This window comes from Quercus lobata, chromosome 3 (genome assembly GCF_001633185.2).
Source record: "Quercus lobata isolate SW786 chromosome 3, ValleyOak3.0 Primary Assembly, whole genome shotgun sequence".
Taxonomy (NCBI): domain Eukaryota; kingdom Viridiplantae; phylum Streptophyta; class Magnoliopsida; order Fagales; family Fagaceae; genus Quercus; species Quercus lobata.
The window spans coordinates 12,856,581-12,928,669 of NC_044906.1; the positions used below are offsets into that span (position 1 = coordinate 12,856,581).

A 72,089-nucleotide genomic window follows, 5' to 3' on the forward strand; every position below is an offset into this window, starting at 1 on the left:
TGAGCACATTTTCTAGAGCATGTGACAAGCACAAGCCCCATTATTTTACTTAGCAAGAGACCAAATTCAATGTTTAATTTGCATAGAAATAATGCCCCATTAAAATTGAACCTGCATACTTTACCAGATTAATGAATGTTGAAGACAATTTTCAAAAGCACTAACTAGGGTAGGGTAGCTCCTAATAACAAAGTGCTGCTTTATGATACTTTACATTATATTAATTTAAGCATATTTTCTAAAGCATGTGACAAGCACAAGCCAACCTTATTTTCATAACCAAGACCCCTATCTATATTTTAATTTATAAACAATATCATATAACCCACAAAAATCCCCCATTTGAAGGAATTTGCATAACTTGACCTGCCCAGATAGCAACGCACATATTTTGGCTTGTCTATATCTAGTGCTTGAGTCTCCGGGGGGGTCAATGCTTAGGTTTCTTCACTCTCTCCCCTTCTCTTTCTTGGGGTGGGTTTGTGATTTTTTTTTTCCCTGAATCGTGGGTTTGTGAATGAAATAAGATTCAATACTTGTTTTAATTTGGTATTGGTTTGTGAATTTTTGTAATTTTTTAATTAAAAAATGTCATGTCATTAAAAAATTTCAAGTTATTATTTTGTTAGTCACGTAAATAACACTGCTGATGGCGGTTAGTAAAATGACTAATACAACTCATTTTTTAACTTTAAAGGACCAATTGTGTTCAGTTGAAATTTGAGAGATCAATTGCACACATATAATAAACTTGAGAGACCAACATTGTAGTTTCGCCTTTGCATTTTCTTTCTTAAATTTCACTTCTAACTACTAACAGATGGTACTTTTTTTTTTTTAAGGGAAAACAGATTGTCAGTTGATTGCAAAAAACCTTAAAAAGTATACAGAATTGTAAAAGAGTTTATTTCTTAAAACAACATAAAAAAATTCGGAATATTGGTTATAGTAGAAATTGCCATAGTACACTGATAATAATATATTTTTGCTCAATTACGTTAGGAGATTTAAAAGTTATATTCAATAATGAATTAAAAAAAGTGTAATCTATTTATTTTTGTTTATTTTTAAAAGTAAATATTGCCAGAGGAATGGGGTCAAGGGGCAATTGACCCCTGGCTGTCCCAAATGACAACTTGAGAGAGAGAAAGAGAGATTTAATTAACCTATAAACTCATTTAACTGGTAATGGTGCCAATCTGAAAATAAAGAGAAAATTTGAAAGGGAAAAAATAGTAGAAAAAACTTCAACTACAATAATCATGGGTTAACTTTTGATTTCAAGAACAATACCGCACATACAAGTACTAATTTTGCACATGAAAAAGCTTCTAAAAAAATTTATGCACATTAAAAAAGATACTGGCAGCTAAGGATAATTTCCATTGTCAACTTAAAAAAAATGCATACTATTGATAAAATTTTGCTCTAGAATTATTATTATTATTTTTTTGATTGAGAAAGGCGCTTTAAAAATTAGCTAGTGAAGACTAAAAAACAAACAAACAAACCTAGTTAGTGAAGAATGAAGATAATGGCCATAAATATTAGGTATGATTAATCTTCTCACCCTCATTCTAGAACTTGTTTAGGTTCACAATTTTAGTTCGTTTAAAGAACAATAATGATTTTCTCTAAAGAGTTCTAACTTTAATCTAAATTAATAAAATATATAATAGAGTGGTTAGAATCTTCTCCATTTGATTCTTCTTTAGGCAATTACCTTAAAAAGATGTGCAAAAAAAGTATTAAGCGATTTGCATATATTTTTATGCAAGGATTTGGCCTATTTAACCTATTCTATCATTATCTATGGAGCATGGTTATCCCAAAGACAACTTGAAACCATCCTAATCCTTTGGAAAGTGATGAACTCAAGAAATCTATTGGAAAATGATTAGCTCAAGAAATGAATACAACTTTTAAAGGGCAAGTAGACATATATAATCCGGACTATCGGGTGCAATCATGGAAAGGGAATCCTAACAAAGTTGAGCTATGGCCTATCAGCTATGAAAGAGAGGTACAACTAGCCAGTATATTCTTCTAATGTCCTCGAAGTACTTTCAAGTGTATCTAGGGTTTTTCGGGATCTTTGTATGTGGGTAGTGTCAAAGTCACATACCCATTTATTCAACTCACATTTTGTATTCATTAGCCAACCTAACCATTATAGTTTTAAACTTAAAAATAGTTCAATTAATAGGTTTAGCTTTATACAACTCTATATTATATGTTTGAGCACATTTTCTAGAGCATGTGACAAGCACAAGCCCCATTATTTTACTTAGCAAGAGACCAAATTCAATGTTTAATTTGCATAGAAATAATGCCCCATTAAAATTGAACCTGCATACTTTACCAGATTAATGAATGTTGAAGACAATTTTCAAAAGCACTAACTAGGGTAGGGTAGCCCCTAATAACAAAGTGCTGCTTTATGATACTTTACATTATATTAATTTAAGCATATTTTCTAAAGCATGTGACAAGCACAAGCCAACCTTTCATAACCAAGACCCCTATCTATATTTTAATTTATAAACAATATCATATAACCCACAAAAATCCCCCATTTGAAGGAATTTGCATAACTTGACCTGCCCAGATAGCAACGCACATATTTTGGCTTGTCTGTATCTAGAAGTAGTCAGTAATAGTAAAGGCCAATGATAGCATTAGAATCATCCTGAATCTATGCATATCCAATAACAGTGAGAGATGGCTATGGATCAATTTGTTAATAAGGCAATAATCATTAGATTAATTTGACAAAGCTTCAACAAAGTACAAGAGAATTTGAGTGCGTAATAGGATAAAGAATATATACATTGCATTGCATGGTTTAAAATAAGGGTTTTAGTTTTTCAACCATTAGTCTTTTTTGAGAACTCATACTACTTTTGGAAAGCATTGGTGGTAGTGATGGCAAGTATTGACAATATAAACTCATGAATGCAACCCGAGTAGAGTTACATTTATGCTACATTTCTGCTATACCCAATTGGAAAGTTTTGAATTATAATCAAAGTGGCTCAAAGTTTATGAAACTATATACAATATTTTCATATAATTAGTGCCTATTCAGCATATTCATACTTTGATACCATGCGAGCTTTGGCGCAACCACTTTTGTGTCCAATGAATGCTTTATTCTCCTCATTCCTATTTGACTATTTGCCTATATATTCAATTTTTAACATGCCTCGTGATACACGGTGTAGAAAATTCTAATCACACTTCACTTGCATTGGCGCAGAAATTTTTTTTCATTTTAATGGAGATTCAAGTTTTAAAGTGGCTATGTACGACAAGAGCATATATGTATAATGCAAACTCATTTAATAAAGCATTATTATCCAAGAAAATTGCAATTATAAACTAGCAATATTATACAGAGAGCCCCTAAAAACTAAAGAAAATTGTTGTATTTTAATATTTTATTTACTACTAAGAATTAGCCATCTTCATTTTAATAGTTCTCGAAGTATGAAGATTTTTATCTTTTGTTAATAGAAAGTGAGTAGGGGTCCAATTATTGATAAAATTAGATTTCATCTTTAGCGGGCGAAAGTATGAAGATTTTTTCTTCTTCATCATTTAAGAATTATAATTATATTAAAATGCAAGAATAAATTAACACATAAAAAATAAACTAGAGTATAATATTCAATGTTAAAAAAATATATAATTAAAAGAAAAGATACAATAATTATTTCTTAACACATTTCAACTTTATAATTAGCTATATATGAAAACATAACTTGTTTGTGTAATAAATTTCACAACAATTTTCCTTGACTATAAAGTTAAAAAAGGCTATCCTCAATTCCCTTACATAAACAAAATTAAGTTGTCAAAGATTATTTTTTTTATAGCTTAGAGAAAATAAAAATGATGAGAGAAAAATGTATTTTGAGAAGATGCAAAAACCAAATAATTAAGTTTGACACAAAAAGAGTGCTTTCAATTCAACTCTATTGAGTTTCGATACTACTCAATATAATATCCAACAATCATAAACTAGCATGATACAGAGAGCCCCTAAAACTAAAGAAAATTGTTGTATTTTAATAATTTATTTACAAAGAATTAGCCATCTTTATTTTAATAGTTCTCCACGTATGAAGATTTTTATTTTTTGTTAACAGAAAGTAAGTAGGGGGTCCCAACATTTTGCCCCTTTCAAAAAAACAATCCATCATTTTGCCATCTTTTCCAAATTAATTAGAGAAATGCCCCTCTTTTGAAACTTGATTTTCTCAAAATCGAGTTAAACTCTATAGTGACGTTTTTAAGAATCCTATAGTGACGTTTGAAGGACCTATAGTGGCGTTTTTTAATCTGATTTTCATGAAGTCGAGTTATAGGTAAAAAAAAAATTGCATGTAACTCGACTTCATAGAGATCAGATTACAAAATGCCACTATAGGTCCTTAAAACGTCACTATAGGTCCTTAAAACGCCACTATAAGGCTTCAGAATTTTTTTTTTTAATAACTCGATTTTGAGTAAATCGAATTTTAAAAGAGATGCATTTCTCTAATTAGTTTGTGAAAGGGGGCAAAATGCTAGAAATTTTTTTTTTTGAAAGGGGCATTTGCCCGTTTTCTTCGTCCAATTATTGATAAAATTAGATTTCAACTTTGGCGGGCCAAAGTATGAAGATTTGTTTTTCCATCAGTTATGAATTAAAATTATATAAAAATGCAAGAATAAATTAATACATGAAAAATAAAACTAGAGTGTAATGTTAAAAAAAATATATAATTAAAAAAAAAGACATGATAATTGTTTCTTAACTCATATCTTAATTGGCTATGAAAACATAACTTGATATTCTTCCAAATCATAAAAATATTTCGTGTAATAAATTTCACAACAATTTTTCTTGACTATAAAGTTAAAAAAGGGTATCCTAAATCCTCTTATATAAATAAAAAAATAAAAAGTTGTCAAAGATTTTTTTTATAGCTTAGAGAAAATAAAAAATGATGGGAAAGAAAAATGTATTTTGATGGTTTTCTTAGGTATATCAACACATAAACATACAAATTAAAGCATATTATCTTCCATTATATTTATTGCTTTTTTTTTTTCTCTCAAAAAAAAAAAATCTTTATTGCTTTTGTTTTTCCTTATAACTATAAATTTTTTACATATTTTGTATTCAAGAAAATAGAGTGATTAATAAAATCATTTCAAAAATAAAATTTCTCTCGAAATTAGCTTTAGAGAGAAAACAAGAGTAAGTGGGGAGGGATGAGGACACCTTGAGGTTTCGATGGTTTGTGTATAAGTGAGCAACACTTCTTGAGGTGGTTGATTTCTTCAATATGGTAGAACCACTTGAAATATGGTATTTCTTAAAAAAAAAATGGTGGGGGAAGGGGGCATACCGCATATGTGTGGTTTAGTTGGTCATTTTCATTTCTTTGAATCTCTTTGGACTAATTTAATTCTTGAGTGGAGACTGGATGCTACCTTTGGAGTTTAAATTTTTTTTTTTTTTTGTTTATATATATATATATATATATATATTACCATACAAACTATATCATAAGGTGGAAATTTGTGAGTTCTAGTAATTAGTTCAACTGGTAAACTCTCTTATCATCAAATAAAAGATTTAAGGTTGATCTCCGCCTACACCAAAAACCAATTTATATCTTGGCCTAATAATAAGGAATAATTATCAAAAGTGAGTATCATAAGTTAAAACTTCTTCAAAAAGAAAAAGAAAAATAAGGGAGGAAAAATTCAAGTTCATAGCCCGCTTGATCTAAAAGTGGTAATGTCCTTGGCTAATCATGGAAACCTTATCTAGACGTGACCTCTGTGATCAGCCCTACCAAAATTTCAATAGCATCAACTGGTATAGACTACTATTTGAATTGACTCCCGAGGATTAATTAAATTGGTGATCATTGTATGCCTTCAAATCACATACAAGTAATTTGGTGCATGATTGTATGCTTTCAAATTTTCAATAGAGATAGTATTGTAATGAAATCACATAGGATTGAACCTTTGTCATTAGAACTCATCCTAGGCCGTGTTTAACTTAATTGGTGATTGTATGGTTTCATTATTAATCTAAGGTATAATTCTATAGCATCTTTTCCAAAGTGAAAAGAGTTTCAGAGCTTGACCAAAACCTAACCATATATGCAAGATTTAAATTCATAAAGGAAATGATTTTGCCTCCAAATTGAAAGACAAAGACATAAAGAAATTATAAACCTAGAAGATAAACTAAGCAAGCGCATACTGAGGCAAAAAATAAGGTTTATAATCAGTTCTTTTTAGGTACAGTTCGGTTGAGACCATCCCAAAACTTGAAACGTGCACAAATGTCGCCCACTCATTTGGATGGTACAAACTGCATCAATATTTTAAGCTATATTGATGTAGATCATGTAAATGCCATTAATCAGATTATATGGGTCTATGACTCTAAGTGGAGTGTAGTGGAGGGGACCAAATTTGTACTATAATTGATACGGCTTTCAAGGTTTTATATTTATTCAAAACCATATCATTCCCAAAATATATATGGCTGCTGGGTTGGAAAACTAATCAACTTACTAAAATTGGCCAAAATGGGGATATACCCCTTTCGCTAAAACTTTCCAGCAAAATGCCTCCTGTTTGAAACTATTTAGGGATATGCCCCCTGTTTTAAACTCGATTTTCTAAAAATTGAGTTTCAATGAAAAATTTGATTTGGCAAAAATCGAGTTATAAGCAATCAAACTTAAAAAATAAATAAATAAAATAAAATAAAAAATTGCATGGAACTCAAGTTCCATGCAAAAATTTTCAAGAAACTCGATTTTCAGCAAATCGAGTTTTTCATTGAAATTTGATTTTCTAAAAATCAAGTTTTTCATTGAAACTCGATTTTTTAAAAATCAAATTTCAAAACAAGGGCATATCCCTAAATAGTTTCAAACTAGGGGCGTTTTGCTGGAAAGTTTTGCAAAAATGGGTAAAACCCTATTTTGGCCTACTAAAATGTGAAAGCCCTATTCTTTATTCACTTTTATTTGAAACAAAATTTAACTTTTTTCAATAAAAATGGGAAGGGGTGAGCAATTATGACTTTCTATTTAAGCATGACCATAATATATAATTCTCTTTTTATTAAATAACTAATGTCTGAGAGATTTAAATGAAAGAGGAGTCTCAGATAGGGGATCTGCAAACACTTACTCCAATGAGTTGGGCCATAAATTTGGTACATGATGCATTAGGTGAATGAAATCACTAAAGTTAGGTCCACGTTGAGCTCTAGTGATATGACATGACTAATTCGGTGTCTTGACAAAAAAAAGTTTTCTATTAACAAAATCTTGCTACTTTGCTAGACACTAAGGTGCGGTTTCGATTGGACTTATTTATATCTACGTTTTTCTCCTTCACGTTTCTTTTTTTTTTTTTTCTTTTTTTTTTACCTGAAGTTGGTTTCATATGGGGGACAAACCTGCCAGTGGGTCCTGTGCACTGTGCACGGGACCCACTAGCACTTTGAACGTCTACATATTGGTTTGAAATGGCACTGTTTAACCTAAAAAACATCCATACCAGTACTTGTAAAAATGTGTAAATATACAAAACATGAACAATAACCATGCATATATGCACGGTTACTATTCATGTGCAAATGATTTTTTTATTCTTTTTTTCTCCCCCTTTCATCATGCTCTCTCATCTGTCTTCTTCTCACAACAAAGAAAGAAAGAGGTGGGTGGGGCCATGTGGGTAGTGGTTTGCTTGATATAATAAAAAATTAAAGAAATATTATTATTTAAATAAAATAGATGATAGAATAAATAAATTGATGTTTGTGTTTTGTAAAAGTGGATGTGTAAAATAGAAAAAGTATGTTTTTTCTTGTAAAATAGACAAAAATTTTGCACGGACTGATGCGGTTGCTCTTTGATTAGCAGGAGTCTGATACGTTGATTCCCTATCTCTTTACATATGCTAAAACCATTTCACATCGACAACTTCAATATCAGCTATAGATTTAGCGGAACTTTATTTTAATATTTCGAAGTCAAACTTTGAAACATAGACCCTAGTGCTATTGCATCACCAAGATCATGTCTCTACCTAGGCTTTTACATCATAGATCATACCATTATGACCATGGTGACACACCTTGACATGCAACATATATATCCACAATTGTTTTATGTACATAACATGTTTCATGCACATAGACACATGCATATACATGATATACATACTTTCATCTATATAAGTGAAGATACATGATCCACAAGCAACATGTCTGTGTTTGAGAAGAACAAAATTCATTTGATTGCCAAGCCAACTTTAGAAATGGATGATGAGCAAGAAAGATTGTTTCCAATTGCAAACGTGGGTAGGATCATGAAGCAAATCCTTCCCCCAACAGCAAAGATTTCCAAGGAAGCCAAACAAACTATGCAAGAAAGTGCAACTGAGTTCGTAAGTTTTGTCACAGCAGAGGCATCTGACAAGTGTCACAAAGAGAACAGAAAGACTGTCAATGGGGATGACATCTGTTGGGCTTTGAGTACTCTAGGTTTTGATAACTATGCTGAGGCTATAGTACGGTACTTATATAAATATAGACAGGCTGAAAGGCTAAAAGCTAATCAAAACAAAGGTAATAGTACTCCTGACAACCATGAAGAAGAATCAAACTATAGAAGTGGAGGTCAACATGGGAGGCAAACTGAGCTTCCTATCCCATTAGAGTTTAGAGTTATGGAGAGGGGTGACAACTCTCAAGCAAGACCATCTTGAACTATAATATTGTCTACTGCATGATATGATGTGATAATGAATAAGACCACTACTGGAGGTAGAGGTTCAAGCCATGTGTGTGGATGTAATCAACTGAGAAAGATTTAAATCTATCTTTCTTCAATACTTTTGTAGTTTAAGGTAAATTTGCATCTTTCTGCTCCACTTCATGTATCATTTTCTTCATATTGTACTTTTTTTTTTCTTCCTCTCTTTTGCTGAAGGAGGAGAGGAAATTCTGTAGAAGGTGATAAACAATGTATGTAGTTTGGCTTGCACTTAATTTGCAGTTTTCATGACAGATCTTAATGTTATATGATGGTACATAGAACTTCTATAGAAAGCATTCCGGTATTTTAATTTAAAAAGAAAACAATATGTGAAATTTATTTCTACATTAATTGAAATTCAAATTTTGATCATTAATTTTTACTTATTGGAGTTTTATTTGAGAATTTACCATATTAAACTCACATTTAAGAACAGAAGGTGCTGGCCAATATATGTAGTTTGGCTTGAATTTTGCAGTTTATACTTGATAGATACTAATGTTAAGATGGTACTTTCATGAGCAGTTCTTGATTTTGAAAGGAAATAAACTTGACAATAGTTTAGAGGACAGTGTAAGAAGAGTCCATTTTGGATAGGCACTCAGATTCTGGCTAGCTAGACACAAACTTGGTTTACTAAATTGGTAGCTACAAAGGAATTTTAAACTTTTCTATGTGGTTGAGCACTTCTCACTTCTTCTAAAGACTAAGGATCATTTAGGGATGAACATTGGCTAATGAGATGTAATTATTCCCATTTTTGGGATTAAGGCAGTGGAAAACTTAATTTGTTCTCTACTGTGATTTATTCACATCATTCTGTTTTTTTTTTTTTTTTCTTTCTTTCTTTCTTTCTGTTTTTAGTAAAATATATCATGTAATTACATCCCAAGTGGCCAGCTGATATTCCTATTTCCAGATTAAGGAAATGCAAAAATTATATTCTTCTCAACTGTAAGAATTGACACATATTCCTCTTCAATTTATTTATTTTTTCAGTATAATTTATCAAGTGATTATAATCCAATTATATTTTTCACTGTAATTAATTTACTTAGCTCTTGAGCTGGCATTCCTCCGAATGATAAGGCCTTGTGCATGCAGTGTTTATTTTAGGTGTCTGTAGAATAATCATATAAGAATTCCTTGTCACCTATATTGCTATTTAATCACTGGTATATCAGATTTATTCTTATGCTTATATGGATGGACCTATCAGCACTTGAGAGTTGAGACTTCAACTGAGTTAACAATAGAATATCCCCCTTTCCCCCCTCATTTTTCTTAGGGTTTTCTTATATTGCCTAGCATCTAGCTGAATCTAAATCTTCCAATATTGTACTATAACCACTAGTCAACTCATCATGAAAGAGTACAATCCAAATCTGTTAGCAGACCAAAAAGGTCATGAACCAAAATTAATTAAGGATCAAAGTACTTACTCATTTCAGTTCTGTGAGCATTCTCCTCCAACCAGAACCCCCATTCTCTCACTAAAAGAGAAGGCAAATGAGAATCAAAAGTGAAGGTTTCAGTTCAAGCATCCAATCCCATTAATTCTAAGTAGATCCTCTCATTTTCACTTAAAGAGAGACAAATTAATGAGAATGAAAAGTGAAGGTTTCAGGTCAAAGATCCAATCACATAAGTTCTGAGTACATCCTCTCATTTTCACTAAAAGAGAAGGCAAATGAATGTTTCAGTTAAAAGATCCAATCACATTAGTTCTAAGCAGATCCTCTCAATTGCCTTATAATTCTCACTAACAAATCCCACCCGAATTTTTCTGAATAAACTTCCTCACAAAGTTTTTTTCTGCAAAATATATCATGCTAGCAGGTTGATATATATTACTCAAATAGTAATAGTCAAACTAGTTTAAACATTGCACACACACTAGGTTTTGGATTTCGGTAACCCTAGAACTAGGGACCATTATCACGTGGCTTTACATGACATGATTAATCGTGAACACCCAATTAAATCTATGGCATGCGTTATATTTTACTCTTATGCAAATAGATTAGGGTAATTTTCCCATAAAAGTTGATTGTAAAGGTGCTGCTAATCCAATTTAAAATTTTTTGTCAGAGCTAGGGTTTTCAACATGCAGCCTAGGGTTTCTATAAACTCTTGGGACCACTTCTCAACTATCATCTCTCATATATTCTTTTCCCACTCTTTTTCTCTCATTTCCAAAAGATTTAATTGGTACAATTGGTGTGGAAAATCTTCCACTAAGTATGTTTCCTACAAAGGTATGGAACAAAGTCCCACTTAGTAAGTTACCCTATATAAAAGGAGAGAAATTTCTCAAAATTGAGCATGGTTGATACTATATATTATTAGACTAGTTGATAAAAAAGCTTAAAACCTCACAAACCATCTATGCCACTGCAGTACGGCCATGAAATAGTTTCCTTTGTAGAATCAAAGACAACCTTAGTACATTTGGAGCAACCATACCAAGACAGTATTGCATGTGTTATGGTGTTACTTACTAGGACAATGTTGAAAAGTTCAAAATTTAGGACTAATTATACCAATGTAGTAAGTACTACTGTGTGATAGTTTCCTTGATAGAATAATTTCGAAAACCACAAAGAATTATGGGACCAACTGCTAAATATATTGCAGTACTAAATATATGATGGTTTCCTTGATTGAGTGATTTCAGATAAATGTTGCTTCCATGGACTCCGACCATGGATTTATGGTATCGAGCTTCATAAACTTCTCACACTGCAAGATTACTTGTGCAAATTGGCACTTTGGCCACAGTGATTTGAATTTAATTATAGCAAACCCGCGATATGTACCGCAATTGGTGCATCCATTTTCCAGGCTGAAGGGCAAAGGCATCATGACTTGTCCCTGTGAGTTGCAGCAGCCCATCATATGAAAAGTTTAACTTTGTTGCAAATTAATTGCATGTGACCTAAAAGTTTACCCAAAGAGGCTTCATTGATCTTCTTAATATATATTTTTTCACTACCCCAGTGATCCATGGTTCACCTAGCTAATGCATGCATAGTTGCATACCCATGCCTTCTAGCATTTAGTCATGACAATCTGCATTATAGAGAGACATAGTACAATGCACAAGTAGGTAGTAAGTTTTTTATTTCAATAAGAACTCCACACGTAATAGTTTAGTTTTGAAAGCTGTTATGTCAACCTGTAAGCAAATAACTTAATTATATTGAACATTGCTATTTCGCTAATACAATCTACTTACAACAATAGAGATCTCTACCTTTTCTAAAAAAAAAGGGTACTCAAATGAATACATTTTCTAGAAAATGTATTCATTTGAGTACCCTTTTTTTTTCTTTTGGGTCAATTATTGATTGTAGTAAAGATTAATAAGCATTCAAACATTTATTTCTTTTCCTTTCTTCCCTTGGCAACCAAAAGGAAAGCATTAAGCTTGTTGATTTATAACCATTATTGAGTTCTTCACTGGTGATTACTCGGACAAAAACTATTACATGCTTAAGAAAGTTGACAACAAGCGGTTGTTATTGAACTTCTAGCTAGCACGGATTAATTAACAGATAATTAATTTAGATGCATCACTGGTAACCTTTTTTTCCGTACTTATACGTGGCCTAATCAGTCCAACATTTATGATGTTAAAATCATATAGAGCTAACTATTGGATGGTTTATGGTTTTAATTAATGTCATATTAATTAACAATTCTAGTGAGATATGTATAACTACTAGCAACATACTTGTTTTTGGGATATATATGTAATATGTCAAGGGCATCGATGTCTTCAAGGACTTTTTAATGTGTTATTAGACTATTCAACCAATAAGCACCTGAATTTCATGCATTTTGATTAATGCAAACTGTTTAAAACCCATCAACACAATAGATTTATAGGACTCATTCAATTATTCATCCATCTGGTTTCTGACCAGGTTCTAGTTAGCTAAACGTGAAGCTTTGATATGTACCTTGGGTGACAGTTTAAAAACTTGAAGATGTACCCAACACTGGCTTAAGGTTTGCATCATGCTTAACAAGCAGAAAGCCCCAAAGGGTTGGTCTTCCTCAAACTCATGATCACTCAACATGGGAGTCCTAAGTTTGACTTTTGTCACTAACATTCTCTGAACTTTTTGAGGTCATCCTAGGGATCTAGTTTGTATAATATGGGAGACTGTATAAATATATATGCCAGGGGTTAGTGAAGTACTCAAAAAAGTTTTAAAAGAAATGGAAAGGTAGAGGAAGACCAAGAAGAAGAAAAGGCAAGCAATCAAGCAGGAATCCTAAAATGTTTGGCCTTTAATGAGGTTGGATTAGATAGACTTTTTTTTTTTTTTTTATTGCACCGATCCATTTTACCAAACGATACTATGAAAAAGAAAACCATGAAGACACCCAACAAGGGATTAAGGTTGGGTCCGAGCGAGTCAATAGAGAGCCTAAAGAGAGAGAGAGAGAGGGAGGGTAAATTGTCATGGTTGTAATGGTCATTCTCAAGATTTTAATTGAGTTGAGGCAAGCATTAAAAGTTTAAGACTGGTTGAAGAAGAGTTGAACTCATTACTAAGCAAGGTTACGTATTCATGAATAAATTGTCACGGTTGTAAATGGTCATTCTCAAGATTTTAATTGAGTTGAAGCAAGCATTAAAAGTTTAAGATTAGTTGAACAAAAAGAGTTGAACTTATTACTAAGCAAGATTATATAATCATGCCTTATTCTTTTTTTTTTCTTTTTAAGGCTTGATTTTTTTCCATAGACTATTTCATTAACTTATTCTTTTTTCATCTAAAATAAATACTATAACTAGGAATTTGTATCACTTTACAAATCTATACTAATAAGTAATAATTAACATATAGTTGAGATTATATATTATTTGAGTTAACTAGATATATTAACTTAAATTTATGAATTTTTAGAAATTAGATTTACCAATCTTCTATTACTAGTAATTAGTATCTGTGGGGCCGGGAGCTTACGATTCGGCCCACGCTCTATCCGGGCTCAGGGCCCGTGCCGAGGAGATCGTGTGCCGAGGACGAATGATCGAAGGCCTAGGTGTCAAGGGGAACAGCTGAGGACGACCCTATCCTCGGCACTCCAGGACTTCAATGGGGAGAGCAACATCTCGATGAAGGCTATCCCCAAACAGCCCCTTGAAGGGGATGGGAGTGGAATGGGGCCCACGTGGAGGTACGGTGCAAAATTGGTTCAAGGAAAATACGTCCCCTCCGCATTAAATGCACCCGCCAGCGTCCTGATCATGTTAATGAGAAAAGACGCTTGGGTGGTGTAACTTCGATCATCGCAACTAACAAAAAGTAAGAGGGGACAGCTGATGGGATGGGTACAGAAGTAAGCACCTGCCTGACCAACAAGTGGAGGGCTAAGATCAACCAAGAAGGACTATATAATGTAAAGGTTAGTGCACCAAAAGGCTGGCTGGGAAAAATTGCCAAAAACCAGAGTCTCGCAACCCGCCTCCAGGAGAAAGACTCCCAGGACGAACACGATTTAAACCATGTATGAACACCACGAAAAACCCGCCGTCTGGTGACCAAGGCCTAGCCTTTCAAACTCACGCTCTATAAATGATATTGTTTGGACCTTTTTACGTGCGAACCCAACACTGTTACGGTTCGTTACAAATCGAGTCCTTACAATTGGCGCCGTCTGTGGAAAGGGCTTGTGTGTTGGCATAGGCAGTAGGTCGAGATAGTTCCCTTGTCATTTCTAACAACCGGTTATAGTGTTCTAGCGTAAAGTTCCACTAGAGGCTATGATTCTTGACTAGGGGCTACGCTTTGTAGCGTCAATCGCATGGATGGTTTTAGGGGCTTGGCCGAGGAGCTAATCCCCCTAAAGCCAAGGCCTCATATCAAAAACTGAGTTTTGGACAGAACCAAGGTATTGCATGGTCCTCGGACTCAAACTTATGGGGAAACCAACTACTTGGAAGAAAAACTAAGTTTTTGACAGAATCAAGGTATTGCATGGTCCTCGGACTCAAACCTATAGGGAAATCAACTACTTATCAAAATCAAGTTTTGGATAGAACCAAGGTATTGCATGGTCCTCGGACTCAAACCTATGGAGAAACCAACTACTTATTAATATCTATCAAGTTTTGGACAGAACCAAGGTATTGCATGGTCCTCGGACTCAAACCTATGGGGAAACCAACTACTTATCAAAATCAAGTTTTGGACAGAACCAAGGTATTGCATGGTCCTCGGACTCAAAACCTATGGGGAAACCAACTACTTATTAATATCTATCAAGTTTTGGACAGAACCAAGGTATCGCATGGTCCTCGGACTCAAACCTATGGGGAAACCAACTACTTATCAAAATCAAGTTTTGGACAGAACCAAGGTATTGCATGATCCTCGGACTCAAACCTATGGGGAAACCAACTACTTATTAATATCTATCAAGTTTTGGACAGAATCAAGATATTGCATGGTCCTCGGACTCAAAACCTATGAGGAAACCAACTACTTATTAATATCTATCAAGTTTTGGACAGAACCAAGGTATCGCATGGTCCTCGGACTTAAACCTATGGGGAAACCAACTACTTATTAATATCTATCAAGATTTGGACAGAACCAAGGTATTGCATGGTCCTCAGACTCAAACCTATGGGGAAACCAACTACTTATCTATCAAGTTTTGGACAAAACCAAGGTATTGCATGGTCCTCGGACTCAAACCTATGGGAAAACCAACTACTTATTAATATCTATCAAGATTTGGACAGAACCAAGGTATTGCATGGTCCTCGGACTCAAACCTATGGGAAAACCAACTACTTATCTATCAAGTTTTGGACAGAACCAAGGTATTGCATGGTCCTCAGACTCAAACCTATGGGGAAATCAACTACTTATTAATATCTATCAAGATTTGGACAGAACCAAGGTATTGCATGGTCCTCGGACTCAAACATATGGGGAAACCAACTACTTATTAATATCTATCAAGATTTGGACAGAACTAAGGTATTACACGGTCCTCGGACTCAAGCTTATGGGGAAACCAACTACTTTAAAGAAGTCTAGGTACTAAGCAGGACTTAGCAACTACGCGTGACCTCTAGAATGACGCCTATATCCTCGTTGAATGAGGGTTAGGAATGAATTTAAGGCTCTGTAGGTGCAGGTAAGCTAAGGTTATGAAACATGATGTTAAATGTATCGCATGCACAACTATTCCTACGTGTTAAGATAAATTAGTTCCAAATTCATAAACAATAGTAAGTATTGACGAGGGCAACTAACAAGTAACCAAAAGGAAAAATGAAGAAAATGATTTCACATATATATGTTCAACAGGTTCAAACTACTAACAGATTACAAAGTTTTCAAAATGAAAAGAGACAAGTTAATCGTTAAACTAAAAACAAATACAAAGCCTAGCCAGGGTTTCTACTTTTTTAGTTTTGCGTCGGCCACGTCCTGGGAAGGCGGAACGGGATCAGTTTCGACGCCCTGGAGGATAGTCCCTTCTGGGGAAGGCTGAACAGGGTCAGTATCGGTACTCTTAGGGACCGCAGCAAGGGGAATTGCCTGTGGGGGCTAGGCAAGTATGGCTCGCTCCTCAGCATTAGGCATCTGAGTGCCAACCACGGGCTCAGTAACCTCTTTAGGAACCTCAGGATCCGTATGCTGAGATATTTCTATCACATCCTGAGGTTCTCCCTCTTTGAGCGTCTTGCCAGGAGAGCCGCCGACCTGTAAGTTTTCCGACTGGGTGACCCCTTCCTCGGGTTGGTCGCTCATAGCCACGGAGCTGGAGGAGGTGGCCTCACGGATGGCTGTAGGGTAGAATATGTTCTCCGCTTTCCACAAGTCGGATGAAGCATTCACCCCAGCTCGCTTCAATGCCTCTTCCCAAACCTGGGAGCAGTAAAGCCTGCATACCCCAAGAATCTGGGCTTTAAGGATGGCTTAGGTTTCAGCTACCCCCGCATTATAAACCATCATCCTCGGCCGTTTCCTTGGCCACCTCAGCCTCATTTCTGGCAAACTCGGCCTCTTGCTAGGCCCTTATGGCTTCGTCACGGGCATACTCCGCCACACTTTGTCATGCTCTGCTACGGCCAGTTTTATACTTAAATCCTTGATCAGCTCTTTAGCTATTTGCAACTGATCCTCGGCTTCTAGTAGACGTTTTGTTTGGTCTTCGGCCTGTTTTTGGGCGCTAGCTAAGCCCGCCGAGGCGCTATCCCTTTCATGGATAGCGACTGTTAGGTCAGCCTTGGCCTTGGTTAGGTCCTCCTCAGAAGCTTGGAGAGTCTTCGCGGCCGTTAAGCGCTTGGTGCATTCATTCTCGGCTGCCTTACTCTTATTATTCACCTCTTCCTCCATCCTATAGGTGGCCTGGAGAGCCTGGCAAGGGAGATAAATGCATAGTTAATGACAAACCAGGAGCAAGAGTTAATAAAGTTTTAAGTTTCAAGAAACCTTACCATGCCCAAGTACCTCTTAGTACTGAGGAAGACCTCTTGCATCCTCATTTTCCTCAGTCCATCCATGTCAGTGGGAAGTAGCATGGTTCTCCCTAGTGCGTCTGCTACGTAGCCACCCTCGTCATCTCCAAGGTCCCTCATGGATGCAGTTTCTAGCAATGGACCCCCGTGAAGCATTGGGGCAGGAAGCCAGGCGCTTGGCGAGGACTGGGCCTCGATCCCCTTCCCTTTGCCTTGAGAGGATTGGACTTCAGTCTCTTTACCCTTGCTTTGGTGCCCAATCTTCAGTTGTTTTGTACGCGGAGCCTCTTTCTTCTCCTTAGAAGGTTGGGATTTTCCCCCGTCTATGATTTCCTTGCCCTTGGGACTCCTCTTTCTCTTTGAATCAGTGCCTTCCAGCCAAGGAGGCAAAGCTGGTTGGGAGGAAGCAGGAAGTTTGGGGCGGGGGGATTGTGGCTGTGACTTGGTGGAAGATGACCTAGTCTGGACAATCTGGGGTTGAGGTGGTGGGGAAGGAGCATTAGGTTGTGGCGTTCCCTGCGTATCCTTCCCAGGTTGACCCTCGAGGAGTTCGAGTAGGGGGGTCGGGGGCTTTCTCTTGAGTCTCATCTCGGCTTGAGAAGAGGTACCTACTGATGACAATTCTGCCTCGGACAAGGCTGGGTCACCTATATCACCAGAAGGATCCTCGGATGGGTTGGCTAGGTCAAACACCCCAAAACCTTCCTCGGGCTGGTCTAGCTCGCCTTCGTCCTCTGCTACTTGATGAGACGAGAAGGGGCCCACCAATGGGATGTTCTCGGGGACAGATGGTTCTTGGGAGATTGAAAATCCTGGCTCGACCATGGTAATTTTTGGAAGCCAAGGACGGCTAGCGCTGATCACGTGCCTTGCGTCCGCAAATGACTTCTGAATAGGAGGGTACCCTAGTATTTTGTGAGCGGTTCGGACTTGACCATCTCCGTCATTTACGAAAACTGCCGCTTGTAGAACAGTCTCCAAGTCCGCCCGGTTGACTAAGTGAAAATGCCGTTGATAGGCGTGTGGATTTACAAAAAGAAAAACACGTATGCATGTTAGTTACCAAACAACATCAGATTAGAATGGCGTAAAGGGTCATCACCCTTCCATTCCCAGTAACCCCACCTGGTTCTCCTTCTACTATGGGGCACGGGTCGCCATCGTGCCATTCACCAGAGACGATGAGGAAATCCTTGTTTAATCCCTTATTAGAATCAGGGAGGCACTGGATTAGTCGAACCCTCTCGTCTCTCGTCTTCATGTAGTAGGATTTCCCCTTCAAATTTTGCAGATTATAGTACCAATTCACGTCATGGTAGGTCAGTCTTAGCCCCATCTTTTCGTTTAAAGCATCCACGCAACCCAGAATCCTAAACACGTTGCCGGCGCACTGGGTGGGGGCTAATCGGAAGTGCTTGAGGTAACCCCTCATTACCGGCCCCATAGGGATTCTCATACCCCCCTCTATAAAGGCAAGAACGGGAATTACTACCGCGCCCGTTTCCCTCTTATAGTGCCACTCCCCCATCTTAAAATGCCTCAGACTTACGTTGGGAGGAATCCTGTAATCGACGATGAACTTATTCATCGCCTCTTCAATATCGACTTACTTCCTCAGTCTCAATTTAGCCATCTCTATAATTTACTAAACAAACCCAACCCACGACGGGAAAAGAAAGGGAACCAAAGAAAAATAAACCCAGAAAAGAAAAAGCACGAGTTAATGGAGGTAGGGAACTTACATAAAAGAGGAAAGACGCTTCGGACAGGCTTTTTGTGCTGGAGATAGACTTGAGTTTGGGCGAAAGTTCAGATGAACCCAGAATATACGCGCTAGAACTCTTAAGTGCAAAACTGAAGAGACAGATCCGTTCCAAAAAATCTTTTATACTTTCTAGGGTAACCGCACACATTTTCCCGCCCATAAAAACCAAGGGATCACCACCGTTCGATCTTCATCACGCCATAGAACGTGGGAAACACAAAGCCGCTCGTATTTAATGAGGCCACGTTTCGCCTTCCAAGGGCTCTAGGAACGTGTCTCGGGCAGATGAAAAGTCTCGGGAACCGATAGGTGACAAGGATTGACAGATATTGGCAGATATCTGATGTCATCAAAACCCTCATGTCCGTCCGAGGAGTCGGATAGCAGGATTTTGAGGGGCTATTGTGGGGCCGGAGAGTTTACGATCCGGCCCACGCTCTATCCGGGCTTAGGGCCCGTGCCAAGGAAGACGTGTGCCGAGGACGAATGATCGAAGGCCTAGGTGTCAAGGGAAACAGCTGAGGACGACCCTATCCTCAGCACTCCAGGACTTCAATGGGGAGAGCAACGTCTCGATGAAGGCTATCCCCAAACAGCATCTTGAAGGGGATGAGAGTGGAATGGGGCCCACGTGGAGGTACGATGCAAAATTGGTTCAAGGAAAATACGTCCCCTCCGCATTAAATGCACCCGCCAGCGTCCTGATCATATTAATGAAAAAAGACGCTTGGGCGGTGTAATTTCGATCATCGCAACTAAAAGAAAGTAAGAGGGGACAGCTGATGGGATGGGTACAGAAATAAGCACCTGCCTGACCAACAAGTGGACGGTTAAGATCAACCAAGAAGGACTATATAATGTAAAGGTTAGTGCACCAAAAAGCTGGCTGGCTGGGAAAAATGACCAAAAACCAGAGCCTCGCAGCCCGCCTCCAGGAGAAAGACTCCTAAGGCGAACACGATTTAAACCATGTATGAACATCACGAAAAACCCGCCGTCTGGTGATCAAGGCCTAGCTTTTCAAACCCACGCTCTATAAATGATATTGTTTGGGCCTTTTTACGTGCGAACCCAACACTGTTACGGTTCGTTACAAATCGAGTCCTTACAGTATCAATTTTACTACTAAACTAAATAAGGTTTTTTTTTTTTTTTTTTTTTTTTTTTTATATCAATAACTAAGAGAAATAGTACGTCTATAACATTTTTTACAACACTTTCATAACTTAAATACAATAATTTGATATCTTATAAATTTATGTACTCAAATTCAATCTTTATGTCTTCGGTTTATAAACCTCGTTAGTACTTACAAAAGTTAGGCTTTTTTGTAAATACTAGTATTGTAAGTCTTGTCTTCCCACTCCCTCCTTAACAATATTATCTCAAAAAAAAAAATCAATCTTAAGTCAGCTTGTTTATGGATAAATTATAATGTAGTTTTGCTAGTTCAATACCTAAGTTTAAACCTGAGCTTGAATTTGATTAGTTTGCAAAATAAATAAACACGTTTTTTTTTTTTTTTTTGGGCAGTCAATACTGAACACTTTGATTTATTTTCATCTCCTAAAAAAATTACTCATTTTATTTAACAGCCTTAATTCTTTGACTATGACATTGGTAAGCCCATACAAGTTAAGGCTTGGTAAGGTACCTTGCCGAAAATTAGATCCTACATTGGTAAGGTCCGTTAGCGTTTGCAATTGCACACGCCCATATTGCTTTAGGGTCTCTATATTTTTGAGTCGGGCTTTTGAACACTTGGATCTCAGTTTTGTGGATGACAGAATGTTGACGCAAAATTTTAGCCCAAGTTTGCCCTTTTCAGCCCAACCTTCAACTTTCACTTTGTAAATTTACACCATTTTAATTTTATAGTTCATGTCTATCATTTTTTTTAAAATAAAAAATTAAAAACCAATTGGTGAGATTGAATCCAAGACTTAAACTAATCCCAACCACTACTGCTTCACTGCCTAAGTCAAGGACCAGGTGCTTCATCCAACATTTTGATTTTTACCTCATAATTCAATTTGGTCAATAGGATGAGGTCTACATATATAAGACACAAATGGTTCATGAAAACAATTAGGGGCAAAAAAATATCCACATGCTTTAGCATCTCATAAACATAAACTTAACTCAAAATAAAAAGAGTGTGACCCTTAATGCAAATTGCTTGAGCCAAAGCAGTATAAGAACATAAAATCGACCATCCATGCATACTCGCATTAAAACTTGATGATCCCTTCAGTTCGAGTTGATAAGAGAAGTTTATGATCACCTGTATATACTCCTTAGCAAATCTAGTTTATGATCACCTCTATATACTCCTTAGCAAATCTTAATTGCAAGTGCAATATTTCAGCTATTTTTAAGAAATCAGTGACTTGTGATCTCCAGAATCTAATACACCACCACAGTGCCACCTCCTAGTTCATCCTCCAGATTCAGTATTCTCCTCTACCTCAGGTACATGCTTTGTCAAAGCCGGTTGTGACCTACAAGACCCCTAGAGGAAACTACAGAGAAGGCATCCTACCCATTAATTTGATGTATGAATGGTCAGGCAAAATGAAGAGGAGGAGGCATGCATTTGGTCAAATGTGAGTGCACACTTCTAATAACCTTGTCCCAATGGTAGGATGCTGGCAAGTTGCAGTTAGTTAAAGCTAGTTCTAATGAAGTATGAATCATGGCAGACATTTCCAAAATCAAAGTCTATCAAGTAAGGTAAGCAAAATAATCCCAAAAATCAAGTAATTTGATTTACAAAAGCTTCAACAAATCCCCAGCCATCATCAAGATCAGGTCCCACCCAATAACCAGCTATTATCATGTGGGTACAAGAATTCAAGGGACAAGAACTAGTTTCAGAAGGAAATATTGAGGGTGTAATTAAGTGATGTCGATGGCTCCAGTTCACAGATAATATGCCTTTATTTGCATTGCAGATGGTAAGAAGCTTTGTTGCTGCAAACGTAATTCGTACAATCAGCTTAAAAAGAAAAAAACGGATAGCATTGTTCAAATGTTGAATATAAACGAAGTCCTAAACATTATGCCTTGCTTTAGCATCTAAAAGTGATCCATACTATTATTAACTTATTATTGGAACTTGAATTGGTCTCGTATCATCAACAAATTATCACTCAAGAGTTAAAAGAAGCAACATCATACACGTATTGGTTATTGATTTTGAAGGTAATTGTCTTTCTTTAAAAAATCCATTCATGGGGTAACCAAAATTCACATAAAAAGCTTTTTATCCCCTCCCAATGTAGAGCAAAACAACACTTCAAAACTCAAAATGCAGGTAGCTGACCAAGGTTCAAACAGGATAAAAGCCTAAAAATGAGAAACAATCATGCTTTAATGCTTCAAACAGGAGGCATAAATGGTAAATGAGCAAGGAGATAAATAAAGAAAACCTGTTTTGGCAGTTGCTTGGTTTGAGAGTCTACCATGATATGATTTCCTTGGATATATTTCCTGGAGGCAAGTCCCAACAAACAATAAGTACAACAGATCAAATACACACAATTCCATAAATAAAACACCAACCAGGGCATCATGTGTAAGAAACAAATATTAAGTAACAGTTTTCCAAAAAAAATATTGTGCAGAACTACTACAATGTAGCCCTATACTTAATTTGACAAATTGCCGCATAACCTAAAGAATCATTAGGATAAATCAAACTAGTGATACAAGAAACCCATTTTGGTTATTGAGCAATTATCAAAAAGGCAATACAAGACATTAACTTTTGGTAATTGAGCAATATTTGTGAGCCATTATTTATTCATTATGAACATCAATGAGTTTTTACTCATGAGTAACATGCAGTGTCCTGTTTAGCTAACCAGCAACAGTGGCTGCAAAGAAGGTGATCCACATGTGTTTGACAAAAAAAACTCATTCACACAATCAGTTGCATATAAAAGCAAATAGCATGCAGACATACGGAAACCAATGACAACTAACTGTTGTCGTACCCCAGCATCTGTTTGATAAAGCTTAAACATTTCTGGTTAACCATTCATTAATTAGTGACGAAACAAAACTCAGTTTCTATGTATGATCCACTGTGAAAGGTTGCACATTTTAAAAGTTGGTGATGAATCAAAAACTGCAAAAAAAAAAGCCCCACAAAACATTTTGGGTGACAACAACGCTTCTAATTTATCATGCTCTTGGTTTATGTATCAACTAATCAACCTCATACTATTTGCTGCTAAAGGGTAAGCAACAACAAATATACTTAGCCAAGATTAAATAGTCTTCAAATTCAAGATTTAAATGGCTCTTTCTCATTACCCATGGTTCCCTTATCTATATTTTGACCTTTGACAAGTACTAACACATCAGAAAGGATAATTGAAAAAGAACAGACACTTTGTAGATACAGAACCTCAATTCCACAACACTAAACTGAGATAATTCTTACTTTTGCTCTTGTTCTTTTTCCCTTCAGATTCCCAGCAGCCAAACGTGGCTCGAATTCAGGCAACAATTTTCAGTATCAAATTCCTAGACTGACCAAGAATCATTTGAAAGGACAAACATCTATAACTATAATAAGAACTAGAAAAGAAGCTACAATGAACTTAATTCTCATTCTCTCGACCCGTTTGGTTGCCGAGAAAATGTGAGAACAGAAAAATTCCAACATTGTTTTTTTTCACTTCTGCTCAAAGATAAAAAAACGAACACACTATCTATAATAAGAATTAGAAAAGAACCTACAAGAAACACTGCTGGAAAGGGTAAATTTTAATTCTTTCCTCCCGTTTGGTTCCCTAGAAAATGTAAGAAAATAAAATCTTGACACTGTTTATTAACATTTTTTGCTTTAAAATGGGTGAAAAGAAAAAGAACCTAACTAAGCAAACAACAGTGGCTGTAATGGGTCACTTGGGTGAATTTAATTGCATTTTTTTAATGTGGGTATTTTCATATAGTAGAAATTAAGAATTTTTCTCTTTTTTTTTTCTGATATTTTCTCAGCAACCAAACATGGGTTGTGGAGAAAACGTTTTTTTGTGAGTGAAGTAGTAAAAGCTAAAAGTTTTGTAAGAGAGATTTGGCAAAAGGTTACCTGAAAAAGGATTGTTGGAGGGCAGAGAGGCATGGAGAAGCTTATGGAGAGCAAGCACGCCATTGAAGCTTTGAACTTCAAATTACAGACTCAGAGTTCTTCGTTTTGATGCTTTAAGAAGGAGCTCAGAACGGTGTCGTTTTACTCTGGCTAAAACTAAAATTTGCTCCTCCTAGTCCTCGGCCTAAACCATTTTCTTTTTATTTTTTTGGGCTTTGTGGGCCGACAAAATATTTCCCTTATTCTGGGTTGGTGTTGGTTCACATAAAAATAAATAAACTTAAAAGGAAAAAAAAAAAAAAAGAAGAGAGAATGGATGTTACAGATGGGAATTAATCTATTGATTTTCTAATGCTAATAATACATCTTATCACCGAACCAGTCTATTAATTTGTTAATTTTAACAATAATTTTAGATAGGCTTCAAAAAAAAAACAATAATTTTAGATAGTATGGAAATTACTACTAAACCACGAATTAGAATGTTAATTAAATTTATAATATGGATTGGATATTACAAAAGATCATAATCTAAGGTTAATAGTTGCAATTTAGTAACCCATTTATAAGGTACTCCTTAATCCTATAATTCTTTAACTTTTATAAGATGGATTATCACAAGATTGGAAAGTGAATAAAATAAAAGATTTTAGCCATATAAAAGCACCATTGAGGAATTTTCCCGTTTCCAAAAAAAAAAAAACAGAATGGCAATTTTAATATATAGATAATAATAAAAAATCTACAATCCGCATCAATTAGAGGATTAAGGAAATATCAAGAACCTTATAAGTTATAACCCAATTAGTTGATATCTTTTTTATTGGAGTAAATCTTTGACATCACCTAAATGTGTCCCTGAGCATAATACAAGCCTTAATGCAATAAGTTCTTTGTGAATCCAAAGAATGGAACTTTGAGAACCACTTGGAACAAACAACTCCAAATCTTAGGCAAACTCATCTGCAACTCGAAGATATAGCATTTTGAAGGAAGGAATGCTTATATGTTTTTTTTTTTTTTTTTTAATGGATTAGAACATATTAAGGAACAAGAGAGGGTCACAATCCATCTCCAATTTCTAGAACAAGAGCCCAAGAAGGAAGAGAGGAGATGGAGATGGGCCCATCCCAATTACAAGAGGCCACCCAACTAACCAAATTGTGAGACAAAAAAATTAACATTCTTAGAGACAAAAATAAACTCAGATACTTCCATGACGAGTTTGGGATACATACGGACAAAAATAAACTTCAAATTCCATAGTTCTTCATTTTGATGCTTTTTTTTTCTTAGGTTTAAGGAGCTCAAAACGGCATCATTTTACTCTATTCTAAAATTTGCATGTAGCAAAATTTGCTCCTCCTAGGGCCTAAACCATTTTCTTTTTCTTTTTAGGCCTTCGAGGGCCTAAAAAATATTTCCCTTATTCTGGGTTGGTGTTGGTTCACATAAAAATAAATAAATTTAAAAGGAAAAAAAAGGAGAAAAGAAATAAGAATGGATGTTACAAATTAATAGGAATTCTATTGATTTTCTAATATTAATACATCTTATCACTGAACCAGTCTATTAATTTGTTAATTATGAAAAAAAATTTAGATAGTATAAAAATTACAAATAAACCTCAATTTGGAATGTTAATTAAATTTATAATATGGGTTGGATATTACAAATGACCATAATCTAAGGTAAATATTTGCAATTTATTAATCCACTTATAAAGTACTCCTTAATCCTATGATTCTTAACTTTTAAAAGATAGAACTATCACGAGATTGGAAAGTGAATAATATAAAAGCACCATTGAGCAATTTTCACATTTTTTATAAAAAAAAAGACTGGAAATTTTAATATATAGAAAAAAAAAATGTACAATCAGTATCAATTAAAGGATTAAGGAAATGACAAAAACCTTATAATTTAACTAGTTTACATGTTCTGTTTTATTCAAGTAAATCTTTGACATCATCCAAATGTGTCCTAAGCATAATACAAGCCTTAATGCAATAAGTTCTTTGTGAATCCAAAGAATGAAACTTTTGAGAACCACCTGGAACAAACAACTCCAAATTTTAGGCAAACTCATTTGCAACTCGAAGAAATAGCATTTCGAAGGAACGCTTATATCTTTTTTTTTCTTTTTTTATAGATTAGAAAATGTTAAGGAACAATAGAGAGTCACAACATATCTCCAATTTCTGAAATAAGAGCTCAAGAAGGAAGAGAGGAGACAAAGATAGGCCCATCACAATTACAAGTGGCCGCCCAACAAACCAAATTGTGAGGCAAAAAATTAACATTCTTAAAGACAAAAATAAACTCGTTGCTTCCATGACAAGTTTGGGAAACTTATGGACAAAATAAACTCGATGCTTGGGACATTAACTTATATCTGCATTAATCTCGATTTGTTTATTAGATGAGCATTGCTCACTAATGAGGCGGTTTTGTTAGTGCTATAAGAGTGAGGAGTTTCAAAATCAAAGGTAGTATGGCCTTCCTTGAACAACGGAGTTTCAAATAAGTACAGAAGCACCAAAGTTGGTTTCAGCCTTGATAAATCTAGCAACATTAACAATGGAACCTCCAAGTAATAGATCAACAATTTTTTTTTTTGCCTCAAGAAGTCTTTGTTATTAGGAATATCCCCTTTGAGCACTAGTCCAGTTAGAGGAATTTTTAGTTTATCAAATTATTAAACGGCAAGCATTAATAGAAAGATAAATGCAGAGTTAAGAAAATGCATTGCGAATTGCCTTGCCCAGTTTTTAAATTGGAAATAGAATGAAGCCATAAAGCAGGGAAGAAACAACAGAACTTTATTTTACTTAATTTTTTTTATTGCTTGTTAATTAGATACTTTTCTTTTCGATTAAGTAAAACTGATTTTATAACGGATATGGACATCGGGTATCTCACATCATGTAGATTTCACAGGTGTGTGAAACTCCAAGTGAGGCTCACCAAGTGCATATACCCAGAGCAGTGCAAAAATGTCTGGAAATCACGGAAACTGGCTACCATCTATGATTTTATTGTTGTGCAAGTATATATCACTTGGTGCCTCACAGCAGGGGTATATATACATCGGATATCTCACATCCTGCTTCCATGACGAGTTTGTATCAGAACTTATTCTGTAATTATGTTAGTTGATCCTTCTCATAGATGTATTGTTGTCCAAGATCGGCAAAATTCTGGATGCCATACACATTTTTCATTTAATTGGTTTCACAACCCCAAAAAAAGAAGAAAAAGAAAATAAGTAAATAGATAAAGGAAATAGTGATTAGAGAAAAGATAACAGAATTTCAGGTCTGTTTCAATAAAATGTATTAAGTATTCCTCAAGGACTCGGAGAATCATGCGACTCTAAGGTAAGATTCAAGGATGCATTACCTGAAATCAGAGAAAATACAGTCAGTACAACTACAAATCAAAAAGTAGGGCTCAAATTGCTAATAACTGTTATTCCCTTTAAAACAATGACAGAATCAAAACAGAACCAAATTGGAGCAAAGCTCCAATTAAAAGTTCAATCAAAATGGGCAGGACTTACAAATCAGTATGAGAAGGCACATTTTGTGTTTCGTTTGAACTCTTCTTTGACTTGTGCTTTGATTTCTTCTCCCGTTTCTTGCTCCTGCCAAGCAGTCAAATATAGGCATTGGTGTACACACACAAAAAATAATAATAATTAAAAAAAAAAAAGAAAAAAAAGGGGGGCATTAGAGTAACAATTATTAATTCATTATATGACAAGAGTATTAGAAAGTACTCGTCATGTGAGCTAAGACCCCAGCAAGATTTTAGTTTCCGGTTGATGTGCTTCAAATCTTTTTCTGAAGGGAATTTATATCCTCTTACCTGTATACATGGCCACAAGTAGAATGGTAAATGTAATGGAAAACAACCACATTTCACTATTTAATTTTGAATTATATCCATTAAATTTGGGATACTTATTCAGATTGGAAAAAGTATAATGAATCTATACCCAAGAATCTATTGAATTTAGAGATTCAATGAGCTCTGAAACGGTATGTGCAGAACTCTGACGAGAGAGAATGCTCCTCAGGTATCTGCAAAGGAGCATGCAAGTTGAAGAAGACTGAATCATTATTGCAAACAAGAAATAGGATTTTTTTTTTTTTTTTTTTAATTCCACCAAAAAAAAGAGTTTTTAAGTTTTAACCCCAGATTCCTCCTTTCCTCCCATCAATTTTTATTATTGTGGAATCACAGTTTGGCAACCGAATATGAAGGTGAAAAATTGTTGCAAAAACATTATTGTCATAATCTTGAGGTAACTCTAAAGCAGTTTATAACCTCTCAAAGTCGAGAACTTTGTGCACCTCATTTGAACTACGCAAAGCAGCCAACGCCAACTGCATCAAATAAATAACAAACAAGATCAGTGTTCTTATTAAAGAACAGATTACAAGGTTAAACCACAATCTTCAATTAGCACCCACTAGGATCCATTTCGGAAGTACAATTTAGAATTTTTTGAATGGAATCCTGGGATAGGATTCATTGTTTTTATCAATGGTATATTGCACATCCTGGGAATACAATTCACAAAAGATATTTCAATATCTGCCGTTCCAAGCGGAACTACGGCCCTTTTTGTTTCTCAATCTATACAATGCTACTTTCATAATCCCCTATTTTTACCTTAATCATTATCTTAACTCCCCATATCTGAAAGGGTCAAGTTATTGTGGTGCATCTACAGATATATTTTCCAAACTACTAGACTTCTTCAATAACAGTTCTAATGATATGCTTTGCAATTTGGAGAATCAAGGAAGAAAGTTTTCAAGTTCAGATTTAGACAGACCAAAAGATGTTCATAATCAATGTGGTGAAAAAAGATGTACAGTACCTGCCCAGGAGGGAATAGAAGTGGTGCATCAGTAAGCATGATTTTATCAACCTCCATCCTTGCAGTTTCGTGTATAGCCTACATAACAGTAAAGCACCAGACAGAAAAAATGCAGTCAACCTCCCTGAAAGCATATTTTAGTGAACAGAAAGAGCATTATCAACAACAGTTAAGAGTACTAAAACAACATATGCTTAGTTGTTTCAGTATTTTCCCTAGAGGAAACATTTTACAATTAATCAAATTACATATTAATTACTTTAAAATGGTAACCATGCACAAAGATGTCATATGGGCTCAACTGCTAGCTATTCTTTTAGAAAATAAAAAACAATTAAGAACATCTTAACAAAAAATACTTTTCAAGTTTTAATTTGAGCATGAATGACATAAGTCAAGTAGTCACTAATACAATAATCATAAAGCAACAAATATGAAGCTATTCAGTTAAGAAGATTAAATAGGATGCAAACATTTTACCTTCAGCACATGAAGCTGGTCATCTTTTACTGGGCAGAATTCCTGGGAACCAACACCGACCCAGAATATAAAAAAGAAGGGGAAAAAGAATTCCAACATCACGATGAGACCAAAAACAAAATTAAAGAAAAAAATACAAAGACAAATTAGCTTTTCTAATGTACAAATCACAAAAGAAGAAATCAGCAGAAAGAATGGATTAGGATTAATCAACTTACCTCCATATCATTGACAAACCCATCAATGGAGCGATATGGCGCATAAACAATAAGATCAAATTCTAAACTCTGAAAAAATAAAGGAATAAGTTCAAATTTTGAAATCTTGCAAAGTAAAGGTATGTGCATTAGACAAAGAAGAGCAAAAATACTAAAGAAAACAATATTATGCACAGCACCTACATGCCTGATAAACTATCATCTCATTATTGAGAATCAATTGATGATCCTGAGAGATCCCCTTACCGAGCTCCTCTGCTGAAACATGATTTTCTTCTATCTTGCAAGCAGCATAAATGCATGTTAACCTGTGCACAGGGAAATAAATTCAATTTAATAATAATTTAGTCACAATTGAGCACTATACCCCCAACAATTACCAAGTGAAGAAATTCCAATAGTGCCCACTTTCATAGTGTGTCCAAATATATCTTCTTTTAGCAATATCATCATGAAATTTTTTATATTTTTTTTTATAAGTAAAATTTTATTGAAGTAAAAACAGGGTTCTACCCAAGTATACAAGGTGTATACTGCAAGTACAATTTCCTCATGAGTGTCTAGTCTTCAACCATACTTTGATGCAATGCAGATTCAAACTTAATGGTGGATCATGTGAACATTGGGAAACTTGAAGAGTTGAACATAAGTATAAAAAATAATCTTACATAATGTTTTTGGGATTATGTTGCATGACTGACCATTGTAGATAAAACCTTTTGAAATATATTAGAGCTGTTGCCTGCAAATGAACCAATTCAAGAAACTTGACTAAGATACCCAACTTTACCATTTATTTATCATTTTATATCATTGAAAAGGAACAACATACCTGAATTTTATGAGGAAAGTGGAAGTTATTACAAACTTCTTGAAGTTTATTCTCGTAGAACACTCGCATATATCGCTCTTCTTCAATAGTAAGTGGTTTCGGACGAGAATGCTTGTCAGCTAACGTGAAAAGAACGAAACCATTAGAACAAAAATAATTAGACCTCTTGCACAGAAAAGAACACGTTGACTAACTCATCCAATCCAATAAGAGAATGTTACAAAAAATTCAACTCTTGGAAATGTGTTTACCATTATCTTTCGAGTTAATTTGAGGTTCAGGGTACGACAACGTCCCATCCACATCTACTTCCATCAATGTTGCTCCATACTTCACAACACATCATTAGTTAATCAGCCCCAATAGAGTAATTAATCTTAACACAACTCCATTATGAGCTATATTACTGGGACTAAAAAATAAATGAACAAATGAACAAATAACAATTTTGCAGCATACCTTATCTAGTGTTTGTATTGCTCTTTGACGAGCAGCATTGTATTTATCATCCTATATCAGAGACCAGTCAAAAAAAAAAAAAAAATCCCTTTTTATTATAATACATAAACAAATGTAGTAAACAATTACAAAACTGAATTAAGTAAAAAACTAAAAAATATATTTACCTTCACTACACACAAACAAAAAACATACACAAGTTTCTATTAATTGAGGAAATAATTTAGATTTTCTCACTCAAGCCAGGCTTAAAAAAACTATTAAGCTAAATCAAACTGGGTTTTTTTAAAACATACTTATAATGATCTTTTGCTTTTAATTACTCATTCTTTGATTTTCTTTTCCTACACTTTCTAAGTAACCAAACGGAAAACGAATCTTAAAGAAATAATTTGTTTTTCCAACTCAAACCAAGCTTAAAACAGAACTATTAAGCTTAATCAAAGTGAGTTTTTTCTTCTTCTTTTTTCTTTTTTTCTTTTTAAATAACATAGTTATGAATGGGGAAAAAAATGATCTTTTGCTATTAATTACTCATTCTTTGATTTTCTTTTCCCGCATTTTCTAAGTAACCAAACGGAAAACGAAGCTGAAAGAAATAATTTGTTTTCCCCACTCAAACCAAGCTTAAAACAGAACTTTTCAGCTTAATCAAACTGGGGTTTTTTTTTTTAAAAACATCAATGAAAGCAATTGCTTTCAATTACTTCTTTCTTTGGTTTTCTTTCCCTACATTTTCTCGGGAACCAAACGGAAAACGAAGCTTAAAAGAAATAATTTGTTTTTCCCACTCAAACCAAGCTTAAAACAGAACCATTAAGCTGAATCAAACTGGGTTTTTTATATTTATATATTTATGATAGTAAAAATTAGTTCTTTTGCATTCAAATGTTACTGTTTTCTTTGTTTCCTACATTTTCTCAGGAACCAAACGGAAAACGAGTGTAAAGAAGAGGAAGGGACTTACCAGCTCTTGAGTAGTGAAGATCCAATTGGCTCGGTGAGTCGAGGTCTGGAAATCGGCCATGGCGACTCGGAAACCCTAACTCAGTTGATCTACGTAAATTAATTAATTTTACAATTTTTATTTATGGGATTTTGTAATAAAGTGAATTGATTGGCAGAGAGAATTTTTTTGGGGTTCTGACTTGTGAGTGATGAAAGAAGGAAAGGAAACAGAGAGAGACCAATTTTGTCAGAATGTTTGGGTTTTTAGGGGTTTGGGTTTTGGAAAATGATTGGATTTTACTTTTTATAAAGCATGGAAAATTATTGAATGTTTGAGTTTTTTCTTTTTTCTTTTTTTCCAGAAAAAAAAAAAGAATGAGTAATTTTTATTATTAAAAGTCATAATATTATTATTAATAGATAAATATTTCAATATATATATAAATAAATATTATTAAATAAATTTCAAATTAAAGAATTTATAGAAAAATAACTTACCTAATTTATTTGAATCAATTTGGAGAATACAAAATTAATTGAATCAAAATATGTTAGTGTTAAGTTGCCTATCTAAAATTACATAAAGTAATAATTAAGATAACTTTATATAATTTAACATTATTTGTAACTCAAAAACCAAATATATGTTAAATGATGATGTGACTTCTTCCTCTTACACGGGAATGTGTAGCCCTTAAGGGATGGATTACAAGATCCAAAGGGTTAAAATACCTCTTAAGTAAAATGGGATAAGGAAAAACTAAATCTTAACTAAGTTTCACATCACTTAAGTAAGAGATTTTTAAAAGTTCTTCAAAAAACATATAAAAAAAAAGGATAAGAAATTGTGTCACCAGTATAAGAAATCAACAAAGAATCAACATCATTATATCTATATAAAATTCGTAACTTTCTTTCAATTGCAACCCACTTAAAATTAAAGGGTTTATTGAGCCAACTATGAGAGCTTTGGTAAAAGAAAATTAGGCATCTTGCAATTTCATAAACCTATAGATAAGTAAAGTCTCGTCTATCATAAGTTGAAATATTATTGTATTTATATTCTATATATAAAAAATATATTATATAAATTAGTTTTTTTAACTCTCCAATAGGAACAAAATTTATATCCAAGTGTTTATATTGTAAACGAAAATAAATTAAATAAGAATGTAAAACTATTTTTTAAACCTCCAATAATAACTAACCACATCATTACTTTTCATGCTTCATAATACTCTCGCCTACAAATAAACATTCCTCCAAAAAGTTACATTTACCATTAAATATTCTTCTACGTGTAGAAGAAATGAGTTTGGACAATTATGAGTTATTTCTTGTGTGTTTATAGATTTTAATTTAAGTTACACTTTGTAGTAAGTTTAAGTAATATTATACTACTTAATTTTTTTTATTTAATGTGAATTTTAATAAATTTACTATTGGATTACATCTTCTTCTTTTACTATACATGCTTGCAAAATTTTAAATTGATAAGAGATCAACAATTATGTTTTTTAACAATTATTTAAATTTCAAGATTTTAAAATTATACATAAAACATGAGTTTTTAGATTAAATAGTAAATAACATCAACGTGATATAAAATTTGACATGTGTGTTAAGAACATAAAGAACATTTAATTGAACGGTAGGATTTTAAAATTTTATTTTAGTAAAAATTATAACGTGATGTAATATTGCTTAAAGATGAGAGTGAGAAAGAGAAGTACCAAGAACAAGAACAAAACAATAACCTGTAAGGGCTTAGCAAACTCCACAGGGAAAGCCCAATAAGACATAAAACATTATCAGAATGGCCTTGGTAGAAGATAAGCTACTTTGTTGTTATCTTCCTATGATCCGCTTAATAAAAACAAGCTTCACATTAGGATTTCAGCAAACTTAGATTTGAATTCTAGGCACACCCAGATAATAGCAATTTAAAATGAAATTTTGGAGCCTCCAAGAATATACTTATTAGAAAATAAAAAATGAAACAGACATCCCTATGTTCAATATTATGATTGATTGTTAGTGAGAATATTTTAATCTCTATCTGAGGAGCATAGTTACTAGAAGGTCAGAGTGTAGATCCAGTTACGGCCACAATAAAAACATGAATGCTGTCACTTTGAATCACTTCATCTCCAGAATTGCTTATTCAAATTCTAGCAAATTAAAACACTATATGATAATTGCTAGTTTTTAAAAAAAGCATTAGAAAGGTTCTTTCTTTTTTCAGTCCTTTTTAACAACTAAAGATGTTAGGTTTTAGTTGGCGAATTCCATGTATGAAAAATGTATACACATTTATTTTTTCTTCTTTTGTGAAATGATTAGACAATTAGACATTTAGTTGGCTACAAACTTCGAATTATTAGACAATTAAAGATAAAAATAAAATTTGGTTACAAACTTGGTTATAACTTAAGGTTACAATCTCACTAAATATCTTTTTATTAAATGTGAATTTTGACAAATTTGCTATTAGATTATATTATCTTTTTATATCTTTTATGCTTATAAAATTTTTAGAATATCAAAAATTAATAGCTATGTCATTAATCAATTATTTAAATTGCAAGTTTTTATAGTATAAATTTTTTAATAAAATAGGTTTATAGATCATATAGTAAATAATATCTGATTTACGCAAAATTTGACATGTTTGATAAGAACGTAAAGAGCATGCAAACTAACGGTTAGATTTTCAAAATATATAGCAATGTTAATTTTTTTTTTTTTTTTTTAAATGAAGAGTAACTCTGGGCTACAACTAAGAGGTGTAACTTTATGTAAAGCTTGTCTAGGACTAACCCTAGACCCTGTAACTCCTATACATACCCTACTAAAGTAGAATCTAGATAGCTTAAAAGAGTAGGAAGGAATGAATGAATTAATGTGCAATGAAAAAGAAAAGAAAGGAATCAAAAGATCTCTTTCTTTTCTTGGATGTTAAATGTAAAGAGAACGAATATTAGGAAAGAAAAAAACATTATGGAACTTCATTATCATTATATATACCTTATGTATTCTTTACTTTTTATTTGTGATCAATCTAGTAAGGTAAAAATCTATCTTGACTTTTTTTTAAAGGGCAAAACGTGGCTACATAATGGCTATAATTCTCGCTAAAAAAATTAACATGATTACATATTTTGAAAATCTAACTATTGAATTGTTTGTTCTTTATTATTGATCTTTGATCTTTTGAAAATTTTGCAAGTATAAAAGATATAAGAAAAAAAAAAGTAAATTAATGGTGGATTTGACAAAATTCACATCCAAAATGTAAATGTATGCTCCTTTCTTCTACGATTAAGCAATTTTGGTTGGGATTAAGTATGTTGATTCATTAATTTATTGGTAAGCCACCAACAATTTTGACATTTTTCTCACTTGCAAAGAGTTTTTCTCTTTTGGTGGAAGATCAAGTTAACTTTAGCTGCAATGGTGGTGACTGAACAGTTCTTAGTGGCTGCAATTATGTAATAGTGGAAAGTGTTAGTATGGACAAGCAAGCAAAAAGAAAGATAATGTAAATGGCAGTAAGAATTCTGGACATGGATCAAAAAAAGATTAAATAAAAGAGAATATATAAGTCTAATTTGGCAAGCAAATCATAAATACCTTACCTTATTTCTCTTGTTCCAATGAGTCATACAACCCTAAAGTGGCAAGCAAGCACAAATGCTTTGCTTTGCCTACTTCTCTTTTTTTTTTTTTTGGAACAATGGCATAATAATCCTCTATATATAGTAGAAGTTCTAAATGAATTCTAATGAATTTGGATTTCACAAAACTAAAATTGAGGCTAACGTGGAACCTTTCTTAGGGTGTTTTGAAGCCAAAATTATATCTTCCTTTTGTAAGTATTGATAATTGTTTTTACAAATTTGTTCATATATGTGTGTGTGTGTGTTTCTATTGTTATTCATAAATGATAGAGTGCTTTGCTTGCTTAAAATTTGTCATATAGATGTTAAATGTGGTAACATTTCATTGCAATTGAAATTGACACTATATTTGTGTGAGAGATATTACTACCTAATGGTTTGGTTTATGTTACATTTAATGTATCATTGATAAAATGTATATGACTTAAGTAACTATTTTATTTTATTTTTTGAGAAAGAAGTAAGTATTTTCTTGAATCCAAGTTTTATTTAATATCTATTATAGGTTAATCACAAGCAATATTTCAAAATAACCAGTTGTAATTAACTATTAAATCTAAAAGATTACATGCCAAAAATAATAATAATAATAAAGACTAGTAAGTTTTAAATGCCTAATTACCTTTTTAGTTGAAAAAAAAAAAAAAAAAAAACCTTAGCAAGATGATTGTAGAAAAGAAACTTATTCCACAATGAATTTAGCAAACTATTGTTATAAATAAAAGTTTTGAGGAATATAATTTTTGTAAAAATTACCCAAAGTCTAATTTGAATCTATTCCTCATCAAATCTTCATTTTGTCTCATATTGATAGTAAGATAATTTAAATTCCTTCGTGAAAGTTAACAACTCATTTTTTTTCCCTCTTTTTATTATATGTGGGGAAGAGGGTTTTTTAACCTAAATTTTCTTCATCAAGAACACCCGGTAGTGTCATTGGGTTTTAAAATTATTGTCAAAATATTAAAAGACATAAAGATTAAGGGAGTGATAAATTGAGCAACCAAAAAAAAAAAAAATTAAGAGAATGATCTAATGGAAAAAAGGCATAGCTTTATTCAAGTAGAAACTATACAATTACAAATAAGAAATTACCTTGTTGCATTTCTAATGGTAAAATTGACATAATATTTATATTTAACGTTTCAGGTGCATTGCTGTTAATATATAAAAAAGTTTCGTTTTTTTTTTTTTTAAATGTTAAGTTTTTCACTTTTAACATTCCCCCACACCAGTTTTTACATTGTAAAATTGAAAATACCCACCCGGCCCAACCCATGACTTCTAAATTTTAAGTTTCAAACAATCAGGTCCAAATTTCTTTAATTTCATTCTAAAACTAACGGTATGAACCCAAACCAATAGCTTTGAATCTTTATTTAGCAAAAAAAAAAAGCTTTGAATCTTTAAAGAAAATGGCGTTTGTTAGATAGATTCTGACGCATCACTATCACTACCTGCCTCTTTCTCTTTCTCTGTTTCTTTTCGTATATTAATGTGAATCTCATCCATCTGACTATCTACATTTCGAATCACCCACCCCCCTTTGTGTCTCATCTGATGCCCTTTTCTTTCTTTTTCTCTTAACTAATTTGATGATTATATCTATGATTGTTACTGTGACTGTGCATGTCATAGAACAAGAAGATGGAGCAGCCGCAACAGTTTCTACATTTTTGCACTTGAAATTGACGCTAAATGGTTTAGTTTATGTTACATTTAATGTATCTTTTGATAAAATGAATATCACTTAAATAACTATTTTCTTGAATCCAGTTTTTATGTAATATCTATTATAAGTTAATCACAAACAATAGTTCAACCCAAATTTCTTAATTCCATTCTAAAAATCCAATTTTTGTACTTACTTTTATTAGACCCAAGTAATTAAAATCCTATAATCACCTCAATATCTCTCACAACCAAACTCCACATCAATCGTTTTACATCAAAATTGAGAATGCTGTCGTTAGATTTGAAACCAATTCTCACGCATTGCGCCCCTCTTTCTCTCTGTTTCTTTTCGTATGTGATCCATCTACATTTGGATTCACCCATCCCTTTGTGTCTGATGTCATTTTCTTTTTGTACTTATAGATAAATGTTACAGGAACTTAACTTCAACAAACTCAAAATTGAGGCCAATTGGAAGCTTTTTTTAGGTGTGTTTTGAAGCCAAATTGTATAATTCTTGCTGTAAGTATATACTTTTACAAATTTGTTCATATGTGTGTGTATGTTTTATTGTTATTTATAAACTATAGATTACTTTGCTTGCTTAAAATTTTTCATATAAACATAAACGTTGTAAAATTTGGGCTATGTTTGGTTTGATTGAAATTGATTTCACGAAAACATTTTCCTCATTTACGGGTACTTGGGGTGACTGAAAATGTTGGTCAACTATAAATTTTTTTTTTTTCACTTGATCATAAGATAAGAGCATTTATGGTGAAAATTAGTTTATACTTTTATTTTTCATAAACCATTTTTCACGTCGCCCAAACTCATCAATTGAACTTCCACCCCCCACTCCCCACTAAAATTCCTAGTCTTTGGTGGCCAACCACTATCGCTAACCGCTGGTCCTTGATTACAGTTTTTTTTTTAAAAAATCTAAAATTTTACTTTTTTTTTTTTTATTATATATGTGCTTGGGAGATGTGAATGTGTTAAAGTAGTAGAAAATATGTTTTTCATAACATTTATACAACTAAACACTTACAAATATTTTCTAGAGTATTTTTAGGAATGCAACCAAACACTTGGAAATTTTTTTTTTCGAAAAACATTTTCACATGAAAATATTTTATTGGACTTGAATTGACTCTATAGTTTTGTGAGATATATTATTGTTAAACTATGAGATAACAAAAGGTATATCATGTTTTTTTGGTTGGATGATGAAAGCTATATCTCTTAATTGCTTTTTTTATAAGTCATTATTTTCTTGATTCTAAGTTTTTTATTTGATATTTATTATAGGTTAATCACATGTAAAATTTTAAAATAATTAGTTGTCATTTACTATTAAATCTATAAAATTAGTTGTTTATTGTGTTGAAGAATACCAAAAAAAAAAAAAAAAAAAAAAATTTTTTTTCATAGATTAGTGAGTTTTTAATGCCCAATTACCATAACATTTGAAAGAAAGAATAGATCACACTAATATTTGGTAAGGAAGGTAATTGTAGGAAATAAAATTATTCCAATAGTGGATTTAGCAAATTTTTTTTTTAGAAGAACCTAATCCCTATTAAATTTTGTCCCATAAAGATAGTTTACATTCTTTTTTGAACTAAGCTACAAAATCTTGTCAAAATATTATAAAGATTAAGGGAGTGGTAGAATGAGCATTAAAAAAAAAAAAAAAAATTAAAGAGAGTGATTGAATGAAAGAAAGAGACTCACCACAGAAAAAAAAGAAAAAAAAAAGCCATTATTCTTATTATTTATCCAAAGAAATAATATTTTTCTAGTCAAGTAAAAAAAATCACGTTTTTATTATAATGAAATCAATTTATAGAATTCCTAATCCTATGTCTGTCAATAGTTTGTAGGTTATTAAAATTGTCTTCCACTTTTGACGTCAAAAAAAAAAAGTCTTCCACTTTTAACATTGCAAAATTGAAAAGACCCACCCAACAAAAATACCCACCCGGGCCTAACCCATGCCTTTTAAACGATCTGGTCCGAGTAGAACAACACTTCACGCCCAAATCCCTCTGTATACGCTCTGTAAGTTAACGGTATGAACCCAAACCAAACCAAAAGCTTTGAATCAGTTTTTGTTATTAAAATCCAAACTCCAAAATGGGTCATTTTACATGGAAATTTAAAGAAAATGGTGTGTTGTTAGATAGATTCGAAACCAATTCTGACGCATCACTATTTTGATGATTATGTCATAGAACAAGAAGATGGAGCAGCCGCAGCAGCAGCAGCACCTTCTACATTTTTGCGATTCAAACCATCCCTTGCTCTTCCTTCGAGACGCCAGATGGGGAGATACTTGTTGTGGCTGCCAAGAATCAGTTTATGGCCCTACCTACTTTTGTAAAGAAGGTAGTTCATAGCATTGGATAGACACCACACATCATAAATCATGTGTGGAATTGCCACTTGGGTTGCACCATCCCTTGCACCCAATCCATCCTCTCATTCTCTTTGATGAAAAGACACATTATCCTGAACAAGAAGACAAACAAAAGACCAAATGCCAACTCTGCAATGAATCTCGCCGACAATACACTTATGCTTCCTTGCCACTTGTGCTTCCTTGCCGCCCACCATCCAATCTTCTGAAGTCCACCACCACCCATTAACCCCCTTTTGGAAGTGGATGTCGTTCGCTTGTGACTTTTGTGCCAAAGAAGTCAAGGGTATACCTAATCAGTGTGCCCTATGTGGTTTCTGGGTTCATAATAGTTGTGCTTCTTTGCCACGCAGACTCAAAGTTATACGTCACAAGCACCTCCTCCACCTCACCCATTCTTATCTTGAAGTTAGACTCCATTAATCCGACTCCCGATTCTGTCAACTCTGTGTTCAAAAGGTGAACACAAACTATGGATTTTACTATTGCTCCAAATGCGATTTCGTTGCCCACCTCGATTGTGCTGCGGACTACAGAAATAGGGAGAACATAAATTTGCAGGAACTTAAAGAGGGGGAGAATGAAGATCCAGAGCTCGATCAATCTGTTGGCTCAGCAGCTTACAAAGTCAAAAATATCAAAGAGAGGGAGGACGGAACTGAAATAGCCATAGAAATTCGACACTTCAGTCATGAGCATGGCTTAAAGCTTTCGGATGATGAGGTTCTAGATAATGAAAAATGCAACGGGTGCGTACAAGCAATTTCCCCTCCCTTTTACAGTTGTTTAAATTGTAGCTTCTTTCTACATGAATCTTGTGCTAAATTACCTAGAAAAAAACGACACCCATTTCATCAACACTTACTCACCCTCTTCCATGTGAATACGACATTTGAGTGTTATGCCTGTAAACGTAATTTCAATGGCTTCATCTATTGGTGTGGTATATGCCAGTTTAAACTTGATTTTCAATGTAGTTTAATCTCAAACATCCTTACCCACCCTGGTCATGAGCATCAACTTCTTCTCTCAAGCATAGAATCTAAACATAATTGCAGTTGTTGTGATTCTAAAATTTCCCCAATATTCCGTTGTACCACTTGCAAATTTGCTTTGGATTTCAAATGTGCAACACTACCACAAACTGCAAGGTACAAACAACATGAGCATCCCTTCACTCTCCGTTATACTGCTGAAGATGAATCCAGTGAATATTATTGTGATATCTGTGAAGAAGAACGCAACTCAAAGCATTGGTTCTACTATTGTGCAAATTGCGATTATCCTACACATACCAAATGTATTCTTGGAAAAAACCCAAATGTCAAGTAACGCATATGATGGTCACCTATTTGGAGGTGTTAACACATTTGACTGTCACCCACACACCATTACTTTGATTGAGGAAATTATAGACTGCCCTCGATATACTAGTTCTTGCAAAGAGTTGATCTATCAATGGGCCCAATGTAATTTCTAGATGCACTTTTATTGTTTATAGAAAGAAAAATATTGTTTAAATTTTTATTCTATACTAAACATAGTACACAGAATTTTTGGTGCATGAAATCTGTAATTCTTATTCTATTTATTTTATTTTATTTACTTTTGAACTTAAGCTTAGCTTATTAGGATTGTTGTTTCGTACCTCTCAAATGGCCACAACATTTAATTATTGTCACATTTACTAAATTAAATTTTTGGTCCTACAAGCAACTTACTAAATTCTTCATTGAACCTACCAATCTGGATGCTGGCACTAACTTTGAGATGAGTTTTTTCTCTATTTGTTTTAGTATGTTTGGGTTCTTGAACGACATTTAAGCTGGTTGTTGGTGATTATGTTTGTTTAGTCCTTGGGACATTGGTTAATTCCTGATGCTGTGACCATTTTGGGGCTATGGATGGTGTTTGGAGGTGTATCCTACCTTTTTGAAAAAACGCCTTAGAAACCTTTTCTTAAACTGCATCAATTACAAAATATACAAGTAGTTTAGGCTCATAAGTTTAAAATGCAGTATTGTTTTTGGTAAATTTGATTTTTATTTTGTGGCAACCATAATTAATTGTTATTCCTAAATAAATTTTTTTTGAAGTTATATAGAATTTTCCTAGAAGTAATTGTTAGTAAAACTTTAAGCTAGACTTTTCTTCTAAAAGATGTCTACTATTTTGCTTAAATAATTCATGATATGCCAAAAATGTTAACTTTGCTAGATTCCAAGTGTGAAGAAATCGTATTAGATGGAGGGGAAAGTTGTGACCTTCAAAATAGTTTGTCCGGGCAACTATGCAGTCTTAGAGAATATAAGAATTCACAAAAGTAGGTAGCCAAACCTAGAAAGGATGGTCTTCCTCTGAATTTATAATCAATTAAGTCAATTTATTTTTGTTTACTTCCCTTATGTGCTATTAATTTTCTTTTGGCAATGGACCCACTAGAGCATTGGAGGAGTGATGTCACCATCCAGGTAGAAATTGCTCCTTCACCCATTTACTGGCCTGAGAAATGTTGTAAGAGTTTCAATCTTATTTCCTAAAAAAAAAAAATTACTTTAGATTGTGGTGTATATGTCTAACAAGTGGGATTTATTAAAGTCATATATTTTGTGAAATTTCTTTCGAATGTCTGAAATTCTATGCGCTATTTATTCACTATTTATTCATTGAATTGCATACAGTTTTTACGACAAGCATATGTGGAGGCAACTGATTTCTTTAACCTGAAAGGGTGAAAAAGTTGTGAACAATTCTATAATGGTGAAATTTCTTTATAACCTTTGATATGATTTGTTGCATATGTAACTCAACGTTGCTTTTATTGTTGCAAAGGATGAATTGCATATATTTGTGTAATTTTTTAGTTTACCACTTTATAACTGATTAGTGAGCTCTAAAGATGTCAAAGCTAATTAAAATTGAAATGGTAGAGCAACTCAAGGATTCATTTTATAACATTGTATGTGGGTAACAGTGTTGGGTCATAGACTGTTTATTTCTAGCGAAGATGTTGGCACTTACAAGAAAGGTGGGTTTATCTTTGATGGAATGGTCTGAGATGGAGTATTTAGATGGACAATAGAAGCAGGGGATAGAGTATATTCACTATTGCTTGAAGCAGAATGCATTGAAGAAACAAAGAAATCTTATACTGGATCTGATTAATTGATTAGGACAAGAATAATGGAGAACAAGATCCATACTTATCTTGAGTCTTTCTACTTAGTAGAGTCATTCAAGTTTTGATGCTGCTGTGAGCTTTCTAATCTGAGATTGGAATAATATTGATTTAAGGAAAATTGAGTGGCCATGAGAAGAATGGATGGTGGAAGACTGGTTTGAGGGGGTTCCCCCTCTAAGAATTGCTTTTTTGTTTAAACGGTCTTTTTTTATTTTTTTTAATAGAAAAAACTTTATTGAAAACCAAAACAGGCAAAAAACAGAATAGCAATGGGATTGCCAATAACTTACTAACGGCCTCCTCTAAGGTTACATTTACAATAGCAAATGGGTTATTCCCTAAATCAAAAGATTCAAAAATAGAGTTAAGCATAGACCATCTAGCTAAGGAGTGGGCTGCTCTGTTTGCAATGCTCGTGAAAGATTCTTATCAAATTTTTGCAAACGTGCTCATAAACCATAGATTTGTTCTAAAAAACAATTTGGTTTCTACACTTCCATACCCGTTCAATTACCAGAGCACCAAACTTGCTCATAAATATCAATGATGAAGCTCGTGAGCTTATTAGTATTGATTGGCTTTGTTTCACTTAAAATTTTCAAATTGAATGATGTGGGGTATATATATTTTCATTATTATTAAGCACTTTTGAAAGCAATACTATAGTTATTTGAGATATATAATACTCGAAACTTTAAGCTATTGGCTAATGTTAGCACAACAATGCTATTTGCACATTTTGTTGCACACCTGATTTCACACTTGACCTCTAGGCCTTCATTTTATATTAAAACAGTGATCACATTTCCATGAAATTCAAAACTGTTCTCATTTTCCTGTGTTACTCATGTTAACTCATTTTGTAATAATTTGGTATGTAGTCTCTGTCATAATCAAGTACACATGCTATAAGATGCTATACTTATTTATGCTGGGACCCTTTCTTCCTCCCTTTTGTTTTCTTCCCAATTACTTGTGTTTAATTGAACTTCTTCATGTAATGGCTTCCTGTCCCATGTCAACTTGTAGGTCATTACTCTGGACATTTTTTTTTGATAGGTAAGAAAAAATATATTCAAAAAACTACTAGATGCCAAATAGCACCAACATAACAAAAGTACAAAAAAGAAAAGTAGAGAACAAAAACAAAAAACATTAATTACAAAGAAAGAGAGCTAAGGAAAAGAGGAAGAGAGTCACTAGATGTGAGTCCCCAAGCCCTAGCCCAGTCAAACAGGGAACTAGAAAAGAGAGCAAGCATTTGGTCCTCAGATCTATCCAAATCCTCAAACGTCCGCCGATTGTGTTCCTTCCAAATACACCACATCATACACAACGGAACTAAGTTCCAAATGTAAGATGAATGCTTTCCCAACCAATTCCACCAACTAAAAAGAAAATCTGACACCGTACATGAGAGGACCTAAGAAATCCTAAAAAGCCGAAAAACAAAACACCACAGCCAATAAGCCTTTCCACAATGTAACAACAAATGATCCACTGTCTCACCACAGCAACGACACATAATGCACCAGTCAACAAAATCAAAGTCTCTAAGCCGTAAGTTATCACCCGTGAGGATTCTATCCCATGCGGCTGTCCAAACAAAGAAAAAGACACGCCGGGGAGCCTTAACCTTCCAAATACCTTTCCATGGAAAAACAGCGGAATAAGAGCCATGTAACTTATGATAAAAAGAGCGGATAGTAAAATCCCCATTTTTTGTCAACTTCCATCTCAACCGATCACCATCAGTCCCTGAAGGTAAATTGGCTGCCAAGAGCCGAAGGAAATCAACCACCACATCTACCTCCCAATCATTAGGACCTCGATTGAAACGAACATCCCAAATTCTCCCATCCCCTGCTCCTTGACATATCAAAGATGATTCTATAGAAGCCTCTCTGTTTGCAGCAAAATTGTACAAGACTGGAAAAGCCAGTTGGAGAGAAAGATCTCCACACCACCTATCTGTCCAAAATTTCACTCTATCCCCCACCCTAACCTTATACTGGACATTTTTGTTGAAAATTTCCCAGCCTTTCCTGATACTTCTCCACAAACCGCAACCATGAGCACCCTTTCCCAACTTAGAGGTCCACCCCCCCCCCCCCCCCCCAATCTTCCCCAAATTTCAAAGCTACCACCCTCCTCCAAAGCCTATTCTCCTTGATCCCAAAACGCCAAAGCCACTTTCCTAGCAAGGCTTTATTGAAAGTGGTTAATTTTCTAATACCCAAGCCACCATAAGCAATAGGCAAACACACCTTATCCCATCCCAATAAATGAGTCTTAGGGTCTCCCCACAGGAAATCCCTTTGGAGCTTCCCAATTTTGTTTGCCACATGTGTAGGGATGGTGAATAGAGATAAAAAATATGTGGGAAGGATGGATAGTGTGCTTTTAAGCAATGTCAACCTACCTCCTTTCGACAAATACAACTTCTTCCACCCAGCTAGCTTCCGATCGACTTTTTCCAAAATAGGGTTCCAAATAGAGTGGGACTTATGGGTCGCCCCCAGCGGCATACCAAGATAAGTCATTGGTAAAGCCCCAACCCTACAACCCAATATCTCTGCCAAAGCATGCACATTATTTACCTCCCCTATAGGAACCATTTCACTTTTAATTACGTTAACCTTTAAACCAGTCACAGCCTGAAAACAAAGTAAAAGAAATCGAACATAAAGGACTTGCTCCACCTCTGCATCACAAAACAATATAGTATCATCTGCAAATAGTAAATGTGAAACACTTTCCCCTCTACCCCTCCTGCCATCCGCCCTAAAACCATTAAGTAAACCTGCCCCCTCCATTCTCTTCACCATCCTACTAAACACCTCCATAATAACTAAAAATAATAAGGGAGACAACGGATCCCCTTGTCTCAAACCTCTAGAGCTACCAAAGAAGTCAGCTGGGGTCCTATTTACCAACACAGAAAACTGCACTGTAGAGATACAGGTTCGAATCCAGCTACACCATTTCTCCCCAAAGCCCATTTTCTTCAACAACTTCAGAAGTGCCTCCCAATTCACATTGTCATAAGCTTTCTCAATATCTAACTTACAAATCACTCCTGGAATCTTACTCTTCATTCTGCTATCAACACACTCATTGGCAATGAAAACTGAATCAAGGATCTGCCTACCTCCCACAAAACTATTCTGAGATTCAGATATCAGTTGATCAAACACCACTTTCAATCTATTGGCCAAAACCTTGGCCAAGATTTTATATAAACTCCCCACCAAACTGATAGGTCTGAAATCACAAATGTTAGAGGCATCATTCTTCTTAGGAATCAAAACTATAAAGGTAGCATTAAGAGATTTCTCAAACTTACAGTGTTGATAGAACTCATCAAAGACTGCTAAAACATCTCTTTCTACTACTCTCCAGCAATGATGGAAAAAGGCCATAGAGAAGCCATCTGGACCTGGAACTTTATCCCCTTCCATACCTCTGACCACTTTATCCCCTTCCATACCTCTGACCACTGATAAAATTTCTTCCTTTTCAAATCTCCTCTTCAACCAGCCCCTTTCCAACTCCCCTATTTGATCAAACTCCAGTTCTTCCACAAAAGGTCTCCACTCCTCAGACTCCTGATACAGAGTTTTGTAAAATTGAACTACCTGAGCAGCCACTGCTGCTCCTTCCTCATAAATCATGCCATCCACTTCTAAGAAATTCAGATGGTTGTACCTTCTATGAGAATTGGCCATCTTGTGAAAAAACTTAGTATTATTATCACCCTCCTTAATGCATAACAACCTCGATTTTTGTCTCCAGGAGATCTCCTCTAGAGAAATAAGATGCTCTAACTGCGATCTCACTTCATTTTTCTCATTTCTCTCCGTCTCAGTGAGTCCAAGAACCCCCTCCTTAGCATCTAATAACTCTAAAGCCCCCAATAAGTCTTTCTTCCTACGCCCAACATTGCCAAACTCTTGGCGATTCCACTGAATAATGTCTTCTTTCAAAGCTTTCAATTTTTTAGCAAACACATAACTGGGTGTACCCGAAAAAGAATGGCGATTCCACCATAAGTCTACTCTATCAACAAACCCGTCTGACTTCAACCACATATTTTCAAACCGGAAGGGACTTTTTCCCCTCGCCATACCCCCTGCCTCCAGAAGAATTGGGAAATGATCTGAAACTGGTCGTGGTAGAATCCGTTGGGTCACATCCGGAAAGTGATGCTCCCAGTCATGTGACACTAGAGCCCTATTGATCCTAGACATGGATGGTTGGTCAGTACCATTAGACCATGTATAACTCCCTCCCTCTAACGGCAAATCTATCAAGTTTAAATCTTCAATAAACTCAGAAAATTTTTCCATAGCTGGAGTAAGCCTAGACCCACCCCTTCATTCACTAGGAAAACGAACAATATTAAAATCCCCAAAACAACACCAGGGAACATTCCAATACTGCTGAATACCCAGCAACTCATCCCACAAATCACCCCTCAAATTGTTATCATTTGGGCCATACACCCCAGAGCATGCCCAACTAAAACCATCCTCCACACCTTTCCACTGAACCGACACCGAAAACGAGCCCACCAGAACTTCCAACTTTTCTAAAACCCTCCTATCTCACATAATCAAGACCCCACCAGCTGTCTGATCAGCATCTAAAGCCACCCAATCCGCATACAAACAGCCCCAAATACTACAAACCAGCTGCCTATCTATGCCAGCAAGCTTTGTTTCTTGAAGGCATACAACATCACACTTCCACTCCCGTAACAAGTTCCTCACAACCAAACGTTTCTGGGAATCATTCAAACCTCTAACATTCCATGAAACCATTTTTAGCTTCATAAAGACTTTTATGGCCCCACTACTGTCTCTACCACACTTCCACCACACTATCTTCCATCATAGTTAACCGTTGAAATTAAATTTCTCAACTCTCTTATCCCTTTACCCATGGAAGATGCTACTTTTTGGTTAGCAGCTGCTTTCTTCCGCTGCTGGTTAATAACCTCCATCTCCCTTTCTAGCCTTTGAAAATAAGCAATACACAACTTTTCATGACGATTAACAGAAAGCCCAATCACTCTACTAAAACTTGGGATTATGTTCTTCACCCATTTCGAGACATCCAACGTGCCACCAATATCTAACACCTCAGAATCATTGTGCACATCCATTAACAAAGCCATCCCCGGAGGGATAACAGTCAACAGTGGATCACAAACTGCCAGACTCTCCTCCTCATCCAAAACCACTACTGGGAGAGCCACTTCCTCCATTGTTGAGGTATCCAAAACAGATAGGCCACACTCACTACCAACGTTAACCCCTCTATTGACACCAAACTCCACAAAACCCGCAACCAGTAGTCTCTTAAGGATATTTGCTAAGAAAATACCTTTCAAGAGTTGTGAATTGACCATGACGATCTTGCCCAGACCCTGCGTGAAGTCAACTGAGTTGAACCCATCTGTAGAGCACCCATTTGCTTCCATCTGAGTCACCTCGTGACTGTTAGAGAAAAACCCAGCAGAGAAAAAGTGATTAACGACCATCGGAGCCACCACACGACCGTCGTAGCTGGTTCCGAGCTCCAACCCATCCACCGCGGTGCTGTCGGAGCTTTTCCTCTCAAGCCCGCTGTTAAAACCCACCGTTGGCCTCGCCGTGAGACCATCGGAGTTGTACCCAGCCCCAATCCCGGCCACCGTGAGGCTGTTGGAGCTGATACCATCAGACCCGCTACAACCAACGAGCAATGGAAGCTCTACTTGTCGCTCGGGCACCTTGAGAATGGACCTTAAGCACCAAACTTCCAGCCCATTGCGTTTTGATTTATAAGACTATTCATGTGTATTATTTAAATAAGTCACATGACTCATTAACTAAGTCATATGAATAAAATTATACATGGATAGTCTCTTCAATTGCCACGTAATGGATTGAAAAAAGATGGCTCCAAACATGTATGGAGCCAAACTTTTTCCACCTACAACAAATCTAATTATTTCACATGTTGAGGATCTGTTATCTTTTTCCTCTAATCATCCTTCAGACAAAGTATTGAGCTTTAAGCATATCTTATTTTTTAACTGCTCGGTGAAAGAATGTAGTATTGTTACCCCTAATTGAGCCAACTATTTCTAGATGTTTGTTTCATAAGAGCCTCCTCTCCTCTACTGATGCTCTTATAGAATTCTCCAATCTTAAATTGTAGCACCAGTGGTTGTGCTGCAAAATTCACAGTATTCTCTTTGAGTCTAACTCCTCCAACTCATAACTGACAGTTATGCCGTCACGCACATTCCTATCAATTTTACCTGCCGACAACAATGATTGATGTGGCAAAGCAACTTTTGATAATAGATCGGTCTATCTTTTGTCTTGTTATCTTATTTTCATCCAAATTCATCTTCTTTCCTATCTGCAATAAAACAAATGTATACTTGAAGTACAAATATAAGTTCCAAGTTGCAACTATGTCATTGAATTATATTACACCTTTGTATTTTAAAGTTGCAAGTGGAGATTGAACACGTAGTTAAAGGTTAGAAACTTAGTTGGATTCCATTGGCAGCTCAACAGCAATACATTAGTGGCCCTTTGAAATACTGCTGAAGCAGGAAAAAAATATTTATGTTCATGGTGGTTTTTCATACCCTAATTCAAGTTTCCCAATCTTAAGATTATATATGAGTGAGACGGTGCGGTACTCTTCGCCAGTTTGAAACTGAAAAATGAGTGCATCTGCCCAATAAAACCAAAAAAATTTCTAAAACAGACAATCCCAACAATATGGTCTATCAGATTTAGTCCAGCCCAAGCGCTAAAGAAGAAGATGGTGAGATTTAATTAGACAATTATACTTGAAGTACAATTGACACAGAGATTTTGAACAAATTTAAAAATAGGTCCAGATAGTTCTCAAATATTTAACTTGACATTGAGGCACTTAGTAAAATCCAACTCAAACTCCCTGCTTCCACAGAAATCCAGAATAATTTTTTAGGTAACAGTTTTCCCCTTGCGATTTGGCCATGTCACAATTTAGTCCACAAAATTTCTTATGTTGCATTTATACAACTAAGATTGGACCAAAACGAAATCATTTGGGTTTGTCCTAATTCTAAATTAATAGATTTTATATTTTGTGGACAAATTGACCCTAAATGATCCAAGTTTAGTAGTCTGATTTGGTTGATGAGCCATGCATGCAATTAAAAAAAGCATGTGATGTTAATATTTTGATATAAGGTTTCTATTTGTTGGAGCCATGCAATCGAAAGAAAGAGAACCAACATGCAAAACCTCACCCCATAGCTGAAAAAAAACAATGATGAGAAACCTGGTCCAAAAATTTAATCTTTTTACCCCTTTTTTTGTCTGGCTCTCAACCAAGTACATACAACACACAGGTGTATTAGGTGAAGGTATTGAAGAGAAAGTCCAAGGAAACTGCCAAGTCATTGTGATATAATTTCTCAGTTTCCGGATTGGTCTTCTTAATTGTGATGATCTTTCTTCAGTGGGCTGGAAGTTTTTTTTTTTTTTTTTTTCCTATACTCTTTGAATATAATCTTTTATTGGTTTTACACGATATAGCACATAAAATATTAAGTGTGTAAGACTTCCACATCCACAAGCTAGCAAAATCTGATAAGTTTGTTCTGCTTCAAATTTTATAGGTGAAACTCTCTCTCTGTGGGTTCTTCACAGGTACATTCTCTTCGCCACTGAATTTTCAATTACTATATGTGTCTGCATGCCTATGAAATATGATTGTATGAACTTTTGGGCGGTCCAATGTGTCCTTATCAATAGGTAGTATTAGAGGTTCTATTTCATTTCTGGATGACTTGTAATATATCTATGAATGCGTCTAAAGCAGGATTAAGATCATACTATTTTAAGACTTCTGTTATCAGGTCATATGATATGTTTAAAAAACTGTTCTTATTGATTTGCTGCTACATAATCAAACATTGTCTTAATTGGATCTATGTTCATATTTATCACATCTGTTAATCCCAAGGGATTTTTATTTTTGGAAGTACTTTCAGTAAAATTGAACTCTAGGCAAAATAACCACTTTATGGTATTTGGTTCTTGACATGGTTCATTTTTGTAGTTTATCTCATGGAACCAAAGCCCTCAAATTTATATGGCTTCAAAAGACTAAGAAATTCGATAGATAAAAGAGTCCATGAAAAATCTGTTATGGTTTTATGGAATATTTCTTGCCAAAACAATTACCAATTGATCCAAGCTCTTGTATGATGTTCATAGTTAGGAGAATAGTCAGCCTGGACCATCAGTAATTCAGTAACATTTTTCGCCAAGAGACTTTTAGCTCAACAGCATAGCTTGCTCCTTTATTAGGAGAACCAAGTTCAAATCTCCCCTCCTCCATTGTATTATCCAATTATCAAAATAATTATAAAAACAATAATAATAACTTTTTTGATACTTAGGTAGGTAATATGTTTCAAAATCACGCAATTCATGATTTACATAATGGCAGAATACTGTTGGTTTAATACTCTGAATTGTGCATGAGCATGACCATCATGATCTCTAAGCAAAGATTGATCAATGGCCTCCAAGTTTCTTTATTTAGTGCCAGATTATAGCCTCTTCATGTCTTAACATATTAAATATGTGTATTAATATTCCTATCTGTAATCTAAGGGTTTGGTGGACAAGATGAATTCATGTTTGAAAATGAAGAGGAAAGCAAAAGGGAAGGCACCATTTATGAAGAATGGAAGACTATTATTAGAGGAGCCAATTGCCTTTTGCAATGGGAAAAGCAATCCTATCCATGTCTTCTCTGCCGAGGAGCTCAGAAGAGAAACAAACTACCATGACCCTTGCTTAGTTTTGAATTTTACAAGGGCTCTCTAGAAGGCTGCTTAATTTCAGTTAAAAAGTACAAAGGAGAATTTCTTTGGTATTTTGAAGTTGAAGACACTATTAAAGACTTTGTGGTTGGAACACAAATGAGTGTCCACAAAAATGTTCTAAAACTCTTAGCATCTACTTAGAGACCAATATTCCAATTCTAGTGTATGAATTTGTAGGGGACAGAATTCTCTCCACGTGTATCCATCCAATTGAGGGAGTCATCTCAGATCCATTACCATGTAAATGCAAGCTAAGCATTGCAATGGGCATAGCTAATGCAGTTACATATCTCCTTTAATTCATTTTTTAGGCCTGTTATCCATAGAAATATTAAGCCATCCATATTGGATGAGAACAATGTTGCAGAGCTGACAGATTTCTCACTCTCTATATCTATTCCTAAAGATCAATTGCAAGTAAAGTGACAGTAGTTTTGGAAACTGTAATTATATTTTATCTTTTTTGATTGAAAGTATGTATGCACCTGAATATACAGCTAAATGCTACATAACTGAGAAGGTTTTTTTTTTTTTTTTTTGAGAAACAACTGAGAAGGTTGATGTGTACACTTTTGATATGCTTCTACTTCCACTTTTGAAAGGACAGCCTTCACATTTACATGTTATCTACCAAATTGGGTGTGTTCCTATGTCGAACAAAGTCAGGTAACTGAAGTTGTATGGTGCAAATGATTGGGCCTATGATCGACATACTCTTTGGTACCCTCACATAATTTTTAATTCATTAATTTCTGGATACATGAGTTGTGACATAATTTTGATTGGTCTGAAGCGGGATCAAGATCATGCTATTTTAAGATTCATGTTCCTACTTATTTGCAGCATTTTTTTAATTAAGTATTCTTTGTGGATCTTGGTTTATAATTCAACTTCAAGCCTGTTTCTTCAAATTGTCATATCTTTGTTTAATCTTTAAGGGAAGTATTTATTACAAAAGTATTTTGGGAAAACTAAAATGGCCTCTAGTCTAGATTAGAGAATATGCAAGTTTGGCTGTAGGATGCTCCAGATGAGATTGTTTTGCTGTCCTTAAAGGACCTTGCTTATGATTCTCAATGAAAGTTTCATCATGTGATTCTCAAAAAAATAATAACAGATAAAATAAAATATAAAATAAAAATTCAGGGCTGATTCACTTAACAACTTACAATATTTATTGGATCTTGAAATATTTCAACTATGTATCCTTACCACCAAGCAAAAAAGATCCTACAGATTCCAATCTCCCAAACTGGAGCTGTTCAAGATCAAATGATGTGGAAACATTCAAAAGAAAAGATGGAGTTTACCAAGTCAAAATTGCCTATTATTATATATTGATGAAGGATGGTGCAGGTTCTTACCAACAAGCTCAGGATCAGTGAGGGGCTTGGGACTTAATCTGGAAAGTACAGGTCCCTTTGAAGATTAACACTTCGTGTGGAAACTCCTTCAAGATAGTCTGCCAACCATGCTTGCTCTAAAACACAGAGGCATCTCATCTGACAGCTTCTGCCCTCTGTGCAACTCAGATGAGGAATCTTCAACCCACTTGTTCTTGTTGTGCCCTTTTGCTAGAGCTTGTGGGCATGGTTCTACATTAGCCATACACTCTTCTGACTTCAACAACATTTCCATACAACAGTGGCTAACTTGTTTGATGGTCAAATATAAACGAAAGGAGGAAAACAATATGGCTTACTTGCAGGCCATTTTCACCACATTATGGTCCATGTGGAATCACAGGAACAGGGTGATTCACCAAGGAATTAATCCCAGTCCTTTTGAAGTTGTTCTTACAGCTCAATCTCTTTCTTGCAGGTGTAGAGAAACCTTCAACTGTCATACACAGGACAGCAGAAATGCAACAAGACCAAATGCTGAACAACAACCAACTGCACGACAACAACACCCAACAGGACTGTGCCAGTTGATCATCAAGATTGCTAGTGCTAGGTGTAGAAAATATCGAAGGAGAGCTTTTGCCTATAATGTCATCAATATGGAGGGAGTTTGTGTCTTTTCTGGTCTAGCTAGCAGTACAGCCAGTTCATCCATAGGAGTCCTGCTTGAAGCTATGGTCGCAGCTGGTACTAAAGCAAGAAATCATGGTTTCCAGCATGTTTTGTTCTTAACAGATAGTAGGAACTTAGTTCAGACTTTTAGGGAAAAAAAAAAAAAAAAAAAAAAGGCAACAGATTGGCTTGACATCACTAGAATGGCTGATCTGAATTTTCTGGTTCTACATAGCCTTTTTTGTAATGTGACTTTAGTCCCTCATGTAGTGGTAGATTTTGTCTGGTCTGTAGCTAAAAGGGCAAGTACAATGCCTACGAACCAAAGCTGGTATAACCCAGTCTTTTGTAACTTTGTTTAACTCCCTTTGACTGGTATCAAAAAAAGAAATATTTCAACTATAGTAGTTTACATCATGAAACCATGCTCTCAGATTTATAATGCTTCAATTAATGACTCGGAAATTCGATGGACAAGGATAAGGTGACCATGGAAAATGTTTTAAGGTATTATAATTTTATTTTTTTTATTTTTCCTTTTAGGATTAAGATTTTGTTGTTGTTAGAAAACATTAATTGCCTAATCCCAGTTTGTTACACTTCACCTGTAAAATATAATAGAGGCATAGCGTGGTACAAGATTGGGCTTAGCCATGGGCCGCCTGTAGTGTGATGATATTTGTTGATGGGCCTCATTCACGGGATTGGGCCTTAAAGATAGTCCCTAGGCGTGTAGACTGTAGAGTTTAAACTTAGGCTTATTTTTTGGTTTTTAAAATACGAACCTCAACAAAATTTAAGTTAGAAAACCGTAATAAGTTTTATTTTTTTTATTTTTTATTTTTATAAAAAGTTAAGTTAATATAGTAGAGATATTCAAATGTTTGGAATTTGGTACCCACATGTCTGTGTGGTTAGCAAGAAAGGAATGAAACAACAACACATTTTGGATGCATTTGTGAATTACTAAAAAAAGTTTTGTTTTTTGAATTTTGTCTCAATATATATATATATATATATTTGTAAATAATCTAACTTTTATCTTTTTTTTTTAAAAAAAAAATTAGCTTTTAACTTTTTGTAAAACATTTAACATAAAGTTATCAAAAACCATTTATTTTGATTAAAACTACGCAAGTAAGCAAAAGCTAAACACACACTTGAGGCTCTTGTGAGACCTATTGACCATTTGAAGTCCTTGCTAATTCAAACTTTGTTTGATTAGTCTCAAGTTTAAGGATTTACACATTGTACGTTCATTTTTGAATTTCTATTTGAGTTTTTTTTTTTTTAGGTACTTTTGTGTTCTCTATCATAAACATATCATAAACATAGAGTACTAGTTCCTTTCTTGATAAAATTTTTATTACTTATAATAAAATTAAAAATAGAATAGATGTATTACCATTGGTGTTGAGTTTTTTTTTTAAAAAAACAACTTTAACTATTTTTTAGGTGTTTTATTTTACTGTTTATTTTTTTAATATGTAATCTGCTAGCTAATTTTTGTCTCAAAAATATAAAATGGCCTTCCAAACCTTATTTTTGTTATCAATATTTTGAAAATTGTTTTTAAAAGTTGGAGCCAAACAATTATAACGCAAAAATAAAAATTCCACTAAAAACTAGTTTTAAATTCAATTTTTTTGAAAACTGTTTTTACATTATTTTGAAAACAAAAACAAAAATCTACCAACCATATAAGTCCCTACTTATCCTTTTTGTTAGTTTCATATTGAAGCTAACATTTCCTTGTCTCTAATACATTAATTAAACTTAGATGAATATACCATTTTAGTATCTACATTTTAGATTTACAGTTAAATTAGTCCCCACATTTTAGAGAAATTATATAGTCCTTATGATGGACCACATTATTTGTCCACCATTCCTTTAAAAAACTCTCATTTATTTAAAATTATTGAGTCAATAGTTAGTTTCTATTCAAAAATTTCTTCTAACCAGCAATTTTAAACATACCTCTTTTAATGAAATATGAACAAATGGCATGATCCACCACAAAAATATTATAATTTCTTCATATTTTGGTAATAATCAATTTAATCTTTTTTATTTTCAACTTAAAGTCAATTTGATCATTACAAAGTACAAACACGTACATAGCAAGTGGCGAGTGCAAAAGCGGTGGATCAATTAAAGAATGACACATCAACTAAGAAAACACAATCAGAATAATGGTTTTCAACCCAGACAAATCCCCACTTCTCCCATGACCCAAAAGCAACCCCCATCCATCACCTGTCAAACAAACTCAATTCTCTACCACCTTCATCTTCATCTTCATCTTCATCCTCATTGCTACTCCGCTGGCCACTGGCTAACTTTAAATCATGGAACTTCTACTATCCTAGAGCGGTTCTAATAGCGATTTTCAGTGGTGTCTGTGGACTGCAGAACCAAGCCGAAGCAAGGGAGGGGATTGGGATTGCCTTGGTTTGGGTATTGTCCTAATGATCCAAATCGTGAAACCCAGACCTCTTGGCAAGGACATCGCAGATCTGAAAGAGAAAGCAAACTATAGAGACCTGAGAGAGAGAGAGAGAGAGAGAGAGATTGAAGTCTTTTAACGTTTTTACAAAGTAATCCCCACATAAGGACCTTATACAAGATTTGGGTTTCCCATATAAGGCCTCTTTCAAGATCTTTCCATTAATAAACAAGTCTCCAGTAAGCTCAAGTTGCTGTGCCTAAACAAAATTATTTCCCTTTTAAATTTGAAATTTGGAGAGGTTGATTCAACACTAGCAATGGCCATCAAAACGTCTCCTTCCATTGTATTTGAAACTTTTTTAATTTGTTTTCAAACTTGTGTAGAACGTTGTTATTGATTTTGTGAATTTGAATTGGATTTGATCTGAAAGTGGCTGAGAATTGTGTTTAAATGGATGGGGTTGTTTGGTTCATGGAAGAAGTGGGATCTGCCTGGGGTTTAAAACTTAGATTAGTTGAGTTAGAGCCGATTGTGTTTTTTTAATTCATGTGTCATTCTTAATTGGTCCACCTCTTTCACAGTGCACTCACCATTTGCTATATAAGCTTTTATTTTTGTTAGTGACTTAATGATAGAGACCAAATTGACTGTAAGTAAAAAATAATAACAACCAAATTGATTACTACCAAAAAGTACAAACTAATTAAATTTGATGACCCCAAAATATGAGGACTAAAATAGTATTTTTACCTTAAACTTATTAAACATTTGAATTATGTGCCAAGGATTTCAAAGTAGATTTCAAATTCACCATAATTTTGTGTCAAGTACCTCCAATTTGAAACTATTCTTAACTTATATTACAACTAGTTTCTCATTTAAGTCCACTATATAATTGGTATCCTATTGAGAGTTTTTTTTTTAATTTTATTTTATTTTCATAAGTTGGCAAATCTTTGCATAATCCAAACCGTGTAATCCACTTTCTAGAACAATGAGTAAGTGCGTGTTGATCAATATTGTAAATACATCTATAAATAAAAATTACTAAATAATCCTAAGATGTTAGGTTTTAGTTGGCGAATTATGCGTATAAAATGTATACACATTTATTTATTATTCTTTTGTGGAAATATTAGACTATTAAAATTATAAATTTAATGATTTATGTATTATTCAACTTGGATTGAGTTGATTTTTTTTTCTTTTTATTCTTTTATTTGTTTGGAAAGAAATAAGAAAAAAAGATGTTAAGAACTATGTTAATTTTTTTTTTTTTTTTTTTTTTTTTTTTTTTTTTAAGTCTTATGACAGTGTAGGTGGCTATTTTTGGATTGTGATGTGGGCCTATGGGTTGGACTTGAGGATTTCGTAGTGGTAACATAAACTCACAATGGGTATTTGGGAAGTGGGTTTGGTGTGGGGGGTGCTCCACGGACATGGCCGAAAGCAAGAAAACACTTCTTGTGTTTTCGATTTTGGAAAACACAAGAAGAAAAAATTGCAATCAATTGCATGCAATTAAAAAAAAAAAAAAAAAAAGTCAAGTCAAGTTAATATTTTGATATTTGATTTCTATTTGTTGGAGCTATGTAATTGAGAAAACCGATGTGTATTTTGGTGTGCTTTTACTTACACTTTTGGTAGGACAATGTTTTTATTTTTAGATGGTGAATATAATAATGAGGCCTATTATCTAGTAGATTGGGTGCATGCATGTGTTGAACAAAATCAGGTAATTAAAGTTATAGATAGGGCAATGTTGGAAGAAGGAATTGATCATAAACAATTTTCTGGCTTTTTCAAAGGTTGCCCTAAGTTGCATTTCTGATATAGCAGAAGATAGGCCAACAATGATTGATGTTGGAAAACAACTCAGAGTAATTTATGTGTACCTCTCACCTCCTTAGCTTGCCTCTATGCAGATGGATTGACATTCAAGACATTCTATGCTTTCTATTGTGTTTGATAGGGAACATTTGTCATCAAGGGTAGAGTCAATGGATAAAACTCCAGTCATGTTACAAATTAATATTTAATTTATTTGTATAAAACTAAGTTTGATTTTCATTGGCAACTAATACAGTGTAAATATTATCATTTTTATTTTCAAATAGTTTCAGCTGATCTTCTATTATTGAATGTAATATTTTATGGTCAATGACAATGTATCTCTTATTACAAATATACCAAATCAGCCATGTACTTTACCAATCCTAGTAGTCTAATTCTTACCCATTCAACACTCTCTCTATTTTCCTCCAAAAAAAAAAAAAAAAAAAACTCCCTCTCTCTCTCTCTCTCTCTCTCTCTCTATATATATATATATATATTGGTGTGTTGAACATGTCACCAAAATTTAACTGTTAATACAATTTATTCAAATTTTATTAAGTCAAGAAAGCTAGCCATGGTATATTACAGTTTTTGAGAAATACTAAGGTTATTATAATTTTTTTTACATAACTTGTACAGCCAATGGGTCACCACTTCTAAAAAAAAAAAAAAAAAAAAAAAAAAAAAAAAAAAAAATCATCAAATACAAAAATGTAGGGGTGTGCATGGGTCGGGTTGGGTCGGGTTGAGGAGATTTTTTGACCCAACCCACCATGGCGGGTCAAAAAAAACCCAACCCAACCCAACCCATCACATAAATCCAACCCAACCCAACCCAACCCAACCCACATGGGTCAGGTTGGGTCGGGTTAAACCCATGGGTTTGAAATTTTTTATTATTATTATTAAATTGAGTATAAAAAAAAATTAAAATATTAAAAAAACCTAAAGATTAGTATCAAGGTAACTCTTTAAAAGCAAACAACACTAATGACTAAACAACAATAGTAATTTATTAGGATTTGTGTGAACTAATTGGCTTTTATATAGGATAGGAAGAACTGACTATTAAAAAAAATTTATTAATTATATAATATATTATATATATATATATATATTAAATTAGTATTAGTAGAAGGAACTGAGGAAATACTGTTCTACAACTGTTTTTTTTCTTTTAAATTATTAAATATATAATATATATTTAAATGTGTATATATATATATATAAAAGTTCCCTACAATTGATTTTAAAAAAATTATTAAATATAAAAATATATTTTAAATATATATTATATATGGGTGGGTCGGGTTGGGTTTGGCGGGTTTGTAATTTTATGACCCAGACCCGACCCAACCCGCCATAAAAAATTTTTTTGTAACCCAACCCAACCCACCAAGCCTTAAAAACCAACCCAACCCGGCGGGTCGGGTTGGGTTGGGTCGGGTTTGGCGGGTCGGTGGGTTTTTTGCACACCCCTACAAAAATATAATATAAACATTTATTTATTATGTTGTTAAAATCTACTCATGATATTCATTGTTTCCTCAATTGGTAATATTTGTTAACATTTTTTTAATAATTTTAGGACGACAAATTATTTCACAATTTTTTATCACTACTATTACATGACAGATTGTAAGTGATTAACCATCACTTATCCACGGACTTGTAATTTTTTTTCATCAATTATATTCTGCCATGTCAAAGTTATGACAATAAATTATAAAAAAAGTTGTGGTCCTAAATTTTTTACTCTCCTCTGTGAAATAAATATACTTAAGCCAAAAAAAAAAGAAAAGAAAAAAAGTAAAGTAAAGTTAAAGTGCGAATGAAGACTTTTACTTTTATACCCCTTTTTGCTTTTGCTTTGTTTTGTGTGAAAGAAACTCCACCCGAGAGCATTCTCATCAGCTCTCTAAAAAAAAATGCCATTTTAACACACCAAAAACCCACTTTATCATTTTAGAACATCATTTTACAACATATCATTTATCAGATGTTCTATACTTCAATTCTATACATTAAAATAATATTTCCTACCCATTAAAATAATATATTTATCCAAAACACAGCAAAAATACAAATGCACAATCCAGTCACCACCGGGTCCAACAGCCACCGCTACAACCACCGCCATAACAACAACCACTGCTATAACCACCGCCACAACAACAACCACCGCTACAACCACCGCCACAACAACCATAATCACCGGATCCTCTAACAAATTTCAAATCCAAAAACCTCAACCAAAAAAAAAAAAAAAAAAAACTTAAAATCTTCAACAAAACCCAAACCCAACAGATCAATCAATGACCAAACTCAACCAACCATTGGCAACGAGATCGGCGGCAAGAGCTGTGGAGGACGATGAGCAAAGAACGGCGACTGTGGAGGACGACGTGCAAAGATCGGTGACCACACCTGGGCAAGCAGAGCTTTAGATCGGCGAGCAGAGGTTCAGATTGGCGAGCTTCAATCGGCGAGCAGAGGTTCAGATCGGAATCGCCTTCTCAGGAAGAAAAAAAAAACAGAGAGAGAAAGAGGCGCCGAGACGGAGAGATAAAGAAAATGAAACTCAGATCGGAATCGCCTTCTCAAAAAAAAAAAAAAAAATGAGAGAGAAAGAGGCGTAGAGACGGAGAGATGGAGAGGAGAGACGAAGACCAGAGAGCAGAGAAAGAGAGAGAACTGGGCTGCGGAGAGAGAGAAGAGAATAAAATAAGGGAAAAAATTTATAACACGTGTCCGTACCGTCTCATATTTGAGACGGTACTGTAGCGGTGTGCCAAATTTTTTGGCATTTGGCACACCTCATGAGGATCTATTTTTGTTATTTGGTGTGCCAAATGCCAAATATTTGGCATTTGGCATTTGGCACACCTGATGGTAGTGCTCTCACAAAAAGCTAAGTCTATCATCTGGTTTCAATGCATACTGTCTGTCAATATTCCAATCATAGTGATACTGAATCACAGACAGAGTGAGCAACTCAGTTGTTATCACGCCGTGTCAAAGAGGTTTCAACACTCTCAAATTGCTGCGGCAGCCTTCTAATACCAGAGAGCATCTGGGTCTATACTAGCTCTGTGACAAGTTTCCTCATCCTCATCCTCAATTGATTTCATAATTTGATGAGCATCACCACCTTCCAGTTTCCGATTTGTTCTCTGGTGAAGTATTATAAGTATTCTTTCTTAGATTTTATTGGGTTCTCTTGGCTTCTTTTGTTTGTTGAGTAATTTGTTGTAATTAACGCGTTTATTTTGTTATGTTCATGTGGTTTTTCAAGTAAATTTATAATGGGTACCCTTGTGTTGCTTTGTTAAGTAAATTGTTGTCAAGTACAAGTTAATTTGTTGTGTTCATGTAGTTTTTCAAGTACCCTTTTTGACGATTATAATGGGTTTCTCTTGATTTGTTTTGTTGAGTGATTTTCTGTTTAGAAATAGTAAACAATTAGAAACATCCCTCATATAAATAGACGAGTTCCAACCATCTTCATTGGTCATCATTTGCCATACACACTTCCAAAGATTGTATTGTTTGTTGGATTTTACAGCTAGCCTGGTCATGGTCTTGTGGTAAATACTAATGACAGGAGAAAAACCAAGGGCTTTGTAAATAATAATGACAGCCTAAAACCAGAGACTCGTCTTGAGGTTGTAAATAATAAAGAGCTTAAGAATGGAGGCTCAACTCAAGTTTGTCAAGAGTAACAGAGACTGAAAGTCGTGAGCTTGATTAGGTTTAGAGGTACGTTCCTTTTATGATAAACGGTCTGTTAAATATCAAGGATGAAGTTCTTGAGCTTGGTACTATTGATTAGTTTAGTTTTACTTGAAATTTTCAAATTAAATGAAGTAGGTGTATATATTTTTCTTATTATTAAGCATTTTCGAAAGCGATTCTATAGTTTTTTGACACATATAATACTTGAAACTTTATGCTATTAGCTAACGTTAGGACAGGAATGCTATTTGCACGCTTTGTATAAAAATAGAGTTCACATTTCCATTAAATTAAAATATGCTCTCATTTTTCCTGTATCACGTGTGTAAGCTCATTTTGCAATAACTTGGTATTTAGTCTATGTCATAATCAAGTACACATGCTAGAAGATGCTACACTTATTTATGTTGGGACCCTTTCTTCCTCCCTTTTGTTTTCTTTCCAATTACTTGTATTTAATTTGAACTTCTTCACGTAATGGATTCCAGTGCCATGTCATCTTGTAAGTCACTACTCTGGACATTAGTTGGAGCAGAATTATCATTAGACATGACAAATATAATTTTTGGACTGAGTGTTGGTTTAATTTGAATTTTATCCTTTATTTTATTTTTGCGCAATTATTTCTAGTCTTTGAGAGATGGAGTGAGGTTAAGTAATCAATTGGCATTCATTTGGAGCACAAGCTATAGTATTTGATTATACTAACAACATAAATTTGCTTGTATCAAAGTTACCAAGCTTTAGGGTGTGGTTTTTAATTGATGCATTAGTACAATTTTTGAATTTCATTCTGCCGCATTATTGTAATTTATTTGGAAATTTATTTTTTTTCAAAAAACATTTTCGCCTAATAATATTTTATTGGACTTGAATTGACTCTATAGTTTTGTGAGATATATTTTTGTTGAATTATGAGATAAATAAAAGGTATATCATGTTTTTTTTTTGTTGGATGATGAAAGGTATATCTCTTAATTGTTTTTATTTATTTGTTTTATAAATCATTATTTTCTTGATTCCATGTTTTTATTTGATATTTATTATAGGTTAATCACATGTAAAATTTCAAAATAATTAGTTATCATTTATTATTAAATCTATAAAATTAGTTGTTTATTATGTTGAAGAATACCCAAAAAAAAAAAAAAAAAAAAACCTAAATTTTTTTTTCATAGATTAGTGAGTTGTTAATGCCCAATTACCCTAATATTTGAAAGAAAGAATAGATCACACTAATATTTGGTAAGGAAGGTAATTGTAGGAAAAAAAATTATTCCAATAGTGGATTTAGCAAATTATTTTTTTTAGAAGAACCTAATCCCTATTAAATTTTGTCCCATAAAGATAGTTTACATTCTTTTTTTAACTAAGCTACAAACGCTGAAACGCAGTAAACGCCAAAACCAAACGGGTACTAAGTGTTGCTACTAGTGGTGGATGTTAGACACGGCACAATAAAGTCCATGCCCTCTTGTGTGGGGCACAATGTTTCTACATTGATGTTTAAGTTCAAAAAAAAAAAAAAAAAAAAAAAAAAAGAAGGAAGAGTGAATAACAATGTTAAAAAGTTTGGCATGCGGATACTTAGAGAATGAAGTGAGAAAGATTTGACAATGTGAAAGTGACTTCAATTAGAGGGCATGGAACTTGAAATGCAAAGAACGTGTGGTCTATCACCTATAAACTGTATAGAATAGGACCAATAGGTGGGTGGTGCACCTATAGTCATGGACGATACTGTTAATAGTTTCCCCATTTAGAGAAGAAAATTGTACTAGTGGGTTGCATTTTGTATTAAGATGGTATATCATCATGCCTTCCTCCCCCACCCCTCCAAAAAAGCAAGATCTTCTAGCTAATACAGCCAAAGAAAGTGTTAATGGGCCCTGCAATTGGGCCAAAGCAGGGCAAAAAATGTTGATAAATGACCTTTACAAGTTAGGAGGTGGAAAATTACAAAGACAATTGGGTTAAAAATGAGTCAAAAGTTGGCCACTGAAAAAATTCCTTTTATTTTGATTTCAAAAGTAGAAGAAATTTTATTTGAAACCCTATAATTTAAGGGTATAACAAATTAAACATGAAAGTTTTAAATGTAACAAATTAAATCTTGAAGTTTTAAAAAAGTAACAAATTAAACCTTAACTCATTTAAGTGGAATGAAATTGTGTTTGAGTTTAATATGAACTGTAAGTTTAATTTTTTAGCTTTTCGAAAGCTTAAATTTTAAATTGTTACTTTGAAACTATAGTATTTAAATTGTTACTTCTTTAAATTATAGGATTAAAAATTTTTTTTACCAAAAAAAAATACAAGCCACACATAAAATGTTCATCCTCTACCTCATTACAAGTGGTCGATAAGTACCTTAGCAATATCTTTGGCTAACTTTCTTAATAATGGTGACATAAAAGGCAGGGGACATAAAAATAAAAATAAAAAAACTTTTTTTTTTTTTTTTTTAAATTATACCACTTCATGAAGTGTGTAAGGGCACATTTGAAACTAATATTAATATACCATGGTGGGGAATAAGTGATGTGAAATTTCTCTCTCTCTTGAAATCACTTAGGTAGAAACAAGATTAAATCAAAATTTGTCCCTCTACCATGGTGGGGACAAATGACTTTTATCCGAATCTAAAAAGTCCCCCTCGAACTTTTTTATTCTTACACATTAACCAGGTTATGCTATATCACAATGCAAAATTATAATTTTTTTTCTCCCCATAATTCTATCCACTAGGTTATAGAAAATAGGAAAGAAATTATTAGAATTTTCTCAAGTTCATTTAGCAATCTAATGCTTAAGAATGACGAAATATGAAATATTCCTACTTCATTCAAGCCCTTCTCGATTGTGAATTGAATCTAAAATTATATTTAACTCTACAAATGCCTTTGTCATTCACCCTTTTACTTGTAACTAATTTGAAGGTCAATTATATTTTTGGAGAAGTCCAAAGTAGTCATATGAATTAATTCTTTGCAAGCAAAGAACATGACTAAAGATATTTTTGTAATTTAATTTTCATTTTCTCACTGAATGTAAATCAATCAGGTCCAACTTAATTTCCTAAAAGGTTTCGTATGCTCAAATACCATGAAGATAAAATATAGCCTAAGGTCTTCTCTTTGTGTTCATCACAATGTTTGGCTCTGTCTCTATCTGTTGGGTTTTGAATGAAGGAATTGTTGTTCTAGATCTATGTTGTCTGTTGACCATTCTCAAATTCAGCATTCTATGGTGTTTGCCTTGTGTCTGTTACTTCAAATTTGACAAATGATCTCTTCATTGTTCATTCTAAATAGAACCTCAACCTGTTGTCCTAAATTGCAATCTTTGGAGCCAAAATATGTGTAGAGTTTCTAAGCCAATTAGATCATCACTATTCTCTCAAAAAAAAAAAAAAAAGGCCATCACTAAGGCCTTAATGTCCCAAAATTGCGGGTCAATATAAATTCAATCTAATTGAAATTCTAAAATATTTTAAAAAAATTGTTAAAAATATGCTAAACCACCATGAATGATCAATTTTCCATAACAATTCAAAACTTCAATTTTTTAAAAATTAACAAGTCTCCCACATTATACACGGTCATACACCAAACAATCTCTCTCTCAACACGAAAATAGCTGAGTCTAAACTGTTAACTGTGTTTGTATTTCTTGTTTCTACTAACTATATAAAAAAAGCCAATGGCTTTTTCTACGTAAATTTGGTTTAGTCAATTGGTGAGCAAAACTCACCATTTTGTATTTTGACTTTTTTTTTTCCTCTTAAATATTTATATGAGTTAGCATATATATTGTTATACTGACACAACAAATTTCACAATATTTTCATAATTATTGAGATGTCAATTTCTTATAGGTCGAAATAAAATAATAAAATATGAGACTATGACCAACCACAATTGAAAATAAATGTTTTGTAAAAATGTTGTATCACTTGTTTGTTATCACAATGTTTTCACAATTGTTGAGATCTTAGTTCCTTATAAATCAAATAAAAAAAATACTAAGTCCACAATATTTTCACATTAATTTCACAATAAATTATAAGTGTAAGCTCTTATTGATGGATAAAAAAGTGATATCAGTCGTGGCTCTATTTTAAAATCAATAACTACTTGTAGTCTAAAATTTGTTATGAAAATATTATGGAGATAGCATTTCTATAAAATAAATAATAAAATATTAGACCGAAACTTACCATGGCTGAAAATAAAGGTATTGTGAAAATATTGTGACATTTTGTTGTGTTCCTAGACTTCTTTTTTGGTTTAGTCAAATTTGGTGAGCCAAAATTCACTATTTCACACACAATTTTCTTTTGTTGGTTTTTGGTTTGTTGTTTTTTTAATGCATAGTTTAAAGTGGTTGTCCCAATTAAAAACCAATAACAATTTATCACCTAGGATTTGTTGTTAAAATGTTGTGGACGTAGCATTACTCAAAAATAAAATAATAAAATATCATACAAAGGCCCACCTTAGTTAAAATAAAGGTATTGAGAAAATATCATGACATATATTGTGTTCTTGACCTTTTTTTTTTTTTAGCTAATTTGATGAGCCAAAATTCATAGTTTTATGGACAATTTTTTTAGGTTGACTTTTTTTTTTAACACATTAATGTTTAAAGTAAAAAAACACAGTTTTACCAACAAAAAATATATATATATATATATATATATATGGAAAAAGTACTTTTCCACTTTATGTTTGGGGTAGTTTCATCCCCCCCCCCCCTTCCCACCAAATTTAAAGTTGAATAATTTCCTCTTTTATATTTAGTAGACAAGCATATAGTCACTAAATTTTAATGTCCCCAAAAAGTTTCTTCTTGTATTTTGAGTTTTATGTGTTAGTCATACTTAGAAAGTAAAAATGGTGATGTATGGTATTCTATTTGTTATCTAGAGAACACTAATTTATTAGAGGTTTAAATCTTCTAGATTTATAATTTTATCTAATAGAAACTTCAATGACATATGCCTTTTGTTATCTTATTCTTTTTTTTATTTGCTTTCTTTCTTAAAAAGGCTTTCATTAAAATTTAAGTAAGGTAAAAAACGTAGTTAGGCTCATAAAATAAGATGATAAAAAAGGAAGTATGAATAACAAGATATTCATTAAAAATAATTGTAGGTATTTAATTTAATGAAGAGTTTCAATTGCAGCATATGTCATCATTTATTGCGAAAATGTAAATATTGCGATAATGTTTTACCAAAATTTAGTTGTTTATTGTTGGAAGATGACAACATTTGTTATCATTCTTATTAGAATTTTTTCGTGAGTAGATATTGTCTTTAGTAAATAGGTTCTAAGAAATTATCATAGTAAATAGATAGTCATATGTTAAATAACTATTCTAAATTTAAGTACATGATTTCATACTACTTCAAAAAAAAAATTTCTATCTTAAATTTTCTCACTCAAGTGTGCCTTGCACATGCAAACCTTACTAGTATCTATCAATAGACTTTTGACAGCTGAGTATAAATTTTGTGGTTTACCGCTCTAATGAAGTACTACCTCCATCCCAATTTGTTTGTCCTGTTTCAAAAACTCAACTTTTTAAGGGAACATCATTTATCATCTTGTCCGTTGTATAAAAATGTATAAGTTTCTAAAATTACCCTGAAATAAATTTATCAAAAAATTTTGGAATACTAAATCTAAAATGGTTTTAGAAATAAAGTAGGGGCATAATAGTAACATTAGTAAATTAATAACTTTTAATTTTAAAAACAAGACAATATTTTGGAACATTCTAAAATGGAATAGAGGACAAATAAATTGGGACAGAGAGAGTATTATTTTATTATTTTGTGAATATATTTTATTTTATATTTAGTTTTGGTAATTGTGGTACCCATCTCTCTGTTTTGTTGATTGATATATGTATGGAGTAATGATAGAACCATAACTTTTTCCACAACTTTGGCCACAATTTGCTCACGTGGCAAGTCTTGAGCGTTGGAGTCGTAAACCCACCACTTACAACTTGCCATGTAAACAAGTTGTAGCAAAAGTAATGGGAAAATTGTGATCCTAATATTTTCCGTAGGTACATATCCTACACTCTCCAACAGTACAACTTCACTTTTAAAGTTTTATTATTTAATATTATACTTAGTTTTGATAACAGTATTGTTATCTGTTTTTGTTTATTATTACACTTTTATGTAATATTTATATTTAATAATAGTAATATGTAATTATTATAAAGAAGAATTGAGATAATTACAAGAAAATTTTTTGTATGAGCCGGCACATACGCTCACCTATAAGTGAGACAAAGATCTTACGCGGCTGACACATGAGATACATTTTCTAATTACAAATAGTAATAGTTATATGTGTGTACAATTGTGTGTAACGCCATAATAATAATTTCCTTTATAATATAATTTTAGAATGTATAATAAAATTTTGCTCAATTAAAATTAATTTATGAATAAAGCATTTTTTTTGTCATGAATTTTTTTTTTTTTTGGCTTTGCCATTGATCTCCTCCAGAAGCTCTCTAGTGTTTTTTACCATTTAACTTATTTCTGCTATTATTCAATTTATTTTTGCTACAATTCATGGGTCTCATTGCACTTTTTGGTATTATTTATGAGTTCCATTATACTATTTCAATTAACTTTTAACTTTATCTATATTACTTTTAGCAAAAAAAAAAAAAAAAAAAATTTCAACTAAGCTGTTACCAAAACAAACACTACTCTCTCACACGCTGTGGAACTTCTCCTCAGCCACTCCCAACACTGTAGCAAAATAATTTTTAAATGTGTAAATAGTACTGTGGGACCTATTTTTAATATTTTTTTTGAATAAAGTGACTGTAGGTCCCATGTACAGTGCATGAACAGTGCTGTTACAATGCATGAACAGTGCTACTATAGTGCATGAACATTGTTGCTACAGTTGTGAACAGTAAATTTTGTCTCCCTAAAACGCGTGGAAAAAAAAAAGGAAAAAAGAAAAAAAAAAAGAGAAAAACGCTGAAATGACAACGCAGACGCAAATCCAAACCGGCACTAAATGAGCTTAAGACTTTGTATTATGGATATAATAGATGAGTGTAAACTGATAACGTAGGGCCTAGAGCGGGCCCTGCTTTTGAATTTGCTATTTGGTTTCTCCTGAATATCATCACTCAGTTCATTATCTACCTACTCTTTCACAGACTCGTATTCTCTTGTGAAATCCAGCAAATTTCCCATTTCCAAACTATGGCTCGTGCTTTACTTTCTGCTATTGTGGAGCAGCTTGGTCCTTTCATTTCTTCAGAGTTCACGTTGACTGCAACTGTTAAACAAGAAGTCCAAAAGCTTGAAACCAAATTCTGTACCATCCAGGCAGTGCTCAACGATGCTGAGAAGAGGCAGCTGAAGGAGGAAGCTGTGAAGCTTTGGTTAGATAAGCTCAAACGCGTATCCTACGAGATGTACGACGTGTTGGATGAGTGGAACACTGCCATGATCAAAGAAGAGATTGAGAAACAACAAAAAGTCGAAGAAAAAGCTCAAACTAGCACTGCTCAGAAGAGGAAGGTATTGCCCAACTTCAATTTCTCAGTTCCTAATTTTTTTCAGAATCGTGATATTGCTCATAAGATAAAAGAACTGAACGAAAAATTAGATGAGATTAACTAAGAGAGGGAGGTGTACGGGTTTGAATTAAGTAAGGCCATTGAAGAAGTGGTTGAGAGACCAAAAACTACTTCTTATGTTGATGTGTCTGATATTCTTGGTCGCGAGAAGGTTAAGGATGATCTAGTGAGCATCATATTGGGTGAGGGTACTGAAAAACAAAAACGTCCCCATGTCATCTCTTTGGTGGGTATGGGCGGTATGGGAAAAACCACTTTTGCCCAACTAGCCTTTAATCATCATGAGGTGAAAGATCATTTTGAAAAAAGAATTTGGGTTTGTGTTTCCGAACCCTTTGATCAATGTAGGGTTGCCAAAGCTATCGTTGAAGCTTTGGGAGTTCATGATTCCAACACTACTGAATTGCAAAGTCTGCTAGATACAATTTGTGAATTAATTCGAGGAAAGAAGATTTTTCTTATCTTTGATGATGTGTGGACTGAAGACTATGCAATGTGGAAGCCATTCAGAGATGCACTCAAAAATTGTGGTTCCCAAAGTAGTAGAATCCTAGTCACCACACGTAAAGACAAAGTTGCGAAGATGATGGAAAGTGCAAATACGATCAAGTTAGAGGAATTGTCTGAGGAAGATTGTTGGTTGGTGTTTAGTAAAATAGCATTTGTAGATGAGGATCCTAAGCAATGTGAGCAACTAGAAGACGTTGGCAAGAAAATATCAAAGAAGTGCAAAGGCTTGCCCCTTGCTGCAAAGACTCTGGGGAGTCTCATGCACTTCAAGAAAAGTAGAGAAGAGTGGAACAATGTTTTGGATAGCAATTTTTGGGAATTAGAAGACATTGAAAGAGGACTTTTTGCGCCATTGTTACTTAGTTATTATGATTTGCCATCACCACTGAAACGGTGTTTCTCATATTGTGCTATCTTTCCAAAAGATCATGTCTTTGAAGTTGATATGTTGGTATCTATGTGGATAGCACACGGATTTGTTGAGTCAAAGGGAAATATGGAGGTGGAAATCATGGCAAGAGAATACTTTAAAAGTTTAGTCATTCGCTCTTTCTTCCAAAAGGAACATATATTTTTTGACATGAGATATAAAATGCATGATATAGTGCATGATTTTGCACAGTCGATTACTAAGAATGAATGCTTAATAATCAGTAGTGACATAGAGTCAAAATTAGACTTTAATAGTGCTCGCCATTTAGGATTAGAAATTCGAAATGTATCCCAATTTCCTTTGTCCATTGATAGTGCCAAAAATCTACGCACCCTTATCATTTTTAATCAAGTTGGTTATGACATACCCAATTTACAGAATTTTAGACTTTTACGAGTATTAACTTTGATAAATACTATGGAACTTCCACACACAGTGGAAAATTTAATACATTTAAGGTATCTCACTTTGTTTGGGGGTATTGAGGTATTGTCTGAAACCATTTGTAATTTATGCAATTTACAATATTTGAAGATTACCAAGGATTTTGGTTCTGTCTACACAAAATTACCTCAAGGGATAGGTAAATTAATTAACTTAAGACATCTTATTGGAGAAGATTTCCTGATTCCAAGAGGGATTGGAAGATTGATTTCTCTTAGAACATTAAAATGTTTCAGCATAAGTGACGAGGATAGCGAAGGATGTAAACTCGGAGAATTAAAAAATTTGAACCACCTGCAAGGGAGTTTTGAAATACGTGGGTTGGGGAACGTGATAGATGTAAGTGAGGCCGAGAATGCACAACTTAAGAAGAAGATACAACTTCGTGAAATGATACTATCTTTTAAGAAAGGGAAGGATAGAGGATGGTGGGATGATCCGGTTCCAAATGCGGTCGACCCCAATGATAGAAGAATGGAGAGGGATGTCTTAGTTTTAAATGCCTTAGAGCCACCTCAAGACTTGGAGCAGTTAGACATTCGTTGGTACCAGGGCACCACAATGTCTCCTAATTGGTTGATGTCCTTGACCAAATTGAAACTTGTTTCTATCTTTTCGGCCACAAAGTTAACGAGTTTGCCTCCTTTGGGGAAGTTCCCGTTCCTCGAATCATTAACTATAAGGAATGTGTGTAGTTTGAAACAAGTGGGTGTTGAATTTTTGGGAATAGAATCTGAGAACAAGAAAGAAGACATAAAAATATTCCCAAATTTGAAATATCTCAGGTTTGTGTGGTTGGAGGAGTTGGAAGAATGGATTGGGATTGGAGGAAAAGAAGACGCAGACTGTATTACTGTAATGCCTCGTCTTCAACGGCTGGAAATTCATGGCTGCGGAAAGTTAAAGTCATTGCCGGACTTCCTGCGTACAATTCCATTGAATAAATTGGAGATCGCTGGCTGTCCAATTATCAAGGAACGTTGCCAAAGAGAGACAGGAGAGGACTGGCGCACCATTTCTCACATCCCAATCATCGATCTTCAAGAACATTCTTATTATTTAAGGTAACTCATTCTGCTTCTTCTTCTCCTTACGTTTCATTTATTTTGCAAACAAATATTATCAATTAAATATTCTCATTT

General features: G+C 34.0%; 6 protein-coding genes and 1 long non-coding RNA gene across 17 annotated transcripts in view; 5 read left to right on the top strand and 2 right to left on the bottom strand.

Moving 5' to 3' along the window:
* Positions 1–8,349: 8,349 nt before the first annotated feature.
* On the top strand, positions 8,350–8,799 carry LOC115979261 (nuclear transcription factor Y subunit B-4). The gene has a single exon (XM_031101242.1). It carries the CDS (start codon positions 8,350–8,352, stop codon positions 8,797–8,799), a length of 450 nt encoding a protein of 149 aa, XP_030957102.1.
* A 12,509-nt stretch (positions 8,800–21,308) lies between these two features.
* On the bottom strand, positions 21,309–24,343 carry LOC115982177. Its single transcript, XM_031104709.1, has 4 exons — positions 24,213–24,343; positions 22,543–22,603; positions 21,433–22,084; positions 21,309–21,395 (listed from the first exon to the last, which is right to left on the bottom strand). The coding sequence occupies exons 1-3, from the start codon at positions 24,273–24,275 to the stop codon at positions 21,867–21,869; spliced, it is 342 nt and encodes a 113-aa protein (XP_030960569.1). The 5' UTR covers positions 24,276–24,343; the 3' UTR covers positions 21,309–21,395; positions 21,433–21,866.
* Positions 24,344–27,461: 3,118 nt separating this feature from the next.
* On the bottom strand, positions 27,462–32,312 carry LOC115982176 (cyclin-H1-1-like). 3 transcript variants are annotated; one of them, XM_031104706.1, is made up of 14 exons: positions 32,060–32,312; positions 31,093–31,143; positions 30,885–30,963; positions 30,634–30,752; positions 30,503–30,543; positions 29,989–30,109; positions 29,802–29,870; positions 29,584–29,625; positions 29,104–29,181; positions 28,545–28,603; positions 28,213–28,297; positions 27,994–28,082; positions 27,775–27,858; positions 27,462–27,614 (listed from the first exon to the last, which is right to left on the bottom strand). In XM_031104706.1, the coding sequence occupies exons 1-14, from the start codon at positions 32,117–32,119 to the stop codon at positions 27,611–27,613; spliced, it is 981 nt and encodes a 326-aa protein (XP_030960566.1). In that variant the 5' UTR covers positions 32,120–32,312; the 3' UTR covers positions 27,462–27,610. The 3 variants fall into 3 exon arrangements, with proteins under 3 accessions (XP_030960566.1, XP_030960565.1, XP_030960568.1); XM_031104705.1 differs by having other exon boundaries at positions 30,470–30,543; XM_031104708.1 differs by lacking the exon at positions 31,093–31,143 and having other exon boundaries at positions 30,470–30,543.
* A 7,927-nt stretch (positions 32,313–40,239) lies between these two features.
* LOC115980349 lies at positions 40,240–41,463 on the top strand (the record flags this gene model as incomplete). Its single annotated transcript, XM_031102613.1, has 1 exon — positions 40,240–41,463. A coding segment is annotated over one exon (909 nt), but the record flags the coding sequence as incomplete, so codon positions are not given.
* Positions 41,464–50,355: 8,892 nt separating this feature from the next.
* Positions 50,356–52,337, top strand: LOC115982702. Its single transcript, XR_004089707.1, has 2 exons — positions 50,356–50,703; positions 51,676–52,337. It is a non-coding gene; the product is annotated as an uncharacterized LOC115982702 (long non-coding RNA).
* Positions 52,338–69,180: 16,843 nt separating this feature from the next.
* Positions 69,181–69,603, top strand: LOC115980350 (putative disease resistance protein RGA4). The gene has a single exon (XM_031102614.1). The coding sequence runs from the start codon at positions 69,181–69,183 to the stop codon at positions 69,601–69,603; it is 423 nt and encodes a 140-aa protein (XP_030958474.1).
* Positions 69,604–69,783: 180 nt separating this feature from the next.
* The window catches only part of LOC115979247, a 9,540-nt gene continuing 7,234 nt past the window's right edge, over positions 69,784–72,089 (top strand). For all 9 annotated transcript variants that reach the window (XR_004088996.1, XR_004089002.1, XR_004088999.1 and 6 more), the window contains exon 1: positions 69,784–72,011. The gene's annotated coding sequence lies outside the window, so the exon portion shown is untranslated. The remainder of the gene's footprint in view (positions 72,012–72,089) is intronic.

Coding starts and splice junctions, on each gene's coding strand:
- LOC115979261 (XM_031101242.1), top strand. CDS start 8,350: ATGGATGATGAGCAAGAAAGATTGTTTCCAATTGCAAACGTGGGTAGG.
- LOC115982177 (XM_031104709.1), bottom strand. CDS start 24,275: ATGGCGTGCTTGCTCTCCATAAGCTTCTCCATGCCTCTCTGCCCTCCA. Junction 22,604..24,212: donor CTCCAACAATCCTTTTTCAG/GTAACCTTTTGC, acceptor ACTTGCCTCCAG/GAAATATATCCAAGGAAATC. Junction 22,085..22,542: donor CCAAGCAACTGCCAAAACAG/GTTTTCTTTATT, acceptor TTACGTTTGCAG/CAACAAAGCTTCTTACCATC.
- LOC115982176 (XM_031104705.1), bottom strand. CDS start 32,119: ATGGCCGATTTCCAGACCTCGACTCACCGAGCCAATTGGATCTTCACT. Junction 30,544..30,633: donor ACTTTCCTCATAAAATTCAG/GTATGTTGTTCC, acceptor GTTCATTTGCAG/GCAACAGCTCTAATATATTT. Junction 29,182..29,583: donor ACCAGCTTCATGTGCTGAAG/GTAAAATGTTTG, acceptor ACTGTTATGTAG/GCTATACACGAAACTGCAAG.
- LOC115980350 (XM_031102614.1), top strand. CDS start 69,181: ATGGCTCGTGCTTTACTTTCTGCTATTGTGGAGCAGCTTGGTCCTTTC.